Source organism: Myodes glareolus, chromosome 11 (assembly GCF_982192425.1).
Source record: "Myodes glareolus chromosome 11, mMyoGla1.1, whole genome shotgun sequence".
Lineage (NCBI taxonomy): Eukaryota > Metazoa > Chordata > Mammalia > Rodentia > Cricetidae > Myodes > Myodes glareolus.
This window is the reverse complement of record NC_142036.1, coordinates 6841407-6913495: the sequence shown is the minus strand read 5'-3', so window position 1 is coordinate 6913495 and position 72089 is coordinate 6841407. Positions and strand designations below refer to the sequence as shown.

Below are 72089 nucleotides of genomic sequence, written 5' to 3'. Positions count from 1 at the left end.
TTCCAAGCATGAACAAGGTATACTGATAAATTTGGAAGGAAATAGGCACTCACAAACACAAAATGACTTCAAAAGTAAAATAAAAAAGATACCATTTCCTTTGATAGTCTGTCTTATTGAGCAGAAGCCAAGAATCCCATCACTCAGAAGGTGTAGGCAAGGAAGATTAACAGGTCATGGCAAGTCTGAGTACACAACTATTTCCAGGGCACATGGGAGATCTTGGGAACCTGTTTCAATCTGGAACAAATGGAAACCATGAGGATCCATTAAATAATCTTACTCCCATTGTTACTTATAGAGTTCTGATTAAATTAATTAGGTTTGTTGATTCCGGTTATTTTTTTTTGTGTGTGTGTGTAGTAGAGTTTGTGTGTTTCTCTTCTTTGAGTTGTGGTTGTGAATGGTCGCTAGATGTCTGTGTTATTGTAGGCAGTGATGGCAATGTTGGATTCCTTGATTTGCGATTTTCCTTCTATTACTTTCTGTAGGGCTGGATTTGTGGATACGAATTGTATAAATTTGTTTTTATCCTGGAATATTTTGTTTTGTCCATTGATACTGAATGATAGCTTGGCTGGGTATAGTAGTCTGGGTTTCCATCCATGCTCTCTTAGTTTCTGCAGTACCTCTATCCAGGATCTTTTGGCTTTCATGGTTTCCATAGAGATGTCCGGTGTAAGCCTGATAGGTTTACCTTTATAAGTCACTTGACCTTTTTCCTTTGCAGCTCTTAATATTCTTTCTTTAATATGAATGTTTTGTGTTTTGATTATTACATGGCGAGGGGACTTTTTTTTGATCCAGTCTATTCTGCGTTCTGTATGCTTCTTGAACCTTAATAGGAATATCGTTCTTTAGATTGGGAAAGTTTTCTTCTATAATTTTGTTAAATATATTTTCTGGGCCTTTGATCTGCAGTTCTTCTCATTCTCCAATCCCTGTTATTCTTAGATTTGGTTTTTTTATTGTGTCCCAGATTTCCTGAATGTTTTGTGAAGAGAATTTGTTGGATTTGCCGTTTTCTTTGACCAGAGCATTTATTTTCTCTATGGTATCTTCAGAATCTGAGATTCGTTCTTCTATCTCTTGTATTCTATTGGTTATGCTTGATTCTGTAGTCTCCGTTCGTTTACCTAGGTTTTTCATATCCAGCCAGTTCTCGTTTTGTGTTTTCTTCATTGCCTCCATTTCAGTTTTCAATTCTTGGACTGTTTCCTTTATTTGTTTGATTGTTTTTTCTTGGTTTCTCAGGGTATCATTCACGGATTTACTTATTTCTTCAAACTTTTTGTTATATTTCTCATCCATTTCTATACTCATTTCTTCAAACATTTTGTTATACTTCTCATCCAATTCTTTAAGGGAGTTATTCATATCCTGTTTAAGGGACTTTATTGCTTTCATAATGGCACTTTTTTCCACTTCATCTGGGTTAGAGTGTTCAAGTCCTTCTGTTGTAGGGTCGTTGGGATCTGGTGTTTTCATGTTGTTTTTCAGATTGTTGGAGGAGGTCTTGCCTTGGCGTCTGCCCATCTCTTCCTTCAAATGCTCTCTATTGGAACTTCTTGTAGCGGGTCAGGTTCCTATGTTGGACAGGGAGTTCACTGATAGAACTCCTACCTTTCCTCAGGCAGGCTATTGAAGCACAGGCACTCCCTCTTTCCGTGATGCGCCTACAGAGCAGGCCCAGTGTACAAGGCAGCAGAGCTGGGGAAATTTTATGGCGCCAGTGGGAAGGGAGAAATATAGAAATTTGTTCCTGGATGGAAGCTGGAATGGCAGGTGGGAGAGCTTAGCAGGGTGGGAACCAGCACTGCAGGTTGACCTGGGAGTCTATGGGGTCAGGGAAAGTCCGAGCTCCTCCTTGCCGGGCCCCTGACGCAGGCCTGAAGCAAACTCACCCCTCCGATGGCCCTCTGGCTGGAGGCTGGGATGGCTGGTGGGGGTGCAGCAGGGTGGAGCCAGCAGAGCAGGGTGACCTGGGTGTCTATGGGGTCGGGGAAAGTCCGAGCTCCTCCGTACAGGGCCCCTGCTGCAGGCCCGAGGCAAACTCACCCCTCCGATGACCCTCTAGATGGAAGCTGGGATGGCTGGCGAGGGTGCTAGCAGGGTGGAGTCAGCAGTGCAGAGTGACCTGGGTGTCTATGGGGTCGGGGAAATTTTTAGCTCCTCCTTGCGGGGTCCCTGCTGCAGGCCCGAGGCAAGCTCACCCCTCCGATGGCCCTCTGGATGGAAGCTGGGATGGCTGGATGGGCCCTAAAAACTTTTTAATACAACATCAACATGTATGGGAGTAAAATGCAGTGAATTCATGATCGCTCTGCTTAGATTCAGACAAATTCACAAATTCACCTCAATATGCAGCATTATATAAATAATGGTTCCACTAATTCCTTGAAGCTGGTAGCTGCACAGCTCTCATTCACTAAGTACAGCCAAGTTTCTGAAAATCAATAGCCATGACTTTCCATGAATAAGAGGATGCTGTACATGGAAAAACTAGATCCAAAGAGAAAGGAAAGATGCCTGAGAACACAGACAGCATTTACAACCAGAAAAATGAGCACAGAGGGACAAACAATTGCTTTTGTTCTTCACATATAGCACTACAGCCTTCCATAATACAAATGCCAAATTAGAAAACAGATGGAACCACAGTCCAAATGACCCTAAATTCTGGTCACTTCTCAAATACGAAAATGTTTTCTGTAGTTGAAAACTTATCTGTAACTACCACATTTTCTCCTCTTCATGGTCTTGTGAGTTTTCTGTTCCAAGTGCAGTTGCATGAGTGGGGAAAGTGCATTTTAGAGCAAATGCAATTCTATTGCATCACTTGTCCTCTATGGTAACTCACAGCATCACATGTGCTCACTGCTAAAGCTAGATCTAACTGCCCTTAGAAAAAGCATTGTGGTTCATGGAGACAACATTTGAGGCAGAGTTCATCGTTTATTTTTTTAATACCTACTCATCATCACCAGGTACATTACAAAGACAAGAAAGAAGAGTCTTAGTGAGAGACCTGTGTGAGAACTTACAGAAGCCCATGACCAGAACCAGCAGGGGGCACTGTGGATCCACCAGTTCTCAAAGGATTAGCAGACAGCAGAAGCAGCTAAGAATGTTGTTCAGTTCCCAGTTGATATTTGTGGATATCTCTCTGATCTTCTTTACCAATATGATAACATTCCCGAGAGCATGGTCTAGTTGACTATAAGATCTCTACGTTACAACACTGGAGAGGTTATTTATTAAATGAAGTCCATTGTGATATCACCAAGGTCCAGAATAGACTCCTGCTGCTGCTGGATAAGATTCTAATTTACAAAAGACTTGCCAGTAAAATTTAAGGATATTAGAGATCCAGGATGCTAAGCAACATTTTGGGGAAAGTGTCTCAGGAGTTCACAACTGATATCAGAGATGTGTATATTCCTACTAAACATTGTTATAGAATGGGAAGCAGCCTCCAAAGCTTTGTGCCAGTGACTGATGGGAGAAGAATGGTCAATGCAACTTCTGATCATCACAAATATGGATGTCTCCATAAATTGTAGGGATAATACTTCTTCTACAGTGAGAAGAGGGTGTTGACCTGTGAACTAACTAACCACAAAACATCATTTTTTTTAAAGTTTATTAAATTATAAAAGTTTCCATTTCCGCCCCTCCTCCTAACACCCTCCCACTTCCCAGACTCCCTCTCCTCCTCCCTCTCCATCCCTAAGAGTAGTCAGGGTTTCCTGCCCTGTGGGAAGTTTAAGTTCCTCCCCTCTCCCTCTAGGTCCAGGAAGGTGAGTATCCAAACAGACTGGATCCCACAAATCCAGTATATGTAGAGGAAACAAGTCCCAGTGTCATTGTCAATGGCTTTTCAGAAAGACTCCGGGCCAGCCACATCCAGACAATCCGGTCACATTCAGAGAATCTGGTTAGATCATGTCCTCGTTCAGTTCCAGTCCAGCTGGCCTTGGTGAACTCTCATTAGATCAGTCCCCTTGTATCAGTGGGTGATGGTGCCCATCGCAGTCCTAATTTCTTTTTTCATTTTCTTCATCCTTCTGCTCCTCATTTGGACCTTGGAGGGCTCTGTCCGGTGCTCCAATATGGGTCTCCGTCTGTATCGCCATCCAACGTCGGATGAAGGTTTCCTCTGCTCTTGCCTTCTTTGTTCACGTTCTCCTTCCTTCTGCCTCTCCTTTGGACCTAGGGAGCTAGGTCCAGTGTTTCTACGTGGGTCTCCGCCTCCATCTCCCTCCATCAGTAGATGAGGGTTCTATGGTGATATGCAAAATGTTCATCAATATGGTTGTGGGCCAAGGCCGGTTCAGGCACCCTCTCCTCTGTCCAGAGAACAATCTGGGGATCTCTCCTTGGACCTGGGATCCCATATATAATCAAGTCTCCTGTAAACCCTAAAATGACTCCCTTAGTTGAGGTATATACTTCCCTGATCCCATATCTAATCATTCTCCCTCCCCCCCCTCATCCCAGGCCCCCGATCTTTCCCCATTCTTCCCCTACTCCCTTCTCTCTAACCCTCTCCCCTTCCAACAGCCCCCCCCACCCCCCCCCCATGCACCCGAGGTTACCTGTCACTCTTGTCTATTTCCAATCTCCAGAAGGATAGCTACATGATTTTCGTCAGGTTCACCTTTTTATTTAGCTTCTCTAGGATCACGAATAATAGGCTCAAAGACCTTTAATTACGGTTAGAATCCACTTATGAGAGAATACATACCATATTCCTCGTTTTGGGTCTGGCTTACCTCACTCAGTAAAGCGTTTTCTATTTCCACCCATTTGCATGCAAAAGTCAAGTTGTCATTGTTTTTTACCGCTGAGTAAAACTCAGCGGCATATATGTTCCACACCTTTTTAAACCATTCTTCTATTGAGGGGCACCTAGGTTGTTTCCAGGTCCTGGCTATTACAAATAGTGCTGCTATGAACATAGTTGAACAAATGATTTGGGAGTATGTTAGGGCATCTCTTGGGTATATTCCCAAGAGTGGAATTGCTGGGTCCTGAGGGAGGTTGACTCCCAGTTTCCTGAGAAACCGCCACACTGATTTCCACAGTGGCTGCACAAGTTTGCATTCCCACCAACAATGGATGAGTGTTCCCCTCATTCCACATCCTCTCCAGCATAGGCTATCATTGGTGTTTTTGACTTTAGCTATTCTGACAGGTGTAAGATGATACTTCAAAGCTGTTTTGATTTGCATTTCCCTGATCGCTAAGGAGGTTGAGCATGACCTTAAGTGCTTTTTAGCCATTCCAAGTTCATCTGTTCTGAATTCTCTGTTCAGTTCAGTACCCCATTTTTTAATTTGTTTAATTAGAGTTTTAGTGTCTAGTTTCTTGAGTTCTTTGTATATTTTGGAGATCAGACCTTTGTCTGTTGAGGGGTTTGTGAAGATCTTCTCCCAGTCAGAAGGTATCCTTTTTGTCTTACTGACAGTGTCCTTTGCTTTACAGAAGCTTCTCAGTTTCAGTAGGTCCCATTTATTTATTGTTTCTCTTATTGTCTGCGCTCCTCGGGTTCTGCTTAGAAAGTGGTCTCCTGTGCCTATGTCTTGTAGACTACTTCCTACTTTCTCTTCTATCGGGTTCAAAGATGGTCGGATTAATGTTGATGTCTTTAATCCATTTGGACCTGAGTTTTGTGCATGGTGATAGATATGGATCTAATTTCATTCTTCTACAGGTTGACATCCAGTTTTGCCAGCACCATTTGTTAAAGATGCTATCCTTCTTCCATTCTATAGCTTTAGCTCCCTTGTCAAAAATCAGCTGTTCATACGTTTGTGGGTTAATACCCGGGTCTTCTATTCGATTCCATAGGTCGACTTCTCTGTTGTTATGCAAATACCAAGCTGTTTTCAATACTGTTGCTCTGTAATAGAGTTTGAAGTCAGGGATGGTAATGCCTCCAGAAGTTCCTTTACTGTATAAGATTGTTTTGGCTATCCTGGGTTTTTTGTTTTTCCATATAAACTTGATTATTGTTCTCTCCATGTCTGTGAAGAAGTTTGATGGGATTTTGATGGGAATTGCATTGAATCTATAGATTGCTTTTGGTAGAATTGCCATTTTTACTATGTTGATTCTCCCAATCCAAGAGCAGGGGAGGTCTTTCCATTTTCTGGTATCCTCCTCAATTTCTTTCTTCAAGGACTTAAAGTTCTTATCAAGTAGGTCTTTCACTTCCTTGGTTAGATTTACCCCAAGATACTTTATGCTATTTGTGGCTATCATGAAAGGTGATGTTTCTCTAATTTCCATCTCTGCTTCTTTATCCTTTGTGTATAGGAGGGCTACCAATTTTTTGGAGTTGATCTTGTATCCTGCCACATTAATAAAGGTGTTTATCAACTGTAGGAGTTCTTTGGTAGAGTTTTTGGGATCGCTTATGTACACTATCATATCGTCTGCAAATAACGAATGTTTAACTTCATCCTTTCCAATTCGTATCCCCTTGATCCACTTATGTTGTCTTATTGCGATTGCTAGAACTTCAAGCACTATATTGAAGAGGTATGGTGAGAGTGGACAGCCTTGTCGTGTTCCTGATTTTAGTGGAAAGGCTTTGAGTTTCTCTCCATTCAATTTGATGTTAGCTGTTGGCTTGCTGTGTATTCCTTTTATTATATTTAGGTATGATCCTTGTATCCCCAGTCTCTCCAACACCTTTTTCATAAATGGGTGTTGAATTTTGTCAAATGCTTTTTCAGCATCCAATGAAATGATCATTGGTTTTTTTCTTTCAGTTTATTTATATGATGGATTACATTGATAGATTTGCATATGTTGAACCAGCCCTGCATCTCTGGGATGAAGCCTACTTGATCATAATGGATAATTTTTCTAATGTATTCTTGGATTCGGTTTGCCAGTATTTTTTTGAGAATTTTCGCGTCAATGTTCATGAGTGAGATTGGTCTGTAATTCTCTTTCTTGGTCATGTCTTTGTGTGGTTTTGGTATCAAGGTAACTGTAGCCTCATAAAAAGAGTTTGGCAATGATTCTTCTCTTTCTATATTGTGAAATACATTAAGGAGTATAGGTATTAGCTCTTCCTGGAAGTTGTGGTAGAATTCTGTATTGAAACCATCTGTTCCTGGGCTTTTTTTGGTAGGGAGGTTTTTAATAACAGCTTCTAATTCTTCACGACTGACAGGTCTGTTTAGATTGTTCACCTGTTCTTGGTTCAACTTTGGTATATGGTACTTATCTAAAAAAATGTCCATTTCTTTTACATTTTCCAACTTTGTGGCATATAAATTTTCGTAGTAAGATCTAATGATTCTCTGAATTTCCTCTGCGTCTGTAGTTATGTCCCCCTTTTCATTTCTGATCTTATTAATTTGCATGTTCTCTCTCTGCCGTTTGATTAATTTGGATAGGGGCTTGTCAATCTTGTTGATTTTCTCCAAGAACCAGCTTTTTGATTCATTGATTCTTTGGATTGTTTTCTCTGTTTCAATTTTGTTGATTTCAGCCCTCACTTTGATTATTTCCAGTCTTTTTCTCCTCCTGGGTGAATCAGCTTCCTTTTTTTTCTAGAGCTTTCAAGTGTGCTGTTAAGTCTCCAATGTGTGCTTTCTCCGTTTTCTTTAATTGGGCACTTAGTGCTATGAACTTTCCTCTTAGCACTGCTTTCATAGTGTCCCATAGGTTTGAGTATGTTGTGTCTTTATTTTCATTAAATTCAAGGAAGACTTTAATTTCTTTCCTTATTTCTTCCTTGACCCAGGGGTGATTTAATAGTTGACAGTTCAACTTCTATGAGTTTGTTGGCTTCCTGGGGGTAGCATTGTGGTTGAATTCTAATTTTAATCCATGGTGATCTGACAAGACACAGGTGGTTACTAATGTTTTTTTGTATCTGTGGAAGTTTGCTTTGTTACCGAGTATGTGGTCAATTTTTGAGAAGGTTCCATGGGCTGCAGAGAAGAAGGTATATTCTTTCCTATTTGGGTGGAATGTTCTATAGATGTCTGTTAAGTCCATTTGATTCAATACCTCCAATAATTCTCTTGTTTCCTGTTTTGTTTCTGTCTGATTGATCTGTCCATTGGTGAGAGAGGTGTGCTGAAGTCTCCTACTATTAATGTGTGTGGTTTGATGACTGCCTTGAGTTCCAGAAGTGTTTCTTTTACATAAGTGGGTGCCTTTATATTAGGGGCATAGATATTCAGGATTGAGACTTCCTCCTGATGAATTGTTCCTGTTATGAGTATAAAATGTCCATCTCCATCTCTTCTGATTGATTTTAGTTTGAAGTCAATTTTGTTGGAAATTAAAATGGCCACACCTGCTTGTTTCTTAGGTTCGTTTGCTTGAAAAACCTTTTCCCAGCTCTTTACTCTGAGTAGATGTCTATCTTTGGGTTTTAGGTGTGTTTCTTATAAACAGCAGAATGTTGGATCCTGTTTTTGTATCCAATCTCTTAGTCTGTGCCTTTTTATAGGTGAATTGAGTCCATTAATATTAAGTGATATTAATGACCAGTGGTTGTTGACTCCAGTTATTATTATTTTTTGTTTATTTGTTTAATAGAGTTTGTATGTGTCCCTTTTTTGAGTTAAGCTCGTGAAGAGTCACTAGATGTCTGAGTTATTGTAGGTAATATTGGCAATGTTGGATTCCTTGGGTTGCGATTTTCCTTCTATTACTTTCATTAAGGCTGGGTTTGTGGCTACGAATTGTTTAAATTTGTTCTTATCTTGGAATATTTTGTTTTCTCCATTGATAGTGAACGATAGCTTGGCTGGGTATAGTAGTCTGGGTTTGCATCCATGCTCTCTTAGTTTCTGCAGTACCTCTTTCCAGGACCTACTGGCTTTATGGTTTCCATAGAGAAGTCCGGTGTAAGTCTGATAGGTTTACCTTTATAAGTTACTTGCCCTTTTTCCTTTGCAGCTCTTAATATTCTTTCTTTAATCTGTATGTTTTGTGTTTTGACTATTATATGGTGAGGGGATTTTTTTTTTTGATCAAGTCTATTTGTTGTTCTGTATGCTTCTTGAACCTTCATAGGAATATCATTCTTTATGTTGGGAAAGTTTTCTTCTATAATTTTGTTGAATATATTTTGTGGGCCTTTGATCTGCAGTTCTTCTCCTTCTTCGATCCCTATTTTTCTTAGATTTGGTTCTTTTATCGTGTCCCAGATTTCTTGAATGTTTTGTGATGAGAATTTATTGAATTTGCTGTTTTCTTTGATCAGAGCATTTATATTCTCTATGGTATCTTCAGACTTGAGATTCGTTCTTCCATCTCTTGTATCCTATTGGTTATTCTTGATTCTGTAGTCTTTGTTCGTTTACCTAGATTTTCCATATCCAGCCTGCCCTTGTTTTGTGTTTTCTTCATTGAGTCCATTTCAGTTTTCAATTCTTGAACTGTTTCCATTACCTGTTTGATTGTTTTTTTCTTTGTTTCCCAGTGTATCATTCATGGATTTACTCATTTCTTTGAACTTTTTTTATATTTCTCATCCATTTCTTTACTCATTTCTTCAATCTTTTTTTTGTACTTCTCATCCAGTTCTTTAAGGGAGTTATTCATATCCTGTTTAAGGGACTCTATTGCTTTCATAATGGCATTTTTTCCCGCTTCTTCTGAATTAAGAGGTTCAAGACCTTCTATTGTAAAAATATGGAATGCTTCACAAATTTGCGTGTCATCCTTGCGCATACTAATTCTAATGAGTGATAGAAGACATACATCAGTCTGGTCTCAGCTCCTTTTATTCTAGAACATTGTGTGTATTTGATTCAATACATGACATTAAAACAAAATATGCATGAATATCCTGAATTTATTTAGTATGTATTTCTTCAACATTGCAGCTCTACTTCAGACCTTTAAATTAAACACACATATACCTACATAGTGCTATTTGCTGTATTATTCCTGGGGACATATTCCAAATCCATTCCTTTTCCATGGAAATATTCAGTTTTCAAGAAACTCAATTTACACATGCCCTGTCTAAGGATAACAGGATTCTGGACTTGGAATGGCAGACATGGAGAGATAAATCTGTATAAGCACAGATATCCACCACCCATGAGGATCCTTGTCAAGGATATCCCCCGTGTTCCCTCATTCCTTTCAATGTAGTGTGGAGAACAGATTGAGTCACAGCATATATTTCTTTCACTTTTTCTTTCTTCTTAATGTGAGTACATTTTTCTGGAATGGTTAACTTTTCTGTGAGTACAACAGTGGGTTTTCTTATTTCTGTTGGTCACTTTATCTGTGTACCTCCTCTTACAATATAATCCATCCACAAAAATCTGAGCTTTATGATAATATGAATAGATTCTGTGAGCTTATTCTCCTCAATTAAAGCAATGTTAGGACTGTACTTGGTACAGATCCGGTGCAATAAATTTGAAAGTGAACAGGGGTTTCCTTGAATACATCATCTATTGATTTATAGATTTCCCCATTCTCCCTTTATTCTGTGGACTATTTTCCATTATTTTATGGCTGGACCATGATTTTATTAACCCCTAGCAGTTCCTTATGTAACTGTTCTATATTTTTTCTCTTCTAAACACCATTTAGTGATCGGAGCACCACTTTCACAGTTCCTTAGGACCTCCACAAGGATGTTTGTTTCTTCCTGCCTGATCATATGTTCTCATTCTGATTCCCTCACAGGATGATTGACCAATATTTCCTCAGTGGTCAGATATCTAAGATTCAGAAAGATCCAATTTAAAGATATTTCTGGACATTTATGGAGTTTTCACTCTGTAAGAATGTTGCAGAGAAACCTATATCTTAAGAATTTTGCAGAGAATTTGAAATAAACTACTAATAAGAGTCTCATTTCATGTCTGTGTCTCTGAGATGGTCTTAATATATTTATCACTAGTTGTATCCATTTTTCTATGAGTGATGCAAGTTTCATATTTCTTGCAGGTGTTGTTTATATAAACATGTTGTTTATATAAATATGTCTTCTTAATAAAATCCTCTGTTGAAAGATACATAATTTATCTCCATAATTTAGTTTTTGTGATGTTGCTGCAATAATCATTGTTGTGCAAATGTTGCTGAAGTACATTTACTTTTGTTCATTTTGATGATTTTCTTAGTTTATATTTTTTTGAAAGACAAATATTAATTGCATCAATCTGAAGAATTTCAAACTAAGCTGTTTTAAATTTCTCAAATATCTTTATTATCACAACCACTATCTATAAATCAGAATGATAAGCTTTTCATAAAGAGGAGCAACTGTCTCAGGCTTGAAATTTTTTGAGAACTTATGTCCCGATTTACAACATCAGCATTTCCACAGGGCTCAGAGAAGGAGCATTTTATCCATTTCCTCAGACAGGATTAGGATTTGGCCCTCAACATTCTTTTGCCTTTCACAGGTCTTCTCTAACTCCTTGTCCTCCTCCTGGACTGGGTCCTTATCTACCAAATTCACTGCACATGAATATGCAAATAACCTGAGTCTATTATGGTAAATACAGGAATGTCCATACACCAGAACAACATATGACCCGTGTCCTCTTATCAGTCACTGAGCACACAGGTTTTCAATATGGAATGGAGTTGGACCATTCTCTTCCTTGTGTTCATGACAACAGGTAAGGATCTTTCCAGTTCCAAACCTGAAGACGAAACAGGAACTGAGGAGACAGTGATATACAATATGCCTTTTTATTCACAGGTGTCCACTCTCAGGTACAACTGCAGCAGTCTGGTCCTGAGCTTAGAAAACCTGGGTCCTCAGTGAAGCTGTCCTGCAAGGCTTCTGGCTACACCTTCACTGAGTACTCTATACACTGGGTGAAGCAGAAGCCAGGACAGAGCCTGGAGTGGATTGGATGGATTTATCCTGGAGATGGTGATACCGGCTATGCACAGAAGTTCCAGGGCAAGGTCACACTGACTGCAGACACATCCTCCAGCACAGCCTACATGGAGCTCAGCAGCCTGACTTCTGAAGACTCTGCTATCTATTACTGTGCGAAACACAGTGCTGTAACCACATCCTGAGTGTGTCAGAAACCCTGGAGGAGCAGGAAACAGCCCTGAGACTGAGATGGCAGAGAAGATTGTCCTGGATCCTTGCTCCAAAATGATCACTCTAAGTGTCCCTTGATCACTTCCCAGTCTTATGGAGTCTTTGTCAGGTTTCCAAAAGGACTGCTAGGAATAAAATGATGCTAATTCCGAATGTCCTTTAGAGTACATTGACCTGCTGTTTAACAGTGACAACTCCATTGACATGATTAATTTTTAATAAAGTAGGACAATATGATTGTGACATTACACTATGATATAAATAACTCTTAAATCTAAGGGAATGAAAGTGTTGCTGAAATAGCTGGGAATAAGCTATAATATACATAAAGCCATTAAAGACAATACAACAGCATGTGCGCTAACAAAGCCCCTTTCATAGTCCAATTTGGTTTCCCTAAAACAAGTACAGACAGTTTTGGAAATTTTGGTGGCAAATGTTTTAAACTTTCTTATGAAATGTAATTTTACATCTTTGGATATTTATGCATATGATCATTAATCATGAATTGCTTTGGGAGTAGTAATTAAACCTCCTACTGTCTTATCATTAGGGATGGAGCTGAGTGTCATGCTGTGAATTCCATAGGGTGAGGGATCTGCTGCTTTCACAACAAGCTGGGCCCTGCACAGACAGCACTGGGGAAGAACAGTAGGATACCAAGCTGGGAACGGTAGAGGCCTGATCCTGTCATCTGTAGCCCTGGTTGCTCATTCCCCTGTTTCCTGATATTTGATTGTCTTTGTCACCACTTCTTGATTGACACTGAATGGATTGCATTTTACATTTTTCAGGTATTATAGTGGAAAATTTTTTATAATGAGGATGATTATAAGGGTTTTGTTTATATTATATTTGAAAATGGTTATATCCTTCCACATTTAAAAACATATAGGAGGCTACAAGGACACTGACAGAATTTGAGCTTTATACTCCTTTGTGCAATCAATTTGGCATGCTTTTATAAAATCAGCAATGGTATGAGAGGCATTAGCAACTTCAGAATGAATCTCAGTACAGATAAAATTTGCATATTCTCTTCTTTTCCAATTTGCATCCTCTTGATCTGCTTTGTTGTCTTATTGCTCTAGTTAGAACATTAAGAACTATGTTGAACAGAGATGATTTGCTCCTGTATTGATCCTGGTTTTAGTGGAATTACTTTGAGTTTCTCTCCATTTAATTTGATATTGACTGTTGACTCACAGTATATTGTTTTTTTATTATGTCTATATATGTTCCTTGTATCTCTGATCTCTCCAAGATCTTTGTCATAAAAGGGTGTTGGATTTTGTCAAATACTTTTACAGCACTTAATGAGATGATTCTATTATTTTTTCATTTTATTTATATAGTAGATCACATAGATAAATTTTTATATGTTGAACCATCCCTGCATCACTGGAATGAAGCTGACTTGATCATGGTGAATGATTTGTTGATGTGTTATTGGATCTGATCTGCCAATATAATATTATTTTTGCATTAACATTCATGAGGGAGATTGGTCTGTAATTCTATTTCTTTGTTGAGTCTTTGTGTGGTTTTGCTATGCATGTAACTGTAATTTCATGAAAAGAGTTTGGCAATGTCAGTGTAGAAGAATGAAAATAGATCCATAAAAATTCCTATGCACAAAACTCAAGTTCAAATGATTAGACGACTCAACAAAAATCAATCCACATTGAATCTGATTAAAAAGAAATTGGGAAGTATCCTTTATTGCTTGGGTACAGAGATCAATTCCTAAATATAACACCAGTAACAGAGACACTTAGAGCAACAATAGATAAATGGGACTTCCTATAACTGAGAAGTGGTGTTTGCATCTCTCTGAAGAGGTCCTGCCACAAAACTTAAATGGTATTGATGAAAAGCTGATTGCATGCTTTTTGGTTTTCAGCCATAGCAGGAAAAATGCTGCACCATTTTAAAATGCCGGCTTTCTGGGCCATCCTGTCAGTGCAAACTTGGACTCTTTCAGGAAGGAGGTCCAGCAACAGAGAATGTGAGTGTGGTTTGTGAGCAGACTGCTGCAGCTTGTTTTCTGTCAGGGACATAGATTTTTGGCAATAAACATGACTCTAGCCGATACCTCAGACATAAGCTGGGAATCTCAGAAAGCTAAGGAATGGGCTGCATCTAACCATCAAAGCCATGGCTTTAATCCTCTCCATATTGCTTAGAAAATTAAAGACTCACATAGTCAGAAAAAGAGAGAGATATACAGTAAAGCTAGATTTAAAGAGAAAAAAATTCTCTAAATGGTTTACTGTGTGTTAAAAATACATTCAGGCTTGGGAGAGAAAAGAAAAAGGGTAAAGATCTTAAGATAAAAATGAAAGCTAGAGAGTGGTTGCGTGTGGTGGCACACAGCTTTAATCCCAGCACTTGGGAGACAGAGGCAGGTAGACCTCTGTGAGTTCAAGGTGTGGTGGCAAAACCTTTAATCCCAGAACTTGGGAAAAAAGAAAACAACTTTTGCAGCAAGGTATAAAACAATGTGAAAATTCAACATAGCAAGTATTGTGAAAAGATTAGAGGAAACAATTAAATGAAAAGAATCCACTGTCCAGGATGAACCAGTGAGGTTCCCAATCCTCTGCAGGAGTAGCATATATGACTACAGCTACTTCTTGAATGCGTAGCTAGGTTATGTATAAGAAACAGCTCTGACGCACACACATTCTCCTGCTTTTATCTGACTCGTTTCTGCCCCTATTCTCCTGTACCCTCTGAGACATAGATGAGATGATATAACTGTTACATTATGGTCAAACACTCCAATATAATATATTCTCAGAAGTAATAGATTTCTGAATTCCAATTACAGATTTCTTTATTAATCTAATGCACTAAGAAACTTCTCTTAGAATGCTGAGAACAATGCTAGTGTCTGTACAAACTCTCAACAAAGGTAGCCAATAGATATGTGAATATAGTTTTCAGTGTTTTGAATAATGTTTATCTTGTTATTTTTGAATAGTAGAATCAAATTCATGTTCTTATGTTTGGATGTTAATCAGGAATGAGCAGAAAGCGTGTTCCTAAGTACCTTTTAAATTAATTTTAAACATTACATTACAGAAATAAAAGTAAATATGTTGAAATAAAATTGAGGTATGTAGACACAAATATACAGCCATAGCATTCATAACAGAGGTTATTTCTGTCCCCACCCATGGCACTGCAGGACAATGTTAATATGCAGAAAGAAGAAATACCCTCTTATCATTTGTTTACTAAACACCTACTCAACATCAGCAGTTAGAGAATGAAAAAGAGAAGGAGGAGACATTATACGAGGACTGTGTCTGACACTATAGAGAAAGTTACAGAAACGGGGTCCTAAGACTGGAAGGGATCATTGTAGACACACTCATCCCTAAGGAGTAAATGGCAGCAGAAGTAGAACAGGAATTGTGCATTGAGATTTCAACAGACCCTGGTTTCCACTGTCAATTTTATTACACTCAGAGCTTATGGTGTAGTTGATATGTGAAATATCCATGCTATAATACCAGAGAGGTTCTTTGTTAAATAGAAACCATATGTTAACCCACCACAGATCACATTGCATTCCTATTGTCTCTGTATAAGCACGAAACACTTATTAGCATAGTTTAAGGTTATTTGGGCCTCACAACCCTGAGAAACGTTTTGGGAAAAAGTATCTCAAACTTCTCAGCTGATATCATAGGGGTCCATAGTCCTGCTGATCACTGGTGTTGTTATGAACAGCAGTCTCGAATGTTCTGTGCTAGGTTCTTATTGGACCATGACAATCTAAACGGATCTTCTCACATCACAATTAATTGTTGACCCTAAGGAGATTCAGGTGTCCCTCGAACCATTAAAGGGTAGTTCACATTATTGTGTGTGGTGAACTGATTCTCAGTGGGTTGGAAAGGCTCTGTGTGTACAAGGACCAGGACAGAGCAAAGAATGCATTTCTTTAGACAGATTTGAGGCTCAGATCTCACCACATTGCTGCCTAAAACAGAATCTTCTTTTTCCTGTCACAAACAGTATCAATTATTGATCTAACAAATACCCTCCCTCATGAATATATAAATTATAGAGGTTCTGGTTGTAAATAATAGAGTTTTTGGTTGTAAATAAAAGGAGCTCCATAAGCTCTATAGCAGCACATTATTACACTTTTTTCCCTAGTTCCTGAACACACATGTTTTCAACAAGGACTGGGGCTGGATCATGTTCAGCCTGGTGGCAACAGCTACAGGTAAGTGAATCTTTAGTCTTAGGCCTGAGAAGGGAAATGAGGGAAAAGTGACAGTGACAGCCATTATTTCCTCTCCACAGGAATCTGTAGGGAGCCGCCAGGATGTGGCCTTGGCCAGATAGTGCCAGCAGTCCTACAGCCTGGAGGTATACACATCCTTTGATGTTGCCGCCTTAGGCCGGTGTGCTCGGAGCCTTGTTTTGCATTTCAAGAGACTCGGTCTCCTGACCTGTAACGTGGCCTTGGGTCCTAGTAGAATGGCATCAACCAATCAGCATTCAAGCCTCTCCACTGTTTAAAAGCAGCTGCCTCTGGGCTCAACTTCCTCTCTCTAAGCTTTCTCTCATCCCGGCTCTATCTTCCCTCCCCCAATTTTCCTCAATCAAAGGGCTCCGAATAAAGACGTGACCAGGGAAGGAATTCTCGTTTTTAGTGGCGTTCATTCCTGCTGGTCAGGATGCGCGTCGCAACTAACTGGTGCTGAAACCCGGGACGCCGAGGGACCCTGACAACTACGCCGGGGGACCCAGAGAAGGAAGCACCCAGCAACTGGTGCTGAAAGCCCGGGAAGAAAAAGCCGAGATCAGACACCAGGACACAGAGAGCCGTGAATTTCAGAACTCTGAACATGTGGAGCGGTGAGAGACGTCAGTTAAATCCTCCAGAAATGGGAGGAAAAAGAATGGAAAAAGTATAGGCCTAAAAAGAAAAGAAAATAAAAAAAATCAAAGTTAAGGTATCTGAAAGAAGGTACAGAAAGCAACGGGGAAGAAAAAACCCCTCAAGTTCAGTGCAGGTGGAGCTGAGAAAAAGCGAGGTTTACAGTTGGGAGATCCGCGGCTTCCTCCGTCCGTACTCGCTGTTAGAGACCGGGGCAACAGTCTCGTAGGGAGGCGGGCTTGATCATGCTTGAAGACTGCCTTTCCTGTTCTTAAAGAGCCACAGAGCTTTTGGAGGTGATTTTCGCCTAATTTTGATGAGAGAGCTCAGTCTCTGGCTCTCACGTACAGAAAACTTTAATTTTGATTGAGGAAGTAGCCGGCGTGGTGGCGCACGCCTTTAATCCCAGCACTTGAGCTCTGAGCACAAACTCTGAACCGCGTTTCCATAGCAACATGGGCGGGCGGAGGAAGCTCATCGGTGGGGCCACATGCTGAGTACTCGTCACTCCCCGGCCCCTGGGAAGGTCTGAGACTGGGGCCCCCCCGCGGCCCTAACTGGGCCCTTCCGTGCGCGGGCAGACCGGACAGGAGAGGCCCCCCCTCGCCGGAGCATGGAAAAGACTCATGGCCAGCGGTGCGATTTCAATGCCTGAGGTGAGGCAGGGTGCACAGTTCGCAGGTACAGGATAAACGGCGAGCCCGCGCACGGCCCGGGGCGGGGCCATGCCTTTGTTTGGGCTGCGCCTCAGAGGCGGAGCTGCTGCTGCCGCCGCTCACAGCCACGGCTGCCAAAAATTCAGTCAGATAAAAACATTTGTTACCAAAAAATTCAGTCAGATAAAAACATTTATCCCCCCAAAAAAATGTGCATCGTCCCGTCGTCAGCAGGAAGTAGTCAGATTGATTGTCGACGCCCATTTTCCCTCAAAGAACTGGTCGTAATTATCATAATAAAGGCGTGTCAACCTGGTTACCCGTTACGGACCTATTGCCTCAAGCAACGGGTGGAATAAACAATGCTACCTAGAGGTTTTTTCATTTGAATGGGGGCCTGGAGAGATGGCTCAGAGGTTAAGAGCACTGACTGCTCTTGCAAAGGTCATGAGTTCAATTCCCAGTGACAACTGTTTTGGTTTTAGACAATAGAGGGGGACTACCCATGACAGCTTCTCCCAGAGAAAGGATTTCTCTTGCATTCTTTACACTTAATTTTTAATTCAAAATATTGCTGGAAAAACTGCAACAGACAGACATGCTCTGTTTGAAAGCAATTCCGTCTAATTCTAAGGCCTGCTTTATTGGCACAGGCAAACAAGATTTGCTCTTTGAAACGGAGACCTGCAAGTCTCTAAGTTCAAAACCAGCCTAGAGTTTTTAATACTCTTAAATGTTAATTTGGGAGGAGAGTTTTGTTTATGTTTTTCTAGGAATGCTGACATACATCTGGATGCCAGCGAGACTGACAAGAGAAATAAAGAAGAAAGATGACCCAGTGGATGCTGAGTGTCCTGCTGTGGAAGATTCGTGCGGAGACAGCAGAGATGACCTTCTGGGCGGTGCCAAGAGCAGCTGTTTCACACCATCGACTTGAGCAACACCCTGTGCAACCTCTTATCTCTTAACAATTTTCTGACTGACTCTATTTTGCCTTTTCCTTCCTTAAGAATGGGTGGGAGCAGAGATATTCTTGGCATGCTGTGTCTAGGTGGAAGTGCTGTATGTCTTTGTTTGGTGTGCTACCTGCTAGCCCAAGTGAGGAGGGACAAGGTCTTTGTGGCACAGGCCTTGGCAGCCTTGGTATGTGTATCCTCATCCCAAGTTTGGCTCTCAGCCTCAAAAGAGCTCATAGGCAATTAGCCATGCATAGCCTTTGTACCCTCAAGGGACCAGATAGTCCCATTGCACTGAGGAAGGTATGCATTGGCGGAGGGTGTGTCTTGTTTTTCTTTTCTTCAATCGGTCCACACATCATGAGGTGGGGACCAGATTGGAAAATAGTTTTGCCTTATTGTTCTTAAAGACAATAAAAGGAGGAGCTGTAGGGAGCCGCCAGGATGTGGCCTTGGCCAGATAGTGCCAGCAGTCCTACAGCCTGGAGGTATACACATCCTTTGATGTTGCCGCCTTAGGCCAGTGTGCTCGGAATCCATTACCAGTCTCATCTTCAGAAATCTGTGTTGAATTGAGGGGTCTAGAGCTTCAGTAAAGTTTTCCTACAAGGATTTTGATTCATGTCTTCCCCATTTCTAATATGAGTTGAGTGAGGCAAATGCTAGCATGTGGGCTTGAAGGGATTGGAAACATACTCCCAACCATTGGTAGAATATACTATAGGGAAAAATTTGGAGGACAGAGCCACAGTCTATGTATACACCATGTTCAACACAGCCTTCATGAAGCTTAACATTCTGACACCTGTGAACTCTATTACTATCTATTATTATATATTATATCTATTACTATCTATTACTGGGCAAGACACAGAGTAGCAACACACGTCTGAGGCATGTCAGAAACTTTGAAGAAGCAAGAAGCTGCTTTGCTGTTGAGAGGACAGAGAAGAATAACTTGCAAACTTGTTCAAAATTGTCATTAAGTGTTGAATAAAGAAATAACAGGACTAAAAATGATTTCTATTGCACAGGCATTTTCCTAGTGACACTTCATAAAAGATTCAGAGAGGAAGAAGCTTTATATTACTAAAGTTGATACATATCCCCATGATGATATTAATATCAGCACAGGTTACTACCATAACTGGGCCAATATCTTGGGGCAGAAGTGTTTGATCCCCTAGTAAATCAAAGTCTAATTCTCAGGAGATGTACAAAATTACTTTTCAATTACTATTAAAAATGATTTCATCATTCCAGTTTTTATTCATGAGAACTGAGTTGTATGTTCAGAGATTAACCACTGATCACAGGTACCACACTCAAAAGCATCCCAAGTCCCAATACCCTGCCTTGTACTCATAGCATATTGCATTGCATTGAATTGCAGAGACACAACAACCTGTTCTACAGTTTGGGGATACATACTCAGTTTGAATGAATATCTAAGAAAGGATAACAAGGAGACACATGGCACTTGTGATCTCTGGGGCTTGTCATTGAGAAGGGTAGCTGAGAACAGTGACTTGTTCTGCATGTTCTTCCATCAGAGAGTTCTTTTCCATAAGAAATCTGAATGCTGTGAATAGATGTTATCATCCTAATAATACCTTTTATCAAGTTTGAATATTCTTCTCCCATTCTAAGTTAGAATCTTGCCACTGTGTGCTGAATTAAATTTCTGTTATACTCATTAATTGGTGTCATGTCCAACCTTTCTGAGACAGGCATCATCCATAAAAATATGAAAACAGAAACAAACCCACTGAGAATCCTACAGAAGAGGCGGAGAAAGGATAGTAGGATCCCAAGGGTTCATAGACACCACAAGAAAACTCAGACAATCAACTAGCAAAAGATAATAGGGATTCCCAGAGCCTGAACTGGCAACCAGACAGCCTGCAAAGGAATGGTCTAGATCCTCTAGGTCCACTGCATATATGTTAGCATTAGGTATCTTGATACTCTTGTGGTATTCCTAACAGTGGGGACAGGGAATGTCTAAACTCTTTTACTGGCTTTGGGACCCTACTTGTCATACTGTGTCTCCTTGCCCAGTCAAAGTACAAGGCAGATGATTAACCTTACTGTAACGTGATAAGCCAAATTATGTTGATACTCATGGGATAACTACCTTTCTTCAACAGAAATAGAGGAGGAGTGGATCAGAGGAATGTGTGTGGGGAAGGACTGGGAAGAAAGAACAAGCAGGATATGTGGGCAGGATGTAGAATAATCATATTTATATAAAAATTGAAAACAAGATATAATGCATAAAATACCAGTGACTTTCCAAAGCACATTACTACTTTCCTTTAATGGTGACATGTGGTTTGATCAATATGTAGAAAAATTTTGAACATTCTAATTCAGAAGTGAATAGATTCTGCAAGCACAATGAGTATAGCATCCAACATGGCTGCAAGCCTTTAACTGAAGGTTCAACTACATAGTTGCTTTACAATTCCACTCCAAGGACCACAGCATCTTATATTGCATGCAAGTCATCTCAGGCTTCTGAGATGATAATGAATGTTTGGTTTATAGGAATAAATTGGTGAGTAGCAGAGCATATCATTACTATTTAGGACATCTCATGACCTCAGAGTACACGTATACTTTTTTTGTTTCCCTTCTGTGATGACAGTTGCTTTTTCAAGAACACTTACTCTCTGAGATTTCAGAACACAGTTCACTTTCAGTGAAGAACCGATGGTTACTTATTACTTGTTGAGTCTTGGAATTCTATTTTGTCCTTTTTTCAACTTTTATACCTCATATACTCAAAGCATATAATATCTTGTCTGACTTAATTCTCTTATCAATACACAGGAAATAACCCTATCCTATAATTGACTCTATGTTTCCTTAGAACCACAAATATTCATATGCTTTTATCCAGATGCCAATCAGTTTGTCAATTCTTTCTCATGAGTATTTTCATATGATTACACATTGGTGGCCTGTAATTGTTTTATATGCTTTTCTGTGATCTAACTGTGACATCAGGTGTCCCATTCATAAGAAATATTGGGTTCACATTTAATAAACCTTCATCGACATTTCCTTGATTCATGCAGTCCAAGTGTTCTATCAATAGCAATTCCAGATACTGATTCATTATGTTTCAGAGGACTTGACTGTAGAAGTTATCACTAACCTCCTCCTTGGGTAACTTACCAAGTACACATATCAGACAGCTGCAGAAACACATTTGAATTGATTGCTTGTGTCAGCTGAGATATCTGACCACTGAGGAAAACATGGTGTTTCCATCTGTGTGTGAAACAGAGTGAGAGGGAATGATCTAGGTTTCAGATGTAAATTTATCTGCAAAGAGACTCAGGAATAGTGCAAGTCATGCTCAGGCCCTTCCGTGGTGAAGATGCATCAAACATAGAAACAGTAACACAAGGAACTACTGTGCGTCTATGGTTAATTAAACCAGGCCCCAGACAGAAGTGTATTGGGAAATAATCCATAAGTAAAAGGTGGATGAGAATGTTAGAAATCAATGTGTTCATGTACTTTGGAAAAGTTTCACATAGTTCCACAGACATTGCATCAGATCAGCACATGCTGCAATACTCACATTGTTTACCTTAGGAGCAGACTCTTATGCTGTCTCTCAACAATTTCAGGGCCCAGAATTTTGTGAATATATTTCATTATATGTGGTGGATGTCTCTGTGAAGCCATATGGATTAAGCAGGCAATGTCTTCTGTACATTAACACACATGATAGACATCAGCATCGCACCAAACTAGACTATGAGGTGAAGACTTATGGGCACCGCTCTGACAAGAACAGAATAAGAAATGCCAACTTAAGTCCTATCAGCATCCTGAACTATATGGAGAACTGTTCCTTTATAATGAGATGTTGCCCTGAGGGTGCTGCCCTATGAAGTGAAAGACCCAATGACATCTTACCAATTTGGTCAGTGATAGGAGAGAAACCGTTCAACTGACTGGTTCAAGCTGCTTTCTCCAGAAATGTTAGGCACAAATGACTCATGGTGCAGAAATTAGAAGAAAACATACATGAGTAGCTTGGCTTTTGTAGCATGAATTTTTATGTTAACACTTGTAGTTAACTTCAGAACTTAAAAGAGGTATTTTGACAAAATACTGTGACAAAATACTTGGATTTTCTCATTCCTGGAAGTACCTTCCAAATTCATCCTTCCTTGTGAAAACATTGAACTCCTGTAAAGTTTTACTAACACATTCTCTGTCCAAGACAAAGAGGATCCTGAATTCAGAGAGGTAGACAGAAACAGATAAAGCTATCTAAAGAGATACACCTCTACCCTTGAGGATCCTTGTCAAAGTATCTTTCTCCCCTTCCATTCCCTTAAATACATGCAAATACTTTATGGTAAATATAATAAGTTATATTTCAAATTGGCTTGATTTTTATCTCCTCAATGTGAAAGTAATTTTCTTGAGTTGTTACCTGGTCCGTCTGTGCCACAGTTGTGCCTCCTTTTTATTTGACTCATGTATCTGAGTTTCTCAGAAATTCATACGTGAACACACGTGGAAATACAGCTGAACTCAAGATCCATTGAGTTTCTCTGAGTTCAGTTGCTCTCCCCCAGATGAAAGCTGCAAAGACCCAGGTCTGTCCTTTTTTGTGTATTACAAGCAGGAATAGTTAGAGCTGGATCCATCCAAGTGGAGCCTGGCGTTGAGAAAGACATTGACAATCATATATGCATAATTTAAAATCCATCTCTCAAATATCCAGAGAGCATCACCTAAGAATTATAACCATTTCTCCCTACAGCTGATCTCTGTGAACACTGAAATTACTGGGATGCTATTGCTCATGGCAGACAATGGCACTTCTGTGTAAACCTTGACAAACCAACCTGCAGGGCATCTCAGAAACAGAAGGGTGCACAATTGTACCATGAATCCCTATTTAAAAGATGAGGTTTGAGTGGAGGTTACTCTGTATTCTCTGTGGTGTCCTTACATGTTTTCATGCTCAAGAACAGTAAAATTTACTCATTAAAATTTTCAGAGGTTTAAATCATCTTGTTTATTTTTCTCAGTTTTCAGTTACTGTTTATATATTTTTAAAATAAATTTTAATTCAATATAATTACTGGTTCCCATCTTCAAACTTTTTCTAGATTCTTCCTACTTCTGCACCATCCATCTCTTTTTCTCTGTAGAAAGCAAACGCATAAGCAAAAAACAAGTTAAAAATAGGATTATAACAAGCAAAATTATACAGATCACAGAAACACACACACACACACACAAAGAGAGAGAGAGAGAGAGAGAGAGAGAGAGAGAGAGAGAGAGAGAGAGAGAGAGAGAGAGAAACTGAAACTAAGGTATTCAACCCTGGAACCATAGTAAGAAGAAAAAACATATTAGATGAAAAGAAATGCAATATAAATTGATATGATAGAAAATATCTACAGACATACAATTGAGGTCATTTTGTGTTGGTCATCTACTTCTGGGCATGGATCCACACTTAATTGTGGTTAATATACCCAATAAGACTCAAGTACAGAAAAATAATTCTTCCTTTGAAAGAAAAATTGCTGAAAGTTCTTGCTTTAAGTTGAGAGCCTCTCTCTGTCTGACTCTATCTCTGTCTCTGTCTCTCTCTCATTACTGGAAACCCATCTGGATTGAATCTTTGCAGGAATTGTGTATGCTTTCACAATCCCTGTAGGTTCATGTCTGCATCAGTCCTGTTGGAAAAAGTATTTTTAAAGATACCCATCTGGTTTGTTTTCTACAATCTATTTAGATTTTAATTGTTCCCCAAAATAAAATATAACTATTGAGTTATTGTGGGCAACTAAGGACAATTGCAATAGCCCATACTGATTTTAGACCTATTAGGCCTCTCTGACCATAACTCAAAAAGAGTTATTCTTTCTTGACATTGAGATGTTCAGTTGATAACTCATGTCTTTGGAAAGCAGAACTGTTCACCCAGTCAGGTACCTCTGCTGAAAAGCTCACAGGTTAAAAAATATTCAATGTTCATGCTCATGCTTTCTAATAAGCTCTCTACAATAACCCAGATAACCATGGATCATGGTGAGAACAGACCTCTGAACTAGCACTAACAGCTGAACTACAATTTTATCTAGCTATAACAAGGTTTGTCCACAGTTTTCTTAAATTCATTAGTTTTGATATAAATGCTCTCTCATCACTTTATTATCTAAACACAAAGAATATTGTCAACCAAAGAAAGCTGCAAATTTGGATCAAGGCAACTATTTACTGTTTATTATTTCCCCTTATTGTTTTAATAAAAACAACAAAACTTATTTATGTTTGCCTTTATTCCATACTACATCTAACTTTACTATAAGCAATCTCACTTCATTTTGTCAGGCACCACACACTCCATCTTTATTTTTTTTTTTTTACTTCTGCTGCGGAATCCTATATTTACACATAGTTTTCTTATCACCTCTAATTTTGGTTTGTCTTATACCAATTCCTGATTTCTCAATTTCCAAGTTCCACTTCATGCTTGAGACTTTCTCCAGGGTCCCCCTCTGGTTTCCTTTTGTCCCTTTTTTATTATACCATCTCCTTAAATTCCTTGGGCCCTAATGACCCATTTCTAGTCACTTGACTCCTACAAATTAAGAACACAAAGCAAGTATTCAAATCGTGGAATCAAATACAAGTGCGAACATTTATCGTCATGGATCTGTGTGACCTGACTCAGATTATTTTTTACATTTCTATCACTTATTTAGAGAGTTCATAATTCTTCTTTTATTGCTGAGTAATATCCTATTGTTTATGTGCCCAGCTTTCATTATCTATTAGTCCTTTGTTGAAATCTAGGTTGAGTGCATTTACCAACTGCTGTGAATAGAGAAACAATAAATATTGATGTGCTAGTGTCTTTACAGTAAGATGTAGTCTCTTGAGTATGTACGTGGAGGGATAAACCTAGAGCACAGAATAATTTTATTTAGTAATTTGATGAAATTTCCAAATCAGGACAATAGTGTATACTGTCATCAATAGTGCATGAGGGTCACCCTTTCTCCACAACCAAGTATGCATTTGTTATTATTTATTTTCTTGTTTATAATCATTCTAAATGAGGTAAAAATTGGACATTAAATTTGTTATGAACTGTATTTTACTGTGAGTTAAGGACTGTATTATTGTATACCACAGAGAAATCAACCAGAAATTGAATGGAAAATTCTCTCTTCAGCTTCCTTTTCTAATGTAGGAAGGTCTGCATTGGGAGAAAGGACATCAGTGATCATGTAAAAGTACCAGATCCTGTAGACTTCAATAACAGCCTTCCAGTAATATATACCCACTAGTGTCTGACAGTTATGTGGTGATCAACTTTATTCTAATTATGATCATTGTAAATATTTATCTGAGGTAAACATTTCAAAAGCCCATGGCTTGGGATGACATTGGCCGTAGTAGACTAAATCCAAGTTTCATTGCTAATAGTCATGTAGTCAAATTGCAATATAAATATTTATTTTTACAACCAATCGATTAGTCTTACTCTCAACCATGATTACATGAACTTCTGTGTTCAGTGAGTAATAATGTAGACATTCATACCTGGTCAAAGTGCTAAGAATGGAAACTGAGTGTCCATCCACAGATGAGCCATCTGTATCCACTTTGCACCCAAAACTCATGGATCTTCAAAAGAAAGATGGGATCAAATTTAAGAACCACAGTGTGGGATTGGTAGCCATCAAATGTTGTCCTCAAATCTGGATCTGGTATAGCTAATATACAAATGAACACTTAACAGCTATAGTTACCAACACAAGACCTCAACCAATCAAGCAAGTCAACATTTTAGCATGAGAGTCTGTGAAGTAACTGAGTAAAGATGTCTACATGTAAGCATGTTAGTAATGAGAATTGAATTTCATAAGCTGTCCTCCATGGTTCTTATATGCATCTTTGTTTATTTGTGCCTTTCTTTCACTGTTGAACACAATGTAAAATTTTTTTAAAAAATATTTTAAAAATGGCCAGTTTAGGCTCTGTGTCCCCTATTACTAGAAATCTTTGGTAAGATTAGCTTCATAGATTGCATAGATTATCCATTGTACCAGTTTTCCTGAATAGAATATCTTCTGTAACCATGCAAGGTCTAAAGTGGAGGTGTTAGGACACCAAACCAACCACAAAACCATTGACCTACAGTTAGCATTTCCTGTCTGCAGAGTGTTCTGTGACTGGAGCCTAACAAAATCATCATCATTGAGACAAAGGAGAATGCATCCAGCAACTAATGGGAGCAGATACATAGTCCTATAGCTAAATATTTGTGGAATTCATGGAGTCTACGAAGGAATGAGGGGAAGGATTGTAAAAACCAGAGGACACACAGACACCATGAGATCACGGTCCAAATAATTAACTAATGAGGACTCATGAGGGGTTTTGAAAATCAGGGATCCTGTAGGACTGCCTTAGGTCCTCAGCATACTTGCTTTGATTAAATAGCTTGGTATGCTTTTGGGATTACTAACACTGGAATGGGATCTGTCTGATTCTTTGCCTTACTTGTTGGACACTTTTCTTCATAATGAGTTGATTTCTCTAAAGTTGATTTTTCTTTCTTCTTTTTAACTTATTTATTTATTTATTAAAAATTTTCACCTCCTTCCCGCCTCCCTTTTGCCTCCCCCCTCCCCCCTTCCCTCCCTTTCAAGTCCTAAGAGCAGTAAGGACTTCCTGCCCTGTGGGAAGTCCCAGGTCCTCCCCACTCCATACAGGTCTAGGTGATGTAAGTTCCGTATTCTTTCAGTTGACCTAGTTCAGTTGTGTCACATATATAGTGAGGTCTTATTGCTGCAATCATCTGCTGAAAGTCACAAAGTTTATTTTCATAAGATATGGAAGATTGTGATGTATTAAACATCAATTTGCAAATATTTCTGAGGTATGTTTCTTTAGGTCATTTCAATGAGTTTTTGTATGAAACCTTCAGGTATGGCAAATATTACCTATGTTCATCTGAACTCAGCCTGTAATTTCTCAAAATTCAGCAAGTTTTGAAATTTCCAGACACCACCATTCTCATCACAACCACCTTCTATAAATCAATATGACAACCTTGTCATAAAGTAGAGCAAATGTCTCAGACCAGAATCTATTGAGGGCTTGGGTCCCCTTGTCTCTCCATCTGCAGACCTGAGGGAATGGCATGAGATGCATTTCTTCAGACAGTATTAGGACTTGAACTTCATCATCCTGTTGCTTGCCTCAAGTGTCCTCCACCACCATCTCAAAGAGGACTAGCTGTTTATTTAAGAAGTCTCCTGTTCTTGAATATGCAAATTACCTGAGTCTATTATGGTAAATACAGGAATGCGCACACCCAACAACAACATATGATCAGTGTCTTCTCAGCAGTCACTGAGCACACAAGGCCCACACCATGGGATGGAGCTGTATCATTCTCTTCCTTGTGTCAGTAATGACAGGTAAGGAATTTCTAATTCCAAACCTGAGAAGATGACAGGGACTGAGGTGACAATGTCTCTGACAATCTACTTTGTCTTTTTCTTCACAGGTGTCCTCTCCCAGGTACAACTACATCAGTCAGGGTCTGAACTGGGGAGACCTGGGACCTCAGTTAAATTGTCCTGCAAGACTTCAGGCTATACTTTCACTGACTACTTTATGCACTGGGTGAAGCAGAGGCCGGGACAGGGTCTGGAGTGGATTGGAGTTATTAATCCTAATAGTGGTGATACTAGTTACAATGAGAAGTTCCAGGGCAAGGCCACACTGACTGTAGACAAATCCTCCAGCACAGCCTACATGGCGCTCAGCAGCCTGACATCTGAAGACTCTGCAGTCTATTTCTGTGCAAGACACAGTGTTGCAACCACATCCTGAGTGTGTCAGAAACCCTGGAGGAGCAGGAAACTGCCCTGGGACTGAAATGAGAGAGAAGATAAGCCTTAAGACATTCACAGAAACAATCATTCTGAATGTTGTTTTGTCTCTCACTTTTTTTGTAAAAACTTTTCAAAATTATATCTGTGAATGCAGGAGTGATGATTTAGTGTACACCATACCTTCACAATCTCTTCACCAATGACCATATTCATTGAAATGGTTCTTAATTAATAAAATAAAAAACTGAAAACTATGAAGTATGATAATGAAGTATCCATCTCTGGATTCTAAGAGAACAGGACATTTTGAAGGTAGTTTTTAATAAACTGAAATATGATTTTTAACAGTAAAGTCCAAATGAAAACTGCTGGGAAAACAAAAGTCTTTCAAGGTCTTAAAAGTTATATGACTCCATGTTTGTAATTAACACTGGCTGTGTGGTCCTGCAGAAGTTCCAGTCTCTTAAAATGTTAGATATGTGTCCAAATGCACTGCATATAATATAATTCCTGTAAGTTGGTCAAGTATGATTAAATTACATTTCACAAAAATCATTAGTCAAATCAATGTATGTACATGTTAATTCAGGTAGGTTCTGAGATCATACATTATTCCCTGCTCCCATATTTACTTCCTTTCCAGTCTCTGAAATCTGCCCCACAGTCTCAAACCTTTATAGAACTATACTGATACGTCTACCTCTCACAGGCCATTGGATGTCAAACTTGTGGTCACCTTTGTTCTACAGTGTCTTTTGATTTTTGAATGGTTGAGTACTTCTGAACATCATCAATCAATTGTGCTGTCTACCAACACACTTTATCACCAGAATTCACTGTTACAGCTATATCCAACAATGCCAAAGAAAAGACTGGGTTTCATGAGATTTGGAAATCAACTGAGGTGGAACTCACTATTAATTCTTGAAGCTTCTAGTCAATATCAACTTAGATAATGAAGGAAGGTGAGACAGTCATATTTTGTACACAGAGTGAGCCTGTCAGAAATTTTCTGGTAAAGGGAAGAATCTATATCCACAGATAAAACAGAATTATTCCAACTACCCCATAAATGTGCCTGAACTTAACCCCAATCATATTTTGTATCATTATATGGAAGAACTGTCACACAAATCCATTTAAAGATAGAATGAAACTAAGTCTAAGATTAATTTTGTTCAACTGATGTCCTATTAAAAAACATCTTCCTCCAAAGCACTGATAAGATCATGAAGGCCTCTGTCTTCTGTATTTTTAACAATTTTGGATAACATATTTGAGAGACAATAAACGTGCTCCGCATATGAACCAATTTTCCCATTAAGAAAATAGGCTGGTGGGAAACAAATCATAGTTTGGTTGGATTGTCTTAAGCTTTTCTCAACCTGTGGGTGTTGGTGAATTCAAGCTGATCTTTTGAAGTCTATAAAAATATTCATAAAGAGAAAAAATCCCTTAATATTTTTATTATTTGTGGTTATAATAATAATGGTGGTGTTTTGTCAGAATCAGAATACTAGTTCATTAGTTTTTTCATAATTTTTTTTCAAAGTTTATTAAATTATAAAAGTTTCCATTCCCGCCCCTCCTCCCAACACCTCCCACTCCCTCTCCTCCTCCCTCTCCATCCCTAAGAACAGTCAGGGATTCCTGCCCTGTGGGAAGTTCAAGTTCCTCCCCCCTCCCTCCAGGTCCAGGAAGGTGAGTATCCAAACAGACTGGATCCCAAATATCCAGTATATGCAGAGGAAACAAGTCTCAGTGTCAGGAAGGAGGGGAGGGAGAGGGGGAGGAGGAGAGGGAGTAGGGGGAATGGGAGGGTATAGGGAGGAGGGGAGAAAGTGGAAAATTTTATAAACAAATAAATAAATTAATGAAAAAATATTGTGGAATATCAGATCCCAAGGAAGCTCAGGAAATCACAGAACTTTCTGTTGATTTTGGGTAGAACTTCAGTGGGATTTCCTGGCTAAGATAGTATTTGAGATTCTGGAGGAACCAAGAGAAAGGCAGGGAATGCTCCTGAATCTTGGAATCCTTGTAAGTCTAAAACCTCCGTTTCTCTTCATGAGGTACATTCTAAGTTCAGATATGCTCAATTTTGACTTTTAGCAGATACACTTCCTCACCCTCAGACCATTTTCACACTATGCCCTTCATTTTGTTCCCTAGGAGAGAAAACATAGTTTCTGAATTTTGTAGTCTATCTTCATATAGATGGTCAAATTTATCGGGCCTAGAATTACCTGGGAAATGAGTCTTGGACTTGCTTTTGATGGTGTCATTAGATTAGCTTTAAACATTAGAAGGTGTAGTGAGAGAAGAACAAGACTGCTGAAACTGAGTTTAAGATCTGCCCCAAGTGTTGGCAACACTATTGATACAGTCTGGGGTCCTGACGTGAATATAAATTAGATAGCAAACGAAGTATAAGCATTTATCTTTGCTGCTTCTAAATGTGAAAGCTACGTGACTTGCTCTATCAAGGTCTTGAGTTCACGACTTCCTTGTTATGATTGACTGTACATCAAATTGGGAACATATGTCTTTCCTCCTTGAGTTGTTATTGTCATATAGTTTTTACCTGCAATACAACTAGAAACTAACACCGTAAGTGGTGTTATTACTCTGAAAAGCTTGAATGCAGCCTTATTGTTCTATTTCTATGGAGAGACACAATGACCCAGGTCACTTTTATAAGAGATAATCAAAACACAAAACATACAGATTAAAGAAAGAATATTAAGAGCTGCAAAAGAAAAAGGTCAAATAACTTATAAAGGTAAACCTATCAGGCTTACACTGGACTTCTCTATGGAAACCATGAAAGCCAGAAGGTCCTGGATAGAGGTACTGCAGAAACTAAGAGGCCATGGATGTAAACTCAGACTACTATACCCATTCAAGCTATCATTCACTATCAACGGAGAAAACAATATATTCCAGGATAAAAATAAATTTAAACAATTCGTAGCCACAAATCCAGCCTTACAGAAAGTAATAGAAGGAAAATCGCAACCCAAGGAATCCAGCATTGCCAACACTGCCTGCAATAACCCAGACATCTAGCGACCCTCACAACCACAACACAAAGAAGAGAAACACACAAACTCTACTACACATACACACACACACACATAAAAATAATAACCGGAATCAACAACCACTGGTCATTAATATCACTTAATATTAATGGACTCAACTCACCTATAAAAAGGCACAGACTAAGAGATTGGATACAAAAACAGGATCCAACATTCTGCTGTTTAGAAGAGACACACCTCAACCACAAAGATAGACATCTACTCAGAGTAAAGGGTTGGGAAAAGGTTTTCCAAGCAAACGGACCTAAGAAACAAGTGGGTGTGGCCATCCTAATATCTAACAAAATTGACTTCAAACTAAAATCAATCAGAAGAGATGGAGATGGACATTTCATACTCATAACAGGAACAATTCATCAGGAGGAAGTCTCAATCCTGAATATCTATGCCCCTAATATCAAAGCACCCACTTATGTAAAAGAAAAGCTTTTAGAACTCAAGGCAGTCATCAAACCACACACACTAATAGTAGGAGACTTCAACACACCTCTCTCACCAATGGACAGATCAATCAGACAGAAACCCAACAGAGAAATAAGAGAATTATTGGAGGTATTGAATAAATGGACTTAACAGATATCTATAGAACATTCCACCCAAAAAGGAAAGAATATACCTTCTTCTCTGCAGCTCATGGAACCTTCTCAAAAATTGACCACATACTCGGAAACAAAGCAAACTTCCATAGATACAAATAAATATTAGTAACCACCTGTGTCTTGTTGGATCACCACGGCAAAAAAGTTAGAATTCAATAACAATTCTAACACCAGAAAGCCTACAAAAGTGTGGAAGTTGAACAGTCAACTACTGATTCATCCCTTGGTCAAAGAAAAAATAAAGAAAGAAGTTAAAGTCTTCCTTGAATTTAATGAAAATAAGGACACAACATACTCAAATCTATGGGACACAATGAAAGCAGTGCTAAGAGGAAAGTTCATAGCACTAAGTGCCCAATTAAAGAAAACGGAGAAAGCACATTTTGGAGACTTAACAGCACACCTCAAAGCTCTGGAAAAAAAAGAAGCAGACTCTCCCAGGAGGAGTAGAAGATTGGAAATAATCAAACTGAGGGCTGAAATCAACAAAATAGAAACACAGAAAACAATCCAAAAAATCAACGAAACAAAAAGTTGGTTCTTGGAGAAAATCAACAAGATACAAACCCCTAGCCGAACTAATCAAACGGCAGAGAGAGAACACTCAAATTAATAAGATCAGAAATGAAAAGGGGGACATAACAACAGACACAGAGGAAATTCAGGGAATCATTAGATCTTACTACGAAAGTTTATATGCCACAAAGATGGAAAATGTATGAGAAATGGATTGGTTTTTAGATAAATACCATATACCAAAGTTAAATCAAGACCAGATGAACAATCTAAATAGACCTGTTAGTCGCGAAAAATTAGAAGCAGTTATCAAAAACCTCCCAACCAAAAAAAGCCCAGGGCCAGATGGTTTCAATGCAGAATTCTACCAGAACTTTCAAGAAGACCTGATACCTGTACTCCTTAAGGTATTTCACAATATAGAAACAGAAGAGTCTTTGCCAAACTCCTTTTATGAAGCTACAGTTACCCTGATACCAAAACCACATAAAGACACAACCAAGAAAGAGAATTACAGGCCAATCTCACTCATGAACATTGACGCAAAAATTCTCAACAAAATCCTGGCAAACCGATTCCAAGAACACATTAGAAAAATTATCCATTATGATCAAGTCGACTTCATTCCAGAGATGCAGGGCTGGTTCAACATATGCAAAACCATCAATGTAATCCATCATATAAATAAACTGAAAGAAAAAAACCTTATGATCATCTCATGAGATGCTGAAAAAGCATTTGACAAACATCCATTTATGATAACATAAATGACATACATAACATAACATAAATGACAACTTCCATTTATGATAAAGGTGTTGGAGAGATTGGGGATAGAAGGATCATACCTAAATATAATAAAAGCTATTTACAGAAGCTGACAGCTAACATCAAACTGAACGGAGAGAAACTCAAAGCCATTCCATTGAAATCAGGAACTAGACAAGACTGTCCACTCTCCCCATACCTCTTCAATATAGTGCTAGAAGTTCTAGCAATAGCAATACGACAACATAAAGGGATCAAGGGGATTCGAATTGGAAAGGAAGAAGTTAAACTCTCGTTATTTGCAGACGATATGATAGTATACATGAGCGACCCCAAAAACTCTACCAAAGAACTCCTACAGCTGATAAACACCTTTAGTAATGTGGCAGGATACAAGATCAACTCCAAAAAATCAGTTGCCCTCCTATACACAAAGGATAAAGAAGCAGGGAGGGAAATCAGAGAAACTTCACCTTTCACGATAGCCACAAATAGCATAAGATATCTTGGGATAACTCTGACCAAGGAAGTGAAAGACCTATTTGACAAGAACTTTAAGTCTTTGAAGAAAGAAATTGAGGAGGATACCAGAAAATGGAAAGATCTCCCTTGCTCTTGGATTGGGAGGATCAACATAGTAAAAATGGCAATTCTACCAAGAGCAATCTATAGATTCAATGCAATCCCCATCAAAATCCCATCAAACTTCTTCACAGACCTTTAGGGAATAATAATTAATTTTATATGGAAAAATAAAAAACCCAGGATAGCCAAAACAATCTTATATAATAACGGAAAGTCTGGAGGTATAACCATCCCTGACTTCAAACTCTATTACAGAGCTACAGTATTGAAAACAGCTTGGTACTGGCATAAGAACAGAGAGGTCGACCTATGGAATCGAATAGAAGACCCAGATATTAACCCACAAACCTATGAACACTTGATTTTCAACAAGGGGGCTAAAGGTATGCAATGGAAGAAGGAAAGCATCTTTAACAAATGGTGCTGGCATAACTGGATGTCAACCTGTACAAGAATGAAAGTAGAACCATATCTATCACCATGCACAAAAATCAAGTCCAAATGGATTAAAGACCTCAACATTAATCTGACCACTTTGAACTAGATAGAAGAGAAAGTGGGAAGTAGTCTACAAGACATAGGCACAGGAGACCACTTCCTAGGTAGAACCCCAGTAGCACAGACAAAAAGAGAATCAATGAATAAATGGGACCTCCTGAAACTGAGAAGCTTCTGTAAAGCAAAGGACACTGTCAGTAAGACAAAAAGGATACCTTCTGACTGGGAGAAGATCTTCACCAACCCCTCATCAGATAAAGGCCTGATCTTCAAAATATACAAAGAACTCAAGAAACTAGACACTAAAACTCTAATTAACCCAATTTAAAATTGGGGTGCTGATCTGAACAGAGAATTCTCAACAGAAGAACTCCGAATGGCCAAAAGACACGTAAGGTCATGCTCAACATCCTTAGCGATCAGGGAAATGCAAATCAAAACAGCTATGAGATACCATTTTACACCGGACAGATTAGCTAAAGTCAAAAACACCAATGATAGCCTATGCTGGAGAGGATGTGGAGAGAGGGGAACTCTCATTCATTGTTGGTGGGAATGCAAACTTGTACAGCCACTGTGAAAATCAGTGTGACGGTTTCTCAGGAAACTCGGAGTCAACCTCCCTCAGGACCCAGCAATTCCACTCTTGGGAATATACCCAAGAGATGCCCTATCATACTACAAAAACATTTGTTCAACTATGTTCATAGCAGCACTATTTGTAATAGCCAGAACCTGGAAACAACCTAGGTGCCCCTCAATAGAAGTATGGTTAAAGAAGGTGTGGAACATATATACACTAGAGTTTTACTCAGCGGTAAAAAACAATGACATCTTGAATTTTGCATTCAAATGGATGGACATAGAAAACGCTTTGCTGAGTGAGGTAAGCCAGACCCAGAAAGAGGAATATGGTATGTATTCACTCATAAGTGGATTCTAGCCATAATTAAAGGTCTTTGAGCCTATTATTCGAGATCCTAGAGAAGCTAAATAAGAAGGTGAACCTGAAGAAAATCATGTACTTATCCTCCTGGAGATTGGAAATAGACAAGAGTCTCAGGTAACCTCGGGTGCATGGGGGGGTGGGTGGGAGGGTTGTTGGAAGGGGAGAGGGTTAGAGAAGGGAGTAGGGGAGGAATGGGGAAAACTCGGGGGACTGAGACGGGGGGAGTGAGGAAAGATGGATATGGGATCCGGGAAGAATATATCTCAACTAAGGGAGTCATTTTAGGGTTTACAAGAGACTTGATTATAAATGGGATCCCAGGTCCAAGGAGAGAACCCCAGATTGTTATCTAGACAGAGGAGAGGGTGCCTGAACCGGCCTTGGCCTATAACCATACTGATGAAGATTTTGCTTATCACCGTAGATCCTTCATCTGATGACGGATGGCGATACAGATGGAGACTCACTTTGGAGCACCGGACTGAGCCCCCCATGGTCCAAATGAGGGGCAGAACGAGGAAGAACATGTAAAAAACTCAGGACCGAGAGGGGTGCGATCACCCACTGATACAAGGGGACTGATCTAATTAGAGTTCACCAAGGCCAGTTGGACTGGGACTGAACGAGCATGTGATCCAACCAGATTTTCTGAATGTGGCCGGATTCTCTGAATGTGGCTGTCTCGGAGTCTTTCTGAAAAACCACTGACAATGACACTGGGACATGTTTCCTCTGCATATACTGGATTTTTGGGATCCAGTCAGCTTGCATACTCACCTTCCTGAACCTGGAGGGAGGGGGGAGGTACTTGAACTTCCCACAGGGCTGGAAGCCCTGACTGCTCTTAGGGATGGAGAGGGAGGAGAAGGGGGGGGAGTGCGAGGGTGTTGGGAGGAGGGGCGAAAATGGAAACTTTCATAATTTGATAAACTTTGAAAAAAAATTTAAAAAAAAGAATACAACTATGGAGCCATAATATCAGACAAAAAGAAATGCACTAAAATTTTGTGCGATAGAAAATGTTTGCAAACATACCATTGAGTTCATATTGTGTTGGCCTTCTACTGTGGGCATGGATCCACTCTTCAGTGTGGTTAATGTACCAAATGAGACTCCTTTAGAGAAAAATATTTTTCCTTTGTCAGCAAGTTTCAATTGCTCAAACTTATTGATTCATGAGAGGAACCTATGTCTGTGTCCTCGCAACACTGTTACTCAATCTGTATTAAATCTGTGCACACCTTGTGTATGCTGTTACAATCTTGGTAAGTTCATAATTGCATTAGTCCTGCTATATCTGGAAGATTGTTTCCTTAAGTCATTCATATGCCCTGGCTCCTACAATCTATTGTATTTGAATTTTTCCCAGAAATAAAGTCTAACTATTGAGTTATTTTGTGGGCAATTAAAAACAATGGCAGTACCACATACTGTTTTCAGCCTCTATTGGGTCTCTCTGACCACTAAAGCATAGGGAGTTATCCAAGCTTGGTACTGAGATGTTCAATTAGTAACTCATGTCTTTGGAAGCAGCACTGTCCAGCCATGCAAATACTTCTGTAGAAAGGCTCACAGGTTAAAAAAATACAAAATACAAAAAGACTTATCCATGTTTATTGCCTTCAGCTTTCTGCAATAACTCAGATAACCATGGAATGTGATGACGACCAGACCATTGAGACAATACTAATAGCTAAACTGAAAGACTTATCTAAATATAATCAGCTTTGTCTATGGCTTTCTTCAATTTTAAATTATTATTCTTTTTTAGTAAAATACTGTATCAGCAGGTATATAAAAGCCACACCAAAAGCTGTACAAAAATATTGTCAGCACAAAGAAAATTGAAATTGCAATTTAAAATTAGGTAAACATGAATTGGTCATTATATCCTCATGTTTTGTTATATAAATATCAAAGACAATTTATAGTTCTCTACTTTATAATGCTTTTCCCTTTACTACCAATATTCTTACTGTTTTCTCATGATATACACATTCCATGTGTTTTGTGGATTTATTTTTTGCTTATTCTACAAGATCATATTAAAACACATAGTTTTATTTTCATCCCTAATTTCTGGATTGACTTACACCAATGCTGCATTTCTTCATTTTCCAACATCATTTCATGTTTGAGCCTTTTCTTCTCCAGTATCTCCAGCTGGTTTAACTTTATTCCTGTTTTACTATATCCTCTTCCCTACTTCTCCAGACCCTAATATCTTCTTTCTAGTCACTTGGCTTCAATGAATTAAACCCACCAAGCAAGTATTCAAACCTGGGAACCACATATAAATGAGAGCATGAAACATTTGTCTTCAATGACCTGGGAGACCTCACTTAACATATTTTTACAAGTTCTATCCACTTAAATATAGAGTTAACAATTCTTTTCTTACCACTGAGTAATATTCCATTGTCTGTATGTCTTACCTTTTCAACATATATTTGTTCTATGTTGGAAATCAAGGCTGATTCTGTTTCCTAGGTTCTGTGACTAGATTGACAATAAACATTGATGTGTAAGTGTCTTTCTAGTAAAATGTATTCCTGTACCAGACCTTACAGCTTACAATATTAGCCTTCAGGTAAGGTGTACCCTCTAGTACCTGACTCTTATTTAGTGATTAACTGATTTCTAATTGTATTCATTGCCTGATTCACAGGGAAGTCTTCATCCCAGGTAAATATGGCTTGGGATAACATAGGCCCTAGTAGACCTTATGCTAGTATTTTTACTAATAGCTTTGTTATCAAACTATCTCATACATTTTTATGTTTACACCCAATAGATTAGTTCTGGTCACTTCCTTGATCACAGAAACTTCCATATGTAAGATGTAGTGATAAATACAGACATTCACCTCTGGCCAAAGTGCTAAGAATATGAGTGAATATTCATCCACAGATGATTCTTCTTTGTTTACGTTCCACCCACAACTCAAGGACTCTCATAAAAAAGATTGTAAAGCATTAAGATCCAGAATATGGAATTGACAGTCTTGAAATGTTGTCTCCAGGACCTGACATTACCTTTGTACACATGAGCTCACAGCAGCTATAATTACCAGCAGAGGACCTTAATTAAGTCAAGCTTAGCAGTATTATTTTGGTTGCTTGAACTACTTGGTGGAAATGAGAATGCAATTTCATAAGTTGTTCTTCAAGATTCTTACATGCAACTTGCTGAATTTTTGCCTTGATTTCAGCAATAAACAAAATGTAACATGTTTTTTTAAAGTAATTTTATTAAATTATAAAAGTTTCCATTTCCGCCCCTCTTCCCACCACGTTTCCACTCCCCCCACTCCCTCTCCTCCTCCCTCTCCATCCCTAAGAGCAGTCAGGGTTTCCTGCCTTGTGGGAAGTTCAAGTTCCTCCCCCCTCCCTCCAGGTCCAGGAAGGTGAGCATCCAAACAGACTGGATCCCAAATATCCAGTATATGCAGAGGAAACAAGTCCCAGTGTCATTGTCAATGGCTTTTCAGAAAGACTCCGGGCTAGCCACATTCAGAGAATCCGGCCACATTCAGAGTATCTGGTTGGATTGCATCCTCATTCAGTCCCAGTCCAACTGCATGGCTAGTTCAGGCTCTATGTCTCCCATTACTAAGAGTCTTTGCTAGGGTTAACTTCATAGATTGCATGAATTTTCCATTGTATTTGGTTTAGTGAATTCACTATCTTCTGTACAAGGCCTAAAGTGAAAGGATTAGATACCAAAGCAGTCAGAAAACCTTTGACCTACAGTTAGGTTGTCCTGCCCGGAGAGTTTTCTGGGACCGGAATCTAGCCCAATCATCTTGAAAGAGACCAGCGATACTTCATCCAGCAACTCATGAGAGCAGGTAAACAGTGACACAGCCAAACAATAAGTGGAGTTCAAGTAGTCATATAGGGGAGGAAGAAAATATTGGGGGAACCAGAGTGTAGTGGCAGCAAGAATAGGAGGGGCAGGAGAAAATGATAAGCCAGGGCAGACGGGTGCTGGGTGCACTAGTGTTAGTGTGTGGCACCCACATATTTTCTTGAAACCCTGCCCACTGCTTCCTTTGGGCAGCTACCCTTCTTAGATAATGTCTGATAATATCCCCATTCAGGAATTTAATATTTTTTTCATTTCTATTATGGATGAAATTCTAGGAGAGGTATATGACCTAACTGGGGTGTATACACTCTTAGTCACAGTTGCTATCAGTTTGATAATTCATATTAATATCTTTAAAGAAAAGGTTTGATAATAGAGCCAAGAATGAGAGGCTTTTAGAAATGATACAGACTTTACAGACTAGTAATGAGAAGGTGGTAGAAAGGATTCATACCATTGAAAATGGTAACCATAAATTGAGAGGTAAAACTGATTCCATGTCAATGGGTTATGAAACCATACCAAATGATACTGAGAGATTATCTGAAAGGATTCATACTATTGAAATTGACAATCAAATCGTTAAAAAGTTATGATAAACTATTAGATCGAACATACCTCCTGGAATGCAATCTACATGCCATCCAAATAATCTTTAAGGATGAGAAGATATCATTAATGGAAAAATTTAAAAAAAACTTGAAATCACATGTGCAGAATGAGAACTAGGAATTATTGGATTTGAGGAAATCATTAGAAATTTTCACAGGCCAATAGATTCAGACCTAATATAAGACAGTGATAAAAAGATTTGAATCAGTTTAGGAACTTGTCAGAACTAGCAAGCAAGGAGAGAAGGTAGAGGCAAAAGACAAGTGAAAATTTAGCATCTCCAGCACCTTTCAGAGTCAGAGATCACTTACCAAGAGTTTCTGCTACTTTTGCTGTTGCTACCTATAAAAAGTCACCAAATACACAATACCCAAAAGGGATCTAAAAGTAGTATCAAAAAGTTAAACAATGGCTTTCAATGGACTATAGCAAATATTTACTTATTTGGGGATAAACTCATAGTAGGGGTAGCTATCCACAGACATTCGCATGTGCTGATAAATGGAACCAAATCTAGAAAAATGGGAGTAGCACATGTTTTTCATCTGCACTTATAGTACGTGAGAATATGCCCCAAATGGCTGATATCTTAAATGTTATTGTCTGAAGGAGTTCCCACAACAGTTTATAGAATGAAAATGGGAACCTAATATATGAAAACTCTGAAAGATATTAAGCAAGCAATAGTGTCATATGGCATGTTTTCACCATATATTGAGGGAGTTGATAAAATCATGGGCTTCAAGAAATAAGGTTATCCCACATGATTGATTTCAACTAGTCTCAGCTATACTAGACCATGGGCCACAGCTTCAGTGGAAGAGTTTTTGGAGAAAAGAAACTAAGGCCCTTTAACATCAAAGTAGAGTCAGAGGTTTTGAGGTCTTCCAAGATCAGATTCTTGGTGAGGGCCCTTATTCTGATTCAGATAGGCAAGATATATACAATGATTACATCTTGTCCCTATACCATACAGCAGTCATGAATGGTTGGGACAAGATTCAAGAACTCGGAAAATAATTCAATTACATACTGAGGTTATTTAAAGCCCAAGAGATCCTTTTAGTAAATCTTTGTGAAGATTAACTATAGCTGATAGATAGCTGCAGCTTATCTAGAAGCCAGAGGAGTACTCATTGAATCTCTGGCTTTTGAAAATGCTAACTTAGAATGCAAAAAAATACTTTAGCCCTTAAATATAGATCAGCACCAACTGATGAATGGATCCTACACAACCCAATATTGAGTCCTTTGGCTATATCACTGAGTCTTTTTAGCCAACAGCCCAGACAAGAACTTGGATTGGAATTCCAGCTTTAGGAATTGGAATCTAAATGAAGCCACCTGGGTTTGGGGCAAGCTCTAGCACTTTCTGCTCCTTTTGCTGCCATGCCCATCATTGCTGCCACTACACCAGAGGAGTCATGAACACCATGAGATATTGGTCCATTAATCAACTGACTGGGACAAATATGGCTGGCAGAATTCAGGGTGCCTCTAGGGACCTAACTTAGGTCATCTCCATATGTGTTATTGTTGAGGAGCTTGGAGTGCTTGCGTGATTATTAACTGTGAATAGATCCTCTCTCTGTCTCTTTTGACTACTTGCAGGACCCCTTTCTTCCTACTGAGTTGTCTAATCAAGACTTTATGTAATGGTATGTGATTGGTCTTATTGTAGCTTACTGTGAACCATTTGTTAAATATCCCTGGGATGCCTGCTCTTTTCTCAGGGGAAGCAAAGAGGGTTGCACGTTGGGAGGAGGGGGAAGTATGGGTAAGAGGCTGGGGGAAAGGGGAATTGTCATCATAATCTATACCCCAGCAATGCTCAAATAAGCATGAACAGCATGCTCACTGCAATTCTCCAGTTGTTCCTATCCTGGGCAGTTCTAGATGCTTGGGTGTGGGAGCATTTAATTGCCCAAGTTTCAGAGATGTAGAGAAAGCAGCTCAAGACAAGTGTCTCATATATTTGTAATTTTGTTGTTGTCGTTATATTTCTTGCTGACCAAACCTTTTCCAATGTCTGGAATGCAGCCCTCGCTATGGTTATCCACCTCTTGACATCTGAAATAGTTCCCTCCTTTTATCTGAGGTTTCCTCTCTGATAGAAATAATTGTCTGTTTTTTTGAAGTTCTAATTATTTATTACAATGTTAAAATCCTCGTGTGCCCTTCCCAAGTATTGTATCTCAGTCCTTGATGTTTACTTTCATATAAATATTTTTGTTTACTTCCACCACTCTACCTACCATGGTCTGCAGCTCATTTGGACTTTCTGCAAGTAGTGATGATCATCAGTAAGATATTTCAGTTAGTGAACATCTTTCAGTAAGGTCTTCTCCCCCACTGTGCTGAAAAGGACCAAGGCCAGAGCAGAGGAAATCCTGGTAGAGACCCAGTGTGGATTCATAGCACAAATTATCATATCTTCACCTTGAGGTCCCTGGATGAAAAAATATGAAGATTTTGGAAAAGACTTGCATATCTGTTATATTGACTTCAGGAAGGTATTTGATAGCATTTGAAGGAAAGGACTTTGGGAAACAATGAGGTTCTATGGGTAAACAGAGAAAACCGTAAGAACACAAGAAAATGCCTATAAAGACACCTTTGCATCAGTCAAAGTCTGCGGAGAACTAAGTGATAAATTTAAGATAAATGTAGGGGTGTTGTGGGATGTTTCCTTTCATCAGTACTCTTTAATACATTCCTGGAATTCATAATAACAACAATAATGGAGGATGAGAAGATGGGCATGCACATAGGTGGTGTGTGTATCAATACTTGCATTTCACTGACAATGAGGGGGAACTGTGGTCAGGATGTAATATATGAGAGAAGAATTAAAAATTGAAGTAATGTTTAAAATAACATTACAACATGACAAAGAGGGACTGTTGGGGACCCCATGAAACTTTGGGTCTATTGGCATTTGATAACTGATGAGAAGAACACAATCACTTTGTTTAGGAAGGCTTTTAAAGGTTCCTTATGTACTAGTGAATGACAACATGTCTGTCTATAGCTAGCACTGATAGGACTCAGTCTGTTATTATGAAAGAAAGAGGTCAAGAAGTTGGAGGAGAGACTTATTAAAAGGTCCTAAGGGAAGTCAGTGGGACATACTTGGGGATACACAGAATCACAATATATTTAATACGTGATTGGAAATTTCAAAGAATATAAAATTATTTGAAATTATGAAAATAAATTTTATACATGTTTATAATTTTATAGCTATATATTATACACTCTGCTAAACTTCCCCCCAAATTTCCACCCTTCTTTTTCTTGATATTCCTGTTTTTACTATATTCTGCTACACAGTTTCATTTATATGTTGTTGTATATTTGTATACATAGTTCTGTGTACCTATTCAATTTTTAAAAATTAGAGTCTCATATAATGTCTGTGTTTCAGAGATAATCTTAATTAATACAGTTATCTCCAGTTTGCTACAATTTATACAGTGGTATAATTTCCTTATTATTTCACATGAAATATTCCTCTTCCATTGCATGTATATCCGTATCTTCTTGATGCAATCATCTAATGATAGACATGAGGTTTATTTCTTTATGTTATTGAAGATAGTGCTGAATAAACAACCATGTATAAACATTTATGAGAAGTGTTCCTCCCTTTAGGTAATTTCAATAAGTTTTTTTTGTTTGCAAACTTCTGGAATGACAATATTAATTGTAAGTATCTAAAAGGAAGTTGTGAATTCTCAAAACTTAGCAGACTTTAAAATTTCCAGTCACCATCATCATCATCACAATCTCCTTCTGCGCATCAATCTGATAACCATGTAATAAAGTAGAACAACTGCCTCAGACCAGAAATCTTTTGTGAGCTTAGGTCCTGATGTTACACCCAAAGCATCTGCACAGAGCTGAGGGAAGGTGAATGGGATGTATTTCTTCAGACAGGAATCAAATTAGAGCTCAGTTTTGTGTGATTTGACCTAAGTGTGCTGCCTCCAACTTCCCCAGCTAGAGTAGGTCCTTATCTAAGAAGTTCGTTGCTCATGAATATGCAAATTACACGAATATATTATGGTAAATGCTGGGATGTCCACATCCCAGACGAACATATAATCCTTGTCCTCTCTACAGTCACTGAGCACACAGGTCCTCACCATGGGATGGAGCTGGATTGTTCTCTTCCTCATGTCAGCAACTACAGGTAAGGGGCATTCCAGGTCCAAACCTGCAGAAGGAAGAGGGACTGAAGTGACAATGACACCAAAATGCCTTTCCTCCCCAGCTGTCCACTCCCAGGCCCAGCTGCAGCAGTCTGGGCCTGAGCTGGGAAACCCTGAAGCCCCAGTGAGTTGTCCTGCATGACTTCTGGCTATACTTTCACTGACTACTTTACTACCTGGGTGAAGCACAGGACTGCACATGGCCTGGAGCTGATCAGATGAATTGATCCTGAAGATGGTTAAACTAAATATGCTCAGAGTTCCAGGGACAGAGCACGCTGACTGCAGACACATCCTCTAGTACAGCCTACATAGAGCTCAGTAGCAGCAGACTCTGCAGTCTATTACTGTGTCAGACACAGTATTGCAGCCACATCCTGAGATGTCAGAAGCACAGGAGTAGCACGAAGCAGTTCTGGGACAGAGATGACGGAGAATATTAGACTGGAGACTTGCTCATAAATAATCATCCGAGTGTCCATTTTCTCCCTCATCCTCACAGTACTTTAGTTTTTTTTCATTTTTTTCATATTACAAACATAAATAATATGGTGCTGATTGAACAAGTTCTCATTATATCATACTGTGACAATCTCTTCACCAATGACCATCTCCAGTGACAAATATGTTCCTTAATAAAATAATAAAAACTGAAAGCTGGGATTATGCTTTATGACAAAATACCTCTGGATTATTAAAAACTGGGCCCTTTGTCAGGGTAACTTTCAATAAAATAAATACGAATTTGGCAAATAAGGGGTCAATAAATAAAGTGTAGCTAAACAAAACCATTTTCATGCTCTTAAATGTTACTTAACATCATATGTATAGTTAAGTCTGGCTTTGTGGTTCAGCAGAAGTCCAGTGTCTTAGAATGTAAGATTTGTATAAAAATGCACAGCCACATGAGTGTAATTCTTGCAAGTTGGTTTTACTAAAGTACTTTTCCCAGAAATCATTAAGCCAATCAATGCATTTTCTAATTAAGGTAGGATCTGAGATCATACATTACTCCCTGGTCCCATATTTACTTCCTTCATGGTCTCAGAAACCTGTCCTACAGCCTCAAGTATAATCAGAATGTGAACCTATACTGATACAGCATCAACTCTTACAGGCCATTGGATTCCTGCTGGTCATCTTTCTTGTAAAGTGTGTTTTGATTTTGTCCAGACTTGTAGGCTCCCTCCATCAGTTGAGCTGTGTATCAACTTCATCATCAGTGATGACTGCTAAAAATAGACATCATAACACCTAAGAAGAGACTGGGATTTATGGAGATGTGGAAAATGACTATGCACAGCTCAACATTCATCCTTGAATCATCTACTCAACATCACCTTAGGACACTGAGGACAGATGTCAGAGTCATAGTATGGGCAGGGTGTGTGAACTCATACACAATCTTGTATTAGCTGATTCTTCAAACCAGCAGGTGGCACTGTAGATTCATCCACCAATGCCTGAGAAACAAAAGGTAGCAGAAGCTGATTAAGAAGTTGTGCACTGACTGATTTCCTCGGTGGATTCCATTGCCAACATCATTATATTCAGAGACTGTGGAGTTGTTAAAATGTGAGGTCCCTGTGCTACAATACTTGAGAACTTCTTTGTTTAATACAATCAATACGTGACATCAAATTCTAAAATATGGGCCAATAGGAATTGGCTACTGTCACTGGATAGGAAACTAGGTCACGAACCACTCATTATTATAGGTTAAGAATATTTGGGTCTCAGGATCATGGGAAATATTTTGGGGAAAATTGTCCCCCAAATACACAGATGATATCTCAGACGTATTCAGAGTTCTGCAGACCACTGGTAATGAATGGACGACAGCAGTCTCCAGTGTTCTATGCTAGTGTCTGTTGGGGGCAGGATGGTCAATGCATCTTCACAGCATCACTGTTATGGTGGACTCTGGGAAGCAACAGATGGCCATGAACCATTGACATGTGGGTCACATTAACAAACATGGATGTGACGGCATTTTTCTCAGTGAGATGGAAGAGCTCCTGTCTATATAGGTGCAATAATGAAACAGGGAATGCATTTCCCCAGACAGGTTTAGGACTTGGAACTCACCATACCACTGACTAACTCAGAGATCCTTTATTTTTCTGTGTCAAACAGATTCCTGCTTTGATTGAAGGAAAGCTCTTTTTCATTCACGTGTAAATTTCAGAAATTACTTTTGTAAATACAGCGATGTGCACTACCCCACAGTACCACAATACTACTCTCTGTTCACTGCTCCTGAGCACACAGGTTCTCAGCCTGTACTGCAGTTAGCTCATCCTTTACCTGGTGTCAGCAGTTACAGGTAAGTCTGTTCCAGGAACCAGGTTTGGTGTGAAGTCACAGTATGGAGTTACAAAGGCATTCTTTCCAAATTGTCTACTCTGACATTCACCTACAACAGCCTGTGGCTGAACATAGCAATCCTGGTGGCACATGAAATGTGTCCTGCCAGGATATTTACTCATATCTTCCACAGTGGGTATTGTAGAACATTTTACATGGGATTGAAAGGATTAGGTGGAAACTCCCAAGCATTATGAGAACAAAACATGAACAAAAGATTGAGGCCAGAGCTCCTCTCATGGGATCTAGACACAGTGCCTGATACTTCGTCCATGGAGCTCAGAAGCCTGATATGCGTAGTCTTCCATCTATTACTGTGTAAGACACAGTGGTGTCGTGTCCACAGCTGAGGTGTTTCAGAAACTCTGAAGGAGCAGGGATGAGAGGACAGGAAAGGGTAACCTAAAGACTTGCTCAAAACTTGTGGTAAAGTATTGATGAAAGGAATAATAGGACTAAAATTAATTCCCATTGCTTAAAGAAATTCCTAATCACCATGCTTGCAAATATCAGTTTTAAATTTGTAAAGGTGACCCACATATTCCCTGCTATTGTCAGTGTCAACTCCTGTGTCTGCCATAATTGGGTCAACACTTTGGCACAGAACTGTTTGATCACAAATTAAATAAATGTTTAACTCCTAGGACATTACCAATATTACTGTTGGGATATTAAAAATACTGATTCATCAATTTAATCCATATTTATATGTTTTGAGAAACAGATTCAGGGTATAAGCATTTCACATAGTCTTCTCTAGTCTGAATAACTTTCCCTGTAATCACAAGCCTGTTACATATTGTAATACTCAATTTGTGCATCTCAGAAGAAGATGCTCTTATCATTTCTCCACAATCTCACAGAGTCCAGGACTTTGTGAATAAATTCCCTGATGATAACTGGATGTCTCTTTTAATCTATACTGCTTAATCTGGAAAGTATTTCTCTATTATCACCTATGATAGGCATCACCATTCTACAAAACTGCTGTTTTCCTTCATTTCTCTTCCTCCAATTCCTACCTACATTTTTACCATGTTTCCCTATCTAGTTCTCAATTTCTATTCAGTGGAGGACATGTTTCCCATGGATATCAATAATACATGGCATATCAATTTGGTGAGGCAATTCAATATGAGTAAAAGGGTCCCAAAAGCCAATAAATGTGTGAGAGACAGATGCCATCCCACGTTCAGAATCCTACAAGAAGACCAAGTTACATAACTGTAACCTAGAAAGAGGGCCTAGGTCAGGCTCTGCTTTCCAGTTAAGACTCTGTGACCCCTTATCAGCTTACACTGATACTTTGGCTTTTCTTGTAGTGGTCGTGACACCTCTGGACTCTACAATACTTCCTCCTCCTCTTCTACAGGATTCTCTGGGTCTGCCTCATGTTTGACTGTGGGTCTCTTCATTTGTTTCCATTAGCTGTTTTATGAAGCCTCACTGATGACAACTGGGCTAGGCACCAATATATGAATATAGCAGAATAGCGTTAGTATTTATTTAAATAATTTTTCAGAGTCACACGTGGTTTTATTTTAGGTCACTGGGTTATCCATCCTCTGGATCATGGCCCTCCAAGCAGGGTTAAGTGTGGGCTCCCTTGCATGCCGTGGTCTTAACATGGACCAATCATTGCTTGACCACTCCCAAATTTCTGTGCCACCTATACCCTAGCATATCTTGTAGCTAGGACAAATTGTAGGCTGGAGGTTTTGTGGGTGGATTGGTGTCCCAGACCCTCCACTGAAAGTCTTACCTGGTTATCGGAGATTGTCAGTTAAGATTCTGTATCTCCCATTGTTAGGGTCACCTTCATAGATTCCAGGGAATTTCTATTGTGATAGGTGTCTATCTTGTCCCCCAGATGCCTCCCCAATCCAGTTGTCTCTCCCAGCACCCTCTCCTCTCCATCCTCCCTACACTTGACTCCTTCTGTTCCTGTCCCACTTAAGCCTTACTTTCAAACATGATGTCTATTCCATTTCCTCATCATAGGGAGATTCATGTGTTACTCCTTGATCTCCCCTTGTTACTTTGATTACCTGTGGATTATAGCACGATTTTCCTTTACAGATAATATCTACTTACAAGTGAGTACATACCATGTTTGTCTTTTGAGGTCTTGGTTACCTCACCCAGTATTAATTTTTCTATTTCTATCCATTACCCACAATTTCATGATGCCATTTTTTAATTGCTGAGTATCCCATCATTGTGTAAATGTATCACATTTTTTTTAATCCACTCTCTGTTGAGGGACATCTAGTTTGTTTCCAGTTTCTAGCTGTTATTTATAATGCTGCTATGAATATAGTTGAGCAAGTATCATTGTGACAAGGTGGAGTTTCTTTTGGGTATATGCCCGAGATTGGCATAGATAGAGCTTGAGGTAGAGGTTCCACATTTCTGGGAAAATGACATATTGATTTCCAAAGTGTCTGCACAAGTTTGCACTCCCATCATCAGTGGAAGAGAGTTTCTCTTGCTCTATATCCTCTGCAGCATGATGTGTTGCTGTGATTTTAATGTTAGTCATTCTGACAGGTGTAAGATGGAATCTCAGAGTTATTTTGTATTGGGGACCTCTGAGTGACAGCATCAGTGTCCTGTCAGTGTTCATGATGACTAACAATGTTTAAAATTTTTTAAAGTGCTTCCCCAACATTGAATTTATTGATTTTTTCATTTTATTAATTTTTATTGAGCTCTGTAAACTGCCATATAGTTATTTTGATAGTTTCCTTTGCCCTACAAAAGCATTTTATTTTCAACTGATGCCATTTGTTAATTGGTGATCTTATTACCTGTGCAATTGATGTTCTATTCAGGAAATTTCCTCCTGTGCCAATGTGGTCAAGGCTATTCCCCACTTGATTACCTATCAGGTTCAGTGTATCTGGATTTATGTTGAGGTCTTTTAAACACTTTGCCTTGAGTTTTGTGCAGGTTGATAGATATGGACCTATTTGCACTCTTCGACATGCTGACATCCATTTAGATCATCATTTCTTGAAGGTACTTTTCTTTTCCATTGTATAATCTTTTTCTTCCACTCAAATATCAAGTGTCCATAGGTTTGTGAATTTACTTTTGGGCATTCAGTTCAAGTCCATTGATCAACCTGTCTGTTTCAATGTCAATACAACAAAATTTTTATTACATTTCTCTACAATACAGGTTGAAATCAGGGATAGTGATACCTCCAGATGTTCTTTTATTGTACAGGATTGTTTCAGTTATCAGCAACCTGATTTCTAAAGTCATTACAGAAGTTTACACTTACATCAACATGTGACTATAGATTACCCTTTCCATACATCCATGCCTGCATTTGTTGTCTTTTATTTGCTTGTTTACAGTCATTCTTATTGAGCCAATAATGTAGCATTGGAGATGCTTTAATATGAATTCTATGGGTGAACTAAAGACTTTGATTGCAGACCATAAAGAATCCAATCTTGAACTAAACACGAAATTCTCTATGCTATTTATGTTTTGTACTGCAGTAAGGTGCTGTGTAGTCTGCAGGGAGAGAAAGACATCAATAATCTCACAGAGTACCAGGCCTTGCAGTCCTCTCTATCAGCCTCCAGGTAAGAGGTACCAACTAGTGGTTCCTGTTACACACCGAATAACTGCTTGCTAATTAGAACTGTGACCTGCTCCATAGGAAAGACTTCATCCATGGTGAACTTGTTCAAAAACTCATGACTAGGAATGATATAGCCCAAGTAGAGCCTAGTTGTATTGCTAATGGTCATGTTGTCTAACTGTGTATAAATATATATCTTTATATATAATAGATTAGTGCTGGTTTCAGCCTTGACACAGAAGCATCTGCGTGCAGTGTGCAATGATCAATGTGGACAAACATGACTGGTCAAAGTGCTGAGAATGAATGACTGAGTACTCAGTCACAGTGAATTCTCTTTGTCAACCTCCTCCTTTCCCCAAATCAAAGATCATCATGAAACAGAGAAATGAAAGAATGTAATTTTCAGAGAATGAGGTTTAAAGTTATGGAATTCTATCCACAGAGATTGAAATGTTCTCATTGCACAAATGACCTCTTAGTAGCTATTGTTACCAGCCTAGGTCTTGCACAAAATCAAATCAGTTAAAATTACAGTGTCAAACCCTGTGGAAAGGCTAAGCAAGTAAATGTGTCTCTTGGCAAAACTGACAAAGTTAGTTTGATTTCTGAAAGCCACCTCTTAGTAGAAGAGAATAACTGAACACCATAAATTGTCACCTACGTTCTTGGCACATGTGTGCCCTGCCCCTTCCCCCTACTAAACACAGTATATCTTAAAAGACTACATACAGGTGGGGAGGGACACCCCATGGATCAGTAAGAGAAGATGTTAGGACTGGAAGAATTCTTAGAAGTTAAAATCACTTTTTTCTAGAAGTGTGCCCACTTGGAGGTTACTCACGACCTAGTAGATAACACCCACCACATCCAAACAAACAGTATTTATGAGACTAACTGAGTTATTCATTAATGAAACAAAAGAGATCAATATGTTAGAAGACACATTCTTTGTTTTGGGAGATCATAAGGGGAGCACGAGGGATATAGTGGGTGAGAATATGATCAAGAATATTGCATTCATAAATGAAAATTTCAAGGGATAAACAAAATCATTCTGAAATAGCAATATTCCAAATGTTTACAATTTTCATATAGTTGTATAATGTCTACTGTACATATTTTTCCTATAAAGTCAACTTGTCATTTTCTTGCCCCTCCACATCCATTTGTCCCTTTTTTCCATTGGACATTTTCAGTTCTACGTCCTTATATATGTGTGCATTCACAATTATTTCTAACTATATGATAGCTAAGGACTATAAATAAAACTCCGAAAATATCTGTTTCTGAGAGGGTGTTAAATTACTTAATAATGTTATCACCAATTGCATTCATTTTCCTCAAAGTTATATAAGTTCCTTATACATTACTGATGAATAAATTATGTTTTATAGCATATGTATCATGTTTTCTTGATACAGTTATTTGTTCAAAGACATGTAGTTTGTGTCTATAATTGATCTATAGTAGACAATGTTGCAATAACATTTGTGTGCAAAAATTTCTGAGACATTTTCACTTTTGATCATTTGTGTAGGTGTTTTAGTATGCAGTCTTCTAGAGCAACACTTTCCAACTTCATGTATATGAGAAAAGACAAGAAGTTCACATAATGTACTAGTTTTGAAATCCTTTCACAACTACTAAATGTAAATCTTTTGTCACAAGAGGAAAAACTGTCTCTGGCTGAAGTCTTTTGTAAACTGCGAGCTTATGTCTTGGTGTTACATCTACAGGTCTACACCAGCATTGTGGATATAGTAGGTGCTTAATTTATACAGACAGGATTAGAACTGGAATTTAGCATCCTCCTGCCTGACCCAAGGTCCCCTCCCTCTTTCTTCTAAAGCTGTACTAGGACCTTATCTAAGAGGTACACTGTTCATGAATATACAAATCACATGGTAAATATAGAAATGTTCACACCCCAGAACAACATATGATCAGTGTCCTCTCCACAGTCACTGAGCACACAGGTCCTTACCATGGAGTGGAGCAGGATCATTCTCTTCCTCATATCACTAACAACAGGTAAGGGAACATTGCAGTTCCAAATCTGAAGAGGAAACAGGGACAGAGGTGACAATGATACCTAAACTGTCTTTTCTCCACAGGTGTCCACTCCCAGGTACAGCTGCAGCAGTCTGGGCCTGAGCTTGTGAGGCCTGGAACCTCAGTGAAATTGTCCTGCAGGGCCTCTGAGGATATCACTTATCACTATATTAGCTGGGTGAAGCAGAGGCCTAGTCATGGCCTAGAGTGGATTGCAACCTTTAATCCTGTAAATGGTGATACTGATTACAATCAGAAGTTCCAGGGCAAGGCCACACTGACTGTAGACACATCCTCCAACACAGCCTACATGGAGCTCAGAAGCCTGACTTCTGAAGACTCTGCCATCTATTACTGTGCAATACACAGTGTTGCAACCACATCCTGAGTGTGTCAGAAACCCTGGAGGAGCAGGAAGTTGTCCTGGGACTGAGATGACAGAGATGATTAGCCTGAAGATTTACACAGAAATTATCTTTCTGAGTGTCTGTTTTTCTGTCTCCTTCTCTATAAATAAAATGATGTTAATTGACCCCCATTTACATACTTCTCTGTAATAAAACACTAAAGAAGGGAAAAGTGTGTTAATGCATAGTGACAGACTATCTCTGGATTCGAAGAGACTTGAACTTTTTGGAGTAACTTTGAATAATGTATAATATGAATTTTACCAGTAAAATTCACATAAGCAGCATCATACGAACCCAAAACTCCTCTCACAGCCTTAAGTTGCATGATTGTGCTTTTAAATTCTACCTGTGCTGTGCAGCAGAATTTTAGTTTCTCAGAATGGAAGAGATATTTACATCATAATGTACTACCACATGAGTATAAATCTTATATTTGATAAAAATATCATTAAATTACTTTTCATAGAACTGATTTATTTACCCAGTGTGTATACATGTCAGTTAAGAACAGGTTTGACATTATTCATATTAATCTTATCTTTAATTTACTGCCTTTCCAGAACCAGTACCCCGGCATACAGTCTCAGGCTTTTAAAGACACTGACCTTCTCTGACATGACATCATCCTTCATGTTCCTCTGGATATGTTGAAGTCACTCTTGTTCTATAGAGTTTTTGTTTTTGGATACCTGGGCCAATAACAAGAACCATGGAATCCTGTGGTACTTTATCATCTCAGGGGGTTGATTCAGTAAGAAATTTCTGTAGTGTAGAAGGATAGTTTGTCATTTTCCTGTAACCAACAAATATCCCCTTGAAATATGAATTCTATGTACTGAATATCAATGTCATAATGTTCATATGCTGTGGTAGGCAGGAATACCGTTGGTCTATTCTATGATAGAGACATTTAAACCTCTGTTTATTTGAAAATACTGTCTTCATAAAGCACTCTCCTGTCTCCACCAACAGAAAAGCATTAATGACCAGCTGGCAAGGGAATCTCCTGATTCTTCTCTTGAATTGAATAAGACTCATCAATGTAAGGCATTAGTCAAGTGCTTATAAGATCTTGATTCAAGCAGTTGTCTGTTGCATGCTGCAGAGTCATTTTGAAGTGCCTAAACCCCTTATACTGCAAACTTAAACATCTTATACTCCTTACTTTGTACAGCCACTGTGGAGTCAGTGTGACTGCTCCAGAGGAAGATTGGAATAGGTGTACCCCAGCGTCCAGCTATACCACTCTGGAGCATATACCCAAATGACTCTACATCCTACTAGAGACACTCACTCAATAATGTTCACTGCTACTCTACAGATAATAGCCAGAAATTGGAAAGAGACTCTTTCCTCCTGTTATCAACTATCCCAGGATCCTTTTTTCTTGTGTATCCATTCTACTCCATGCCTTTGATGAGGATTTTTATGATGATTTTTGAATCTCATGGAGAAAATGTCACATACATTCCTATTTCAATTTCTTTCTTCAAAACCTTAAAGTTCTTGTCAAAGAGACCTTTCACTTCCTTGGTTAGAGTGACCCCAAGATAATTTATGCTATATGTGGCTATGTGAAAGCTGATGTTTCTCTGATTTCCCTCTCTGTATCTTTGTTCTTTGTATATAGAAAGGCAACTGACTTTTTGGAGATGATCTTGTATCCTGTCACAGTACTAAAGGTGTTGACCAGCTGTAGGAGTTCTCTGGTAGAGTTTATGGGGTCACTTATGTACACTATCATATCATCTGCAAATAATGAAAGTTTGACTTCTTACTTTCCAATTCAAATCCCCTTGATTTCTTTATGTTGTCTTATTGCTATTGCTAGAACTTCAAGCACTATATTGAAGAGGTATGAAGAGAGTGGACAGCCCTGTCTTGTTCCTGATTTTAGTGGGATGGCTTTGAGTTTCTCTCCATTTAATTTGATGTTAGCTGTTGACTTGCTGTATATTGCTTTTATTATATTTAGGAATGAACCTTTATCCCTGAAGGCATAAGTCACAAACAATCCCACAACAGTTTTGAATTATGATTAATAGAACGGTTATTTTTTCAAAGGGGAAAAAGCTTACAGATTACCGTCCCAAACAACAGCCCCTCTGCACGATCATGTGTGGAGGGCCACAACCACATTCTCCATCGCTTCTAGGGACAAAGGTAGAGATTGACCTCTGTGACCTCAAGGTGTTGTGGTACAAGCCTTTAGTCCTGATGCCTGGGAGGCAGAGACAGATTGACCTCTGTGACCTCAAGGTGTGGTAGTACACGCCTTCGGTCCCAATGCCTGGGAGGCAGAGACAGGCAGATCTCTGGGAGTTCAAGGTGTTGTAGCACATGCCTTTAATCCCAGCGCATGTGCTTAGTAACTCTCTACTGCTGCGTCCCTGCCTACTTCCGAGGCATCACCTGGGATAATGGGCAGCGGACCAATCCAAGAGTGACACGTCAGAAGCGAGGACTGTTTCCTTTATAAGGGCTGGGTTCCCCTCATTCTGGGTCTCCGTCATGTAAGCTTATGCTCTCCCTCTCAAGACGCATTAAAGCTTTGCTGCAGGAGGATCCTAAGTGTCCCACGTCGTTCTTGTGGGCGAGATGGTAGCACGGGGCAATCATGAAAGGAGTCTACGAGCTGGAAGCGGAGCCGGAAGCCTGAGAGAGAGAGTAGAGGACAGCTGCTGCTTTTTTAAGGAGTGAGAGAGACCAATGGTTGGCATCTCAGTGGCTATTGGCTGAAGGAACAGAAGGAGCTCCTGCGACATCTCCCCCTTTTGTTTAAGTAAGAGAGTTCTAAGCCGACTATGAAATTATAAACAATAAGTACAAACCTACGAAATTATATACAATAAATTCAAATATCCTATTCTAACTAGCTTAAAGTCTTGTATAACAAATAACTTGGCCAAGTCATGAGAAGAAAGTAATTACATTTATATAATCTTCAACGTCATCGAAGATCTGAGAAGGGAAATAAGGTTACTTGAGTAATTAGGAAGTTTAATCAAACAACTTCCAGAACATGTAACAAATCACAGAGACAACTGGCTAACTGGGCAAACACCCAAAGTCACGTTTGCAGCGTTGAAGCAACCAACTTTGGCTAAGGCCTAATGTAACTGACATACCATTTTCAAAGGCAAGAAACTTTTCAAAACTATGTTACCCTGTCTTTGCAGGATATGACAGTCCTGTTTTATCAATTTACGGATAATCTGTAACTCTGTCAGTAGTTGAAGTATGGGCATTTCTTTACCCAAAGGTCAGTTCTGCCAAGAAGAAAGGTTCCAGGTGGAGTGTCTTTGGTTTTCAACATTCTCTCGGGAATAGATCGGTGTTGCCAGGAGTGATTGTGTCTCACTACCACAGAACTCTGAGTTAGATTAAAGGCCATTTTTCTATATCTCTTTGAAGAGGTTGAAGATTATCTGTCTATACTGAATATAATCTCGATGTATCTAAAGAACCTGATTAGCCTAATTATAAATAGCAAACTTGGATGACTATTGATCTATATAATTCTCAATACCTTTCTAACTTAAAAACTAAGACAATAAACAACTGTGCAATAAATGAGGACAATATGACCTCCAAATAGAAACAATGTGCAAGTATACATTGCAATAAGGTAAATATATATCAGTACATAAACAAAATATAAGTATCTTAAGAAGAGGTAGAAATGTACAATGCAACATGGTAAATATCCATATATCAATACAGTATATATATATATATATATATATATATATATATATCAATACATAAAATGTTTTAAACAGAGGTAGAAGCATGCATGCATGCAATAGTCAACATAATTTAACTTTGTATCAATATATAAGAATAGATACCAATATATTTGTCTAAAAACAATAACTCACAAGTACAAATCTATTATCCCATCATCCAATTATCCCTCTTTTTTTAAAGATTCCTGAGTTTATAAAATTCCTCCCCCAACCCCCAGCCATATACTAATTATAACCAACCCCTAAATGATGTCCCTAAACCCAAGGACAAGCTTTACTGGAAGATGGGATGTCGTTTTCTAGAATTACTTCCAACTGTCATGGGGGCGACGTTCTTCCTGGGGGATCCTGTGAAAGTAAAATGATGGTTAAATTTCAAGATCAATGACTTTTAAAATTGCAAATAGTCTCTGAGTATTTTGTGGAGGTCTGGCCAGAGTGTTGTACAAGATGTGCACCATTTCAGCTAACCACGTTGGAACCATCTCGTGCAGCTGGTACCAAAAACAGGTCTTGTAGTAGCGCTATCAGTATCATGATCTCATATCAACCAGGTGGAGTTGTTGTTATGGGATCCCATCTTCTTCCTGGAAACTTCAAATGTCACTGCAGGAAAAACTCATTGTTCATTGCGGAAAACTTAAACATTAATCATATAAACATATACAGACATACATATATTCAATGAAAAGCATGATAGATATATTTAATGAAAGGTATGATAGATATGAAGAAAAGTAAAGATGTTTTCTAAACTCATGTTTCTTTCTGTCCCATATCATGGCTCTTGACATGAGACAGAAACTCCAGAAACTCTGGGTTATTCTTTTAACAGTAGGCTTGGAATTAGAGAGGGACTGAGCCAGAGTCCAACTCCAAAACCAGCTCTATAAATTTAGAAATATGATTTAGTATATTTTACTTACAGAACCTATTCAGTTTTCTTGATAGTCCCTATTGGGCCGTTATTTTCCATCTTTCAGTATTCAAATATCCAGGGTCCCCTTGAAGTTTTCAAAGATGAGCGTTTTCCTGTGGAGATAAGAAAAGAACCCTGCCCCCATTCTATATGCTTTTCTTACCACCTGCATGAATATCATCATTGTGGATGAGCTGTCATTTCTCCTTTCCAAGAAGTTTCTCCTCTTTAAATCAAACCTTTATTAATTTTAATGGTATCCCGATGGAATTGGGTTGTCTTGTCTGTCTGTTGTTGACCTACATTCGTTGGACCAATGTTGACCTTTACCACATCTCCTACATATACCTGAAGACTGAGGTCTCCTACTTTTGTCATTCCCAGAGGAGATATTATTTCTAGAATTTTTTTGCCTGCAATCCCTTTTCAGATGTCCTAATTTAACACAATTAAAACACCTGGTAGTTTGATGTCTCCTCATCACTTTGGAAATCACTTCTCCTACCCAGGATTCATCATTATAGCTAAATGTCTCAACATTCATTGTATGCTGTATCCATTCTTCCATAGGTGCTGATCTAGACCTTAAAGGCCCAATTATCTTTTTGCATTCTGTATTTGCATTTTCAAAAGCTAGAGATTCAAGAAGTATTCTTCCAGCTTCTGGGACTGTTACCCCTATGTCCAGAGCCTTAATTAATCTTTGCACAAAGTCAGTAAAAGGTTCTCTCTGTCCCTGCCTAACCCTGGTATATGATTCGACCCTTTTTGCTGGATCTTGTATTCTATTCAAAGCATTCAAGGCTGCTTTGTGACATAATGACAGAACTTCTTTGTCATATAAAGCTTGGACCTCTGGATCTGCATATGCTCCTACACCAAGAATTTGATCTTGGGAAACCTCCACACCTTTTGCTCTTCCTTGCTATTCCATCTGTTTGGATTCTTCTCTGAAATAAATTCCAAACATCAAGGAAGGTCCATCATCTAAAACTACAGACACTAACTGAGAGAAATCACAGGGTTAGCTCTGACATTAGAAGCCCATGTCCTTATCATTTCCTTAACAAATGCAGAGTGCAAGCCATAATTAATGACAGCTTGCTTAATTTCTTTCAAAGCATTCATTGCTATTGGCCTCCATCTAGCTTCTTTAACTCCCTTTGAGCCTTTAGAAGATGTTGCTTATTCAGAAAAAATTACAGGGTATGTCAATAGAACCCTGGGTAAGCCAGTTCTAATAGTTAGTGGTAGCATTGTATCCTGTCCTTGTGCTTTCTTACTCTGTTCACCAACTCCAATAATTTCTTCAATGATTTTAAATCTTTTTATCATTGTCTCTCTTAAATCCTGAATCTCCTGACCTACCTATGTTTCTAGGGATTTCACTAAGGTATCAGTTTTTTTGGTTCCCATTCTGGAGGTACATTCTATCTGTTACCTTATCAAAACTTTGTGGTAACATCTGAATGTCAAATTCAATAGCCTGAACCCTTTCAGGTAACTTTCTAGTACCCATGGGTATGGAGTCAATTTTGTCTGTCATAGAATTCACTTGTTCAGATAACCCCTGATTTTCAGTAATTTTAATCCTTTCAACTAGTCGTTGATTATTAGTCCATAAAAATTGTATCTTACTTAATGATAGAATATTAAAAGAAAACTGAAACCTAATAACAAGTAAATTAATATATTCCCATAGTCATATAAACCTTACATGGCATAATCTATTGTATTAATAAAGAAAACAGTAAAATTGGCGTTGGAGACAAAAACTGCCAGATTACCTCTTACCTAGTAGGTGGCGCTGTTGCCTAATTACGACTAGAACCACTGCAAAGGTGATGGAAACAGGGTCCTGTTTTAGTGTCTGCCTAGTATTTGTTAAAAACTAGGAATTATAAGTTGCTCAACAAAGAAAATGTAACTAAATCAATTCCATATAAGGAACCAGTAACCCAGAATCCAGGGGTAGAGAAGAGCAACCTGGAAACTGCATATGCCTCCATGTGACTGAGTCGTCCCAAGGGGTTGCAGCTTTTGGCAACTGCTTGCATTCTGATTCACACCACTCAAGTGCCACACTTACAAGGGAAATTTAAAAACAATTCAGAAAAGAGCAAACCAGGCAGGCAGAGATTGTCCTGAGCCTGTGGAGCTCGGGAGGTGTTGGGTTTAATTGAACTGCTGGCTCCACACACAGGGCACAGGCTGCAGCTGAGGGAGGGCTCGTGCCTAGCCGAACTGGTGGCAAGCAGCTAAGTGGGGGAGCAAAGGGGAGGTTCTACAGCCAAATGTTGGGTGCCAGATGAAGGCGTAAGTCACAAACAATCCCACACGAGTTTGGAATTATGATTAATAGAATGATTATTTATTCAAAGGGGAAAAAACTTACAGATTACCATCCCAAACAACAGCCCCTCTGCGTGATCAGGAAAGGAGTCTATGAGCCAGAAGCAGAACCAGTAGTCAGAGATACAGAGTGGAGGACAGCTGTTGCTTTTTTAAAAAGAGAGAGACCACGCCTCAGTGGGCTGGTATCTCAGTGGCTATTGGCTGAAGGAGCAAAGGAGCTCCTGCAGCATATCCCTAATCTCTCTAGGACCTTTATCATGAAGGGGTGTTGAATTTTGTCAAATGCTTTTTCAGCATCTACTGAAATGATCATAAGGTTTTTTCCTTGAGTTTATTTATATGATGGATTATGCTAATAGATTTTCATATATTGAACCAGCCCTGCCTCTGGGAGAAAGCCTACTTGATCATAATGTATAATTTTTTGAATGTGTTCTTTGTTTCTGTTTGCTAGTAATTTATTGAGAATTCTTTGCATCGATGTTCTTGAGTGAGATTGGCCTGTAATTCTCTTTCTTCATTGTGTCTTTGTGTGGTTTTGGTATCAGGATGACTGTAGCTTCATAAAAGGAGTTAGGCAATAACTCTTCTGTTTCTATGTTGTGAAACACTTTAAGGAGTGTAGGTATTAACTCTTCTTGGAAGTTCTGATAGAATTCTGCATTGAAACCATGTGGTCCAGGGCTTTTTTTGGTAGGGAGGTTTCTGATGACAGCTTCTATTTACTCGTGACTTATAGGTCTATTTAAACTGCTCACCTGGTCTTGACTTAATTTCAGTGTATGGTATTTACCTAAAAAAGTGTCCATTTCTTTCATATTTTCCAATTTTGTGGCATACAGGCTTTTGTAGTAAGATCTAATGATTCTCTGAATTTCCTCTCTGTCTGTGGCTATGTCCCCCTTTTCATTTCTGATCTTATTAATTTGCATGTTCTCTCTCTGTCATTTCATTACTTTGGATAGGGGTTTGTCAATCTTGTTGATTTTCTCCAAGAACCAGCTTTTTGTTTCATTGATTCTTTGGATTGTTTTCTCTGTTTCTATTTTGTTGATTTCAGCTCTCACTTTGATTATTTACAGTCTTCTACTCCTCCTGGGTGAGCCTGCTTCTTTTTTTCTAGAGCTTTCAGGTGTGCTGTTAAGTCTCCAATGTGTGCTTTCTCCGTTTTCTTTAATTGGGCACTTAGTGCTATGAACTTTCTTCTTAGTACTGATTTCATAGTGTCCCATAGGTTTGAGTATGTTGTGTCTTTATTTTCGTTGAATTCAAGGAAGACTTTAATTTCTTTCTTTATTTCTTCCTTGACCCAGGTCTGGTTCAGTAGTTGACTGTTCAGTTTCCATGAGTTTGTAGGCTTTCTGGGGTTAGAATTGTTGTTGAATTCTAACTTTATTCTATGATGATTTGATAGTACACAGGTGATTACTACAATTTCTTTATATCTATGGATGCTTGCTTTGTTACCAATTATGTAATCAATTTTTGAGAAGGTTCCATGAGACGCTGAGAAGAAGGTATATTCTTTTCTGTTTGGGTGGTATGTTCTATTGATGTCTGTTAGGTCCATTTGGTTCGTTACATCTCTTTGTTCTCTTATTTCTCTCTTAAGTTTCTGTCTGGTTGACCTGTCCATTGATGAGAGAGGAGTGTTGAAATCACCCAATATTAGAGTGTGTGGTTTGATGACTGCCTTGAATTCTAGAAGTGTTTCTTTTACATAAGAGGGTGCTTTTATATTAGGGGCATAGATATTCAGGATTGAGACTTTCTCCTGATGAATTGTTCCCAAAATGAGTATAAAGTGTCCATCTCTGTCTCTTCTGATTGACTTTTGTTTGAAATCAATGTGGTTAGGTATTAGTATAGCCACACCCGCTTGTTTCTTTGGTCCATTTGGTTGGAAAAACTTTTCCCAACCCTTTACTCTGAGGTAGTGTCTGTCTTTGTGTTTTAGGTGTGTTTCTTGTAGGCAGCAGAATGTAGGCAGAGAATGGACTTTGTATCCATTCTCTTAACCTGTGCCTTTTTATACATGAGTTGAGTCCCTTGATATTAAGCGATATTAGTGCTCAGTGATTGTTGAGTCCGGTTATTTTTCCTGGTGGGAGTGTTTGTGTGTTCCCCTTCTTTGAGTTGTGCTGGTGGAGGATTGTCAGATGTTTGCATTATTATGGGTATTGTTGGCTTCTTTGGTTTGTGATTTTCCTTCTCGTATTTTCTGTAAGGCTGGGTTTGTGGCTACATATTGTTTAAATCTGTTTTGTCCTGTAATATCTTGTTTTCTCCGATGGAGAATGCAAGCTATGCTGGGTATAGTAGTCTGGGCTTGCATCCTTGGTCTCTTAGTTTCTGCAGCACATCTATCCAAGACCTTCAGGCTTCCATGGTTTCCATTGAGAAGTCAGGTGTAATTCTGATAGGTTTCCCTTTATATGTTACTTGACCTTATTCTCTTGCAGCTCTTAATATTCGTTCTTTATTCTGTATATTTTGTGTTTTGATTATTATATGGAAAAGATGTGCTTTTTTTGATCCAGTCTATTTTGTGCTCTGTATGCTTCTTGTACCTTCACAGGAATATGATTCTTTAGGTTGGGAAAGTTTTCTTCAATAATTTTGTTGAATATATTTTCTGGGCCTTTGAGCTGGAAATCTTCTCCTTCTTCTATCCATATTATTCTTAGGTTTGGTATTTATTTATTTGTTTGTTTATTTATTTATTTATTTATAACAATTTCCACTTTCTCTCCTCCTCCCCATATCCTCCCATTCCCCCGCTCCCTCTCCTCCCCCCACTCACTCTCCTCCTTCCTCATCAGTTCTACGAGCAGTCAGGGTTTCCTGCGTTGTGGGAATTTCAAGTTACTCCCCTCTCCCTCCAGGTCTAGGAAGGTGAGCATACAAGCAGACCAGGATTCCAAAAAGCCTGTACATGCAAACGAAACAAGACCAGTGCCATTGTGTATGGCTTCTCAGTCAGCCCCCATGTCAGTCACATTCAGAGAATCTGGTTTGATCACATGCTTCTTCAGTCCCAATCCAGCTGGTCTTGGTGAACTCTTATTCGATCAGTCCCCTTGTATCAGTGGGAGAATGCACCCCTCACAGTCCTGGTTTCCTTTTTCATGTTTGCCTTCCTTTTGCTCCTCATTTGGACCTTGGGGACTCAGTCCAGTGCTCCAATGTGGGTCTCCATCTCTATCGCCATTCATTGTTGGATGAAGGTTCCCTCTGGTCCTGCCTTTCTTGCTCACGTTTTCCCTCCTTCTGCTTCTCATTTGGACCTAGGGAGTTAAGTTCAGTGTTCCAATATGTGTCTCTCTCTCTATCTCAATCCATCACCAGATGAAGGTTCTATGGTGATATGCAAAATATTCATCAGTATGGTTATGGGCCAAGACCAATTCAGGCACCCTCTCCTCTGATGCCCAAAGAACAATCTGGGAACCTCTCCTTGGGCCTGAGAACCCCTCCAGAATCAAGTCTCTTGCAAACCCTAAAATGGCTTCCTTAGTTGAGATATATACTTCCCTGCTCCCATATCCATCCTTTCTCACCCCCATCTCAATCCCCCAAGCCATCCCCAATCCTCCCCCTCTCCCTTCTCTCTAACCATCTCCCCTTACTTCCACCCCCACCCCCATGCACCCAAGTTTGCCTGGCAATCTTGTCTATTTCCAATATCCAGGAGGTTATCTATATGATTTTCTTCAGGTTCACCTTCTTATTCAGCTTCTCTAGGATCACGAATTATAGGCTCAAAGACCTTTAATTAAGGCTAGAATACACTTATGAGTGAGTACATACCGTATTCCTCTTTTTGGGTCTGGGTTACCTCACTCAGTAAAGCGTTTTCTATTTCCATCCATTTGCATGCAAAATTCAAGATGTCATTGTTTTTTTACCGCTGAGTAAAACTCTAATGTGTATATGTTGCACACCATTTTTAACCATTCTTCTATTGAGGTGCACCTAGGTTGTTCCAGGTTCTGGCTATTACAAATAGTGCAGCTATGAACATAGTTGGACAAATGTTTTTGTAGTATGTTAGGGCATCTTTTGGGTATATTCCCAAGAGTGGAATTGCTGGGTCCTGAGGGAGGTTGACTCCCAGTTTCCTGAGAAACTGCCACACTGATTTCCACAGTGGCTGCACAAGTTTGCATTCCCACCAACAATGGATGAGTGTTTTGCTCACTCCACATCCTCTCCAGCATAGGCTATCATTGGTGTTTTTGAGTTTGGATATTCTGACAGGTGTTAGATGGTATCTCAAGGTTGTTTTGATTTGCATTTCCCTGATCGCTAAGGAGGTTGTTCATGACCTTAAGTATCTGTTGGCCATTTGAAATTCATCTGTTGTGAATTCTCTGTTCAGTTCAGTACCCCATTTTTGAAATTGGGTTAACTAGAGTTTTAGTGTCTAGTTTCTTGAGTTGTTTGTATATTTTGGAGATCAGACCTTTGTCTGTTGAGGGGGTGGTGAAGATCTTCTCCCAGTCAGAAGTTAGACTTTTTGTCTTACTGACAGTGTCCTTTACTTTACAGAAGCTTCTCAGTTTTAGGAGGTCCAATTTTTTCATCGTTTCTCTTATTGTCTATGCTACTGGGGTTCAACTTAGAAAGTGGCCTCCTGTGCCTATATCTTGTAGACTACTTCCCACTTTCACTTCTATCAGGTTCAAAGTGGTCAGATTAATGTTGATGTCTTTAATCCATTTGGACTTGAGTTTTGTGCATGGTGATAGATATGGATCTACTTTCATTGTTCTACAGGTTGACATCCAGCTATGCCAGCACCATTTATTAAAGATGCTTTCTTTCAGTAGCAGCAGATCTATCTGAGGGGTGAGAGTGCTCCTGACCCTGACAGAAGCCCAGAAATGGAGCACAGACTTTCCCTGACCCCCTAACTCTCTGGTCATTCTGCAGGGGCTGCTTCTCCCTGCTATGCCCTCTCTCTTCCTATTCCATCCCAGCTTTCACCCAGGAACACCTTTCCTCCTTTCTTTCTTCCTTGGGGCCATAAAATCCCCCAGCTCAGCCTGTTTGCATGTTGAGACAGGGTTGCTATTGTAACCGGGCAAGCAGTAGTTCCTTTGTTTGAATTGTCTGCCACCAGCACGGTAGACATTTTGTCAGCGAAGTCCCTGACCAGCAAGGGGCACTGATCCTGTAGCAGAAGATCCATCAGAGTGGTGAGTGTTTTTCTGACCTGTGGCCGAAGCCCAGTAATGGAGCACAGACATTCCATGAAAACCTTAACTCCCTAGTCATTCTGCAGGGTCTGCTTCACCCTGCTACATCATCTCTCCTCCTATCCCATCACAGCTTTCACCCAGGAACCCCTTCCCTTCTTCGTCCCTTCCTTGGGGCCATCAAATACCCCAGCTCAGCCTGTTTGGCCGTTGGGATGGGCTGGTGAGTGCAACCGGGCAGGCACAAGTTCCTTTATTTCATTAACCTGTAGGTAGCAAGGTAGGCCTTTTGTCAGCGAGATCCCTGGCCAACAAGGAAACCTGACCCTGTACCAGAACATCCATTGGAGAGCATTTGAAGGAAGAGATAGGCAGGCCCCAAGGCAAGAATTCCTCCAACAATCTGAAAAACAACATGAAAACACCAGAACCCAGCGATCTTACAACAGAAGGACTTGAACACCCTAATCCAGAAGAAGTGGGAAAAAGTGACATTATGAAAGTGATAGAGTCCCTTAAACAGGATACGAATAACTCCCTTAAAGAAATGGAAGAGAAGTATAACAAAAAGTTTGAAGAAATGAGTAAATCCGTAAATGATACACTGAGAAACCAAGCAAAAACAATCAAACAGGTAATGGAAACAGTTCAAGAAATGAAAACTGAAATGGAGTCAATGAAGAAAACACTAACCAAGGGCCAGCTGGATATGGAAAATCTGGGTAAATGAACAGAGACTATAGAAACAAGCATAATCAACAGAATAAAAGAGATAGAAGATTGAATCTGAGATTCTGAAATCATAGAGAAAATAAATGCTCTCATCAAAGAAAACAGAAACCCAACAAATTCACATCACAAATCGTTCAGGAAATCTGGGACACAATAAAAAGACCAAATGTAAGAATATTTGGGGTAGAAGAAGGAGAAGAATTGCAGATCAAAGGCCCAGAAAATATATTCAACAAAATTATAGGAAACTTTCCCAACCTAAAGAACGATAATTCTATGAAGGTTCAAGAAGCATACAAAACACCGAATAGAGTGGCTAAAAAAACCCAAAACATCCCCTTGCCATATAATAGTCAAAACGCAAAACATACAGATTAAAGAAAGAATATTAAGAGCTGCAACAGAAAATGCTAAGTAACTTGTAAAGGTAGACCTATCAGACTTAAACCGAGTTCTCTATGGAAACTATAAAAGCCAGAAGGTCCTGGATAGAGGTACTGCAGAAACTAGGAGACCATGGATGGAAGCCCAGAAAACTATACCCAGCCAAGCTATCGTTCACTATCACTGGAGAAAACAAAATATTCCAGGATAAAAGCAAATTTAAACAATACATAGCTACAAATCCAGACATACAGAAAGTAATACAAAGAAAATCACAACCCAAGGAATTGTACTACATCGCGTACAATAACTCAGACATCTAGCGACCCTTGACAAGCACAACTCAGAAAAGTGAAACACATACACTCTACTTCCCCCCCCCCCAAAATGACCTGAGTCAACAACCACTGGTCATTAATATCACTTAATATTAATGGACTCAATTCACTTATAAAAAGGCAGAGACTAAGAGGTTGGATATGAACACAGGATCCAACATTCTGATGTTTACAGGAAACACACCTCAACCACAAAGACAGACATCTACTCAGAGTAAAGGTTTGGGAAATGGATTTTAAAGCAAACAGACCTAAGAAACAAGCGGGTGTGGCCATTCTAATTTCCAACAAAATTGACTTCAAGTTAAAATCAATCAGAAGTGATGGAGATGGACATTTTATACTCATTACAGGAAGAATTCTCCAGAAGGATGTCTTAAATCCTGAATATCTATGCCTCTAATATAAAAGCACCCTCTTATGTAAAAGAAAATCTTCTAGACTTCAAGGCAGTCATCAAACAACACACAGTAATAGTAGGAGACTTCAACACTCCTCTCTCACCAATGGACAGGTCAATCAGACAGAAACCTAACAGAGAAATAAGAGAATTAATGGAGGTAATGAATCAAATGGGCTTAATAGACATCTACAGAACATTCCACCCAAATAGGAAAGAATATACCTTCTTCTCTGCAGCCCATGGAACCTTCTTGAAAATTGACACATACTCAGTAACAAAGAAAACGTCCACAGATACAAAAAATATTAGAAACCACCTGTGTCTTGTCAGACCACCATGGAATAAATTTAGAATTCAACAACAATGCTATCCCCAGAAAGCCTATAAACATATGGAAGCTGAACAGTCAATTTCTGAATCACCCCTGGGACAAGGAAGAAATAAAGAAAGAAATTAAAGTCTTCCTTGAATTTAATGAAAATAAAGACACAACATACTCAAACCTATGGGACACTATGAAACCAGTGCTAAGAGGAATGTTAATAGCACTAAGTGCCCAATTAAAGAAAATGGAGAAAGCATACATTGGAGACTTAACAGCACACCTAAAACCTCTAGAAAAAAAGAAGCAGACTCAGCCAGGAGGAGTAGAAGACTGGAAATTATCAAACTGAGGGCTGAAATCAACAAAATAGAAACACAGAAAACAATCCACAGAATCAATGAAACAAAAAGCTGGTTCCTGGAGAAAATTAACAAGATTGACAGAACCCTATCCAAACTAATGAAACGGCAGGGAGAGAGAAGATGCAAATTGATAAGATCAGAAATGAAAATGGGGACATAATCACAGACACAGAAAAAATTAAGAGAATTATTAGATCTTACCACAAAGCCTGTATGCCACAAAATTGGAAAATGTAAAAGAAATGTACACTTTTTAGATAAGTACCATGTACCAAAGTTAAACCAAGACCAGATGAGCAATCTAAATAGACTTGTTAGTTTCTAAGAATTAGAAGTTGTTATCAAAAATCTCCCTACCCAAAAAGCCCAGGACCAGATGGTTTCAATGCAGAATTCTACCAGAACTTCCAGGAAGAGCTAATACCTATACTCCTTAATGTATTTCACAATATAGAAACAGAAGAATCATTGCCAACCTCTTTTTATGAGGCTACAGTTACTCTGATACCAAAACCACACAAAGACACAATGAAGAAAGAGAATTACAGGAAAATTTCACTCATGAACATCGATGCAAAAATTCTCAATAAAATACTGGCAAACTGAATCCAAGAACACATTAGGAAAATTATCCATTATGATCAAGTAGGCTTCATCCCAGAGATGCAGGGCTGGTTCAACCTACGCAAATCTATCATATAAATAATTGGAATGAAAAAAAACAACTTATGATCATTTCATTAGATGCTGAAAAAGCATTTGACAAAATTCAACACTCCTTTATGATAAAGGTGTTGGAGCGATTGGGGATACAAGGATCATACCTAGATATAATAAAAACTATTTATAACAAACCGACCACTAACATCAAATTAAATGGATGGAAACTCAATGCCATTCCACTAAAATCTGGAACACGTCAAGGCTGTCCACTCTCTCCATACCTCTTCAATATAGTGCTTGAAGTTCTAGCAATATCAATAAGACAATATAAGGTGATCAAGTGGATTCGAATTGGAAAGGAAGAAGTTAAACTTTTCTTATTTGCAGATGATATATATATATATGGTAAAAATGCACTATTGATTCCATCTTTTATCATTTCTGTCTTCCTGTACTGATGATAATCGGGTAGGAATCTATGGAGATTCCTAAATTGTTCATTGCTCAGATTTTTTTAAATCACACTTTGTGCAGCGTCGTGCCAGGAAAGTGTTCCCTTCCAGGCACACTCAAGCAAAGATATGATTAGTCAGGTCTCTGTGAGAGCCAAGACGATGTTTCCATTTGCATCACCTTACTGCTCCTTGTTCCACATGATGTCATCCTGGCAGTCTTTTCTTTATTGCTGTAATTCTGGTCTTATATTCTTTGCAGATCTCTTCCTGTGGTTGGCCATTTTCTCTAAGCATACCTGTCCCTCATTATCTTGGAAATATAGGCCTGCCTCAGTACTAAGTTAAAAATTACTTCAGTTTTGACAAAAAAGGACCAATACAAAGAATCAATGAGACAAAGAGCTGGTTCTTTGAGAAAATCAACAAAATGGACAAACCTTTATCCAAACTAAGCAAAAGGCACACAGAGAACATCCAAATTATCAAAGTAAGAAATGAAAAGAAGGACATAACAACTGACATGGAGAAAATCAAGAAAATCATTAGGTCATATTTTGAAAACCTGTCCTCCACAATATTGCATAACTTAAAGAAAATGAACAAATTTATGGATAAATATCACTTACTAAAATTAAATCAAGACCAGACAACCAAATTAAATAGACCTATAATGGCTAAAGAAACAGAAACTGTCATCAAAAGTCTCCCAACCAAAAAAAAAAAAAAAAAAACAAGTCCTGAACCAGATGGTTTCAAATCAGAATTCTACAAGACTTTCAAAGAAGAACTAATACCAATACTTCTTAAATTGTTCCACACAATAGAAATAGAAGGAACATTGCCAAACTCTTTTTATGAGGCTACAATTACCCTGATACTCAAACCACGGAAATACATTACTAGAAAAGAGAATTATAGACCAATCTCACTCATGAGCATTGATGCAAAAATACTCAATAAAATACTGGCAGATTGAATCCAAGAACACATCAGAAAAATCATCCACTGTGGTCAAGTCAGCTTCATCCCAGAAATGCAGGGATGGTTCAACATGTGAAAATCTGTTAATGTAATTTACCACATAAACAAACCAAAAAATAAAACCACAAGAACATCTCATTAGATGCCAAAAAAGCCTTTGACAAAATACAACATCACTTCATGACAAAGGTCTTGGAGAGAGCTGAAATATAAGGACATATCTAAACATAATAAAGGCAATATACAGCAAGCCAACAGCCAACATTAAGATAAATGGAGAGCAACTCACAGCAATCCCTCTGAAATCAGGAACAAGACAAGGTGGTCTACCCTCTTCGTATCTATTCAATATAGTTCTTGAGGTCCTAGCTAGAGCAATAAGACATCAATAGAAGATCATGGGGATGCAGATTGCAAAAGATGTCAAACTCTCACTATTTGCTGATGATATGATAGTTCACATAAGCTACCCCGAAAATTCTACCAAGGAACTTCTACAACTCATATATACTTTCAGTAATTTAGAAGGATACAAGATTAACTAAAAAAAAAAACCAGTAGCCCTCCTTTACACAGATGTTAAAAGATATCAGAGAAACATCACCCATCACAATAGCTGCAAATAGCATAAAACATCTTGGAGTAACTCTAACCAAACAAGTGGTAGACTGGAATGACAAAAACTTTAAAACTTTGAAGAAAGAAATTGAAAAAGAAATCAGAAAATGGAAACATCTTCATGCTCTTGGGTAGGTAGAATTAGCATAGTAAAAATGGCAGTCTTACCAAAAGATTGGCAATGCCCATCAAAATCCCAGCAAAATTCTTCACAAACATTGAAAGAACAGTAGTTTTCTTTCCTGTCCAGCTGAAGTTGGTGGGCTATCATTTGTTCAGGTAAACTGTTTCAGTGGGTGTCCCCATCATAGTCTTGACCTGATCATTCATATACTCACTCCTCTCAATCTTCAACTTGACTTTGGGATCTCAGCCCAATGCTCTACTGTGGGTCTTTGCCTCTGTTTCCATCAGTTGCTGGATGAAGGTTCTATAGTGACATTAATATATTAATCAATCTGACTACAGGGCAAGGCCTGTTCGGGCACCCTTTCTACTATTGCTTAAGGCCTTAGCTTGGGTCATTGTTGTGGATTCCTGGGAATTTCTCTAGTGCTAGGTTTCTTGTTAGCTTCCAATGGCCTCTCAATCAAAATATCTCTTTCCTTGTTCTCATCTTTGTCCTCCCTCCATCTTGATTATCCCATCCCCTCAAGTTCTCCCCCCCTTCCCCTTCTTGTCTGCTCCTTCTTTTCTACTCTCCTTTCTCCGTCCCACCACCATGCTCCCAATTTTGTCAGGTGGTCTTGTTTATTTCCCCTTTCCAGGTGGCTCTATGTATATTTTTCTCAGGGTTCACTTTGTTACTTAGCTTTTCTAGAATCATGGACTATAGGCTCGTTTTCCTTTGCTTTACAACTAATATTCACTTATGAGTAAGTACATACCACATTAATCTGTCTGGGTCTGGTTTACCTCACTCAGGATGAATTTTTGTAGTTCCCTCTGATTGCATGCAAATTTCAAGATATCATCTTTTAAACCTCTGAGTAGTAGTCAATTGTGTAAATGTACCACATTTTCTTTGTCCATTATTTGGTTGAAGGGCACCTAGGTTGTTTCCAGGTCCTGATTATTACAAATAATGCTGCTGTAAGTATAGTTTAACAAATGTTCTTGTAGTATGTTTGAGCATCCTTTAAGTATATGCCCAAGAGTGATATTGCTGGATCCTGAGGTAAATTGATTCCCAATTTTCTGAGAAACCACCATATTGCGGGAGAATTGTTTGTATTCTGTCAATCATGTTTTAAATAAATGTTGATTGGCCAGGCAGGAGGTATAGGCGGGAAAACCAGACAGGAAGTGGAAATGATGTAAGGAGAGCAGGAGAATTCTGGGGAAGAGGAAGTTGATTCCTCCCACTCCTGCCCAGATCACCAAAGCAGCAGGATGTGAGCTTCCCCACAGAAAAAGGTACTGAGGCACATGGCTAGCATAGATCAGAGAAATGGGTTAATCAAGATGAGAGAGTTAGCTAATAAGTAGCCTGACCTAAAGGGCCAATCAGCTTTATAACTTATTGAGTCCTTTGTGTGATTTTTCTCTGAGACTAAACAGCTGGGGGTTGGGCAGGACAAAAACCCCATCAAGCCTTCCCTTCATGTTACACCATATTGATTTCCAAAGTGTTTGCACAAATTTTCATTCCCACTAGCAATGGAGGAGTGTTCCCCTTATTCCACATCCTTTTCAGCATAAGCTATCATTGGTGTTTTTGATGTTAATCTTTCTGACTGGTATAATATGGTATCACAGAGTAGTTTTGATTTGCATTTCCCTGATGGCTGAAAATGTCGAACATTTCCTAACGTGTCTTTTGGCCATCTGAGATCCTTTTGTTGAGAATTCTCTGTTTAGTTCTCTACCTCATTTTTTATTTGGGTTATTTGGAATTTTGATGTCGAATTTCTTGTTTTCTTTATATATTTTGGAGATCAGTCTTCTGTTTGGTGGCGGGTGGGAGGCA

The 72089-nt window shown here is 38.9% G+C and overlaps 2 pseudogenes; both read left to right on the top strand.

Moving 5' to 3' along the window:
• The first annotated feature begins 17435 nt into the window (after positions 1-17435).
• Positions 17436-17657, top strand: LOC148120327 (Nuclear RNase P; annotated as a pseudogene).
• Positions 17658-52158: 34501 nt separating this feature from the next.
• LOC148120326 (immunoglobulin heavy variable 1-84 pseudogene) lies at positions 52159-52613 on the top strand (annotated as a pseudogene).
• Positions 52614-72089: the final 19476 nt, after the last annotated feature.